The 59,195-nt window shown below is 33.0% G+C and overlaps 7 protein-coding genes across 10 annotated transcripts in view; 5 read left to right on the forward strand and 2 right to left on the reverse strand.

The window, feature by feature from the left end:
- The window catches only part of LOC122608057 (probable alpha-amylase 2), a 4,335-nt gene extending 2,249 nt beyond the window's left edge, over positions 1-2,086 (reverse strand). Inside the window, exons 1-7 of the mRNA XM_043781145.1 lie at positions 2,011-2,086; positions 1,511-1,576; positions 1,363-1,396; positions 1,240-1,271; positions 507-633; positions 197-423; positions 1-98 (exon numbers count right to left, since the gene is read on the reverse strand). The exon at positions 1-98 is cut by the window's left edge and continues 48 nt beyond it. Of these exons, the coding sequence (XP_043637080.1) occupies positions 1-98; positions 197-423; positions 507-633; positions 1,240-1,271; positions 1,363-1,396; positions 1,511-1,528 (536 nt within the window). The 5' untranslated portion in view covers positions 1,529-1,576; positions 2,011-2,086. The remainder of the gene's footprint in view (positions 99-196; positions 424-506; positions 634-1,239; positions 1,272-1,362; positions 1,397-1,510; positions 1,577-2,010) is intronic.
- Positions 2,087-3,406: 1,320 nt separating this feature from the next.
- Positions 3,407-6,484, reverse strand: LOC122585442 (triosephosphate isomerase, cytosolic-like). The gene is made up of 9 exons (XM_043757575.1): positions 6,407-6,484; positions 6,107-6,182; positions 5,843-5,966; positions 5,367-5,451; positions 4,844-4,976; positions 4,470-4,564; positions 4,260-4,338; positions 3,788-3,870; positions 3,407-3,707 (listed from the first exon to the last, which is right to left on the reverse strand). Exons 1-9 carry the CDS (start codon positions 6,443-6,445, stop codon positions 3,654-3,656), a joined length of 768 nt encoding a protein of 255 aa, XP_043613510.1. The 5' UTR covers positions 6,446-6,484; the 3' UTR covers positions 3,407-3,653.
- Positions 6,485-9,476: 2,992 nt separating this feature from the next.
- On the forward strand, positions 9,477-12,169 carry LOC122590991 (mechanosensitive ion channel protein 6-like). The gene is made up of 5 exons (XM_043763174.1): positions 9,477-10,855; positions 10,944-11,067; positions 11,177-11,470; positions 11,552-11,754; positions 11,878-12,169. The coding sequence occupies exons 1-5, from the start codon at positions 9,477-9,479 to the stop codon at positions 12,167-12,169; spliced, it is 2,292 nt and encodes a 763-aa protein (XP_043619109.1).
- A 9,556-nt stretch (positions 12,170-21,725) lies between these two features.
- On the forward strand, positions 21,726-25,287 carry LOC122579068 (mechanosensitive ion channel protein 6-like). The gene is made up of 5 exons (XM_043751160.1): positions 21,726-23,394; positions 23,483-23,606; positions 24,044-24,337; positions 24,427-24,629; positions 24,803-25,287. Exons 1-5 carry the CDS (start codon positions 21,848-21,850, stop codon positions 25,089-25,091), a joined length of 2,457 nt encoding a protein of 818 aa, XP_043607095.1. The 5' UTR covers positions 21,726-21,847; the 3' UTR covers positions 25,092-25,287.
- A 10,530-nt stretch (positions 25,288-35,817) lies between these two features.
- On the forward strand, positions 35,818-38,944 carry LOC122585486 (mechanosensitive ion channel protein 6-like). The gene is made up of 5 exons (XM_043757613.1): positions 35,818-37,278; positions 37,626-37,749; positions 37,921-38,214; positions 38,295-38,497; positions 38,588-38,944. Exons 1-5 carry the CDS (start codon positions 35,861-35,863, stop codon positions 38,874-38,876), a joined length of 2,328 nt encoding a protein of 775 aa, XP_043613548.1. The 5' UTR covers positions 35,818-35,860; the 3' UTR covers positions 38,877-38,944.
- A 1,101-nt stretch (positions 38,945-40,045) lies between these two features.
- LOC122591001 (auxin-responsive protein SAUR50-like) lies at positions 40,046-40,342 on the forward strand. Its single transcript, XM_043763183.1, has one exon. It carries the CDS (start codon positions 40,046-40,048, stop codon positions 40,340-40,342), a length of 297 nt encoding a protein of 98 aa, XP_043619118.1.
- A 627-nt stretch (positions 40,343-40,969) lies between these two features.
- Positions 40,970-44,798, forward strand: LOC122584946 (U11/U12 small nuclear ribonucleoprotein 25 kDa protein). 4 transcript variants are annotated; one of them, XM_043757037.1, is made up of 6 exons: positions 41,003-41,053; positions 41,141-41,265; positions 42,468-42,705; positions 42,786-42,891; positions 43,510-43,609; positions 43,771-44,077. In XM_043757037.1, the coding sequence occupies exons 3-6, from the start codon at positions 42,471-42,473 to the stop codon at positions 43,864-43,866; spliced, it is 537 nt and encodes a 178-aa protein (XP_043612972.1). In that variant the 5' UTR covers positions 41,003-41,053; positions 41,141-41,265; positions 42,468-42,470; the 3' UTR covers positions 43,867-44,077. The 4 variants fall into 4 exon arrangements, with proteins under 4 accessions (XP_043612973.1, XP_043612970.1, XP_043612972.1 ...); XM_043757036.1 differs by having other exon boundaries at positions 41,035-41,053; positions 41,138-41,265; XM_043757038.1 differs by lacking the exon at positions 43,771-44,077 and adding an exon at positions 44,633-44,798 and having other exon boundaries at positions 40,970-41,265.
- The last annotated feature ends 14,397 nt before the right edge of the window (positions 44,799-59,195 follow it).

The following is a 59,195-nucleotide window of genomic DNA, read 5'->3' on the forward strand; positions in this document are numbered from 1 at the left end:
AGCCATTTTAGCCAGCCAATAATATCTTTTCTAACAAAATCTTGCGTATGATCAATATTTGGAACACCATTAAAGTTGTCTCCTGTGCTACGGTTACCCTGCATAAATAGCCACCATATATAGACATAAGTATACGATAGTCAACTTAAAAATGTGCTTTCTGGTCACAAAATAACATTTTAGTTTTGGTGGTTACCCGTCCACCAGTACAAGATGTAACAGCACGTTCGTCCCATGATAATGGTATCCCATCATAGCGGTTATACCTTCCGCCATACCCTTGGGTGGTCCCAACACGATGATTGATGACTATGTCAGCCATTGGTCGAACGTTGTACTGCTTCATTTTACTTAATAGAGATCTAAGCAAAGCTTCAGAACCATATGCTGAGTTGAGGGAGTAGAGGTTCTGCGGAAGGTAGCCTGCGAAAAAGATGAAAAGGTTTGGTTAAAATCAGAAAGTTGCAGTATTTCCTTATAGTTTTGCAAAATTGCATTTTAAGAACCTTCAGGAGCGAAGGAATTAGTTGCGGGTGGCAACCAAGCTGATGTGATCCCAGATTTTGCCATATCGGGTACTTTTCTCTCCAAATTTCTCCACCAGTCATGTTTTCGTGACTCCCAGTTGAAAGCCTGAAATTTTACACATGTCATATCATTTACTTGTTTTAGTTAATAATCATCAGCAGAAACATGTTATGCAAACTTGAAACGGATAGAGGTGGCAAGATGAGCGACTGAAGGGGTCGAGTTGGGTAACTAGACTAAACAGGTTTTTAGCATGGTTCAAAGTACAGACCAAACCGGGTTGGGTTGGCCCGCACACATAGTTTTCTGTTTTAAAAAAAATCAAAATATGTAAAAAAAAAGGTAATTGGATGGAAACCCCCTGATCCCATGTACCATTTGGTACCCACTAATCTCAGTGTTAAATATGAATACAAATCCATTATCGTTAAAAAAAATCTTCTAAACCTTTGAGCAAAACTATTTAGGAAGTTGTAAGCATTAAAAGTAGACTTTGAAGTTTGAATAGTGTTCAACCCATTTTGACTCACTAGACCCATTGACATTTTCTCTTTTTAGCTGATTTATTTATTTAGCCCGTTTAAGATAAAACACAACCCAAATCAACTCATTGATAACAGATAACTTGTTTTAATTTACATCATATATTATTTACCTCAAATATGCTAACTATTGATACATGCAAAGATAAATTGTAGCATTATCGGTTACCTGAAGTAAGATTTCTCTTCCGTTGCGTAGCACTGTCAAATAAAAGTAACATTTAACTAGGGTGGCTATTAATAAAAATTGTAAAGATATTAACGGTAGATAAAGTTAAAAGAGGATGCATACCAACTTGTGATTGCTGAACACCAATGTCATCGTCCTATAATCGAAAATAATCAAAATTGACAGTCAGAAAATTAAGCTAGTATCTTAGTAAACATTAATTACTTGATAAATAACTAAACAAGAATCGAATGAGAAGAACTATGCTTACATTTTTAAGGACACCCATAACAAAAACTTGTAATAACCGTAACTATATGATCAAGGAAGAAATTCCCTGCATCCATTATGAAAACTTGTTATATATTAGTCATGGCACACATTGCAAGTGTAAATGCTGTTTGAAAGTTCATTAGTGTTTGACTTTGAAAATGTCAAAAGTGGTATTTTAGAAATAGAAGCTGCTACTGTTTCGTCCATATATGTATACATTCTAAAATTGAAAATTTCTTTGGAACAAATAACTGCCAAAAACTAATATTTGAAAAAACCATTGGTAATTTCAAATTATTTACACGGGTAAAAGTTTAAGCAGATAAGATTTTTTAATTCAAATCATTTAAAAGTATTATGACTAGCCCACCTTCAAGATTTTACTAAATTGGTTCGAACTTGAGATCTCTAGGCCAGTAGAGCCACCTTAGTGGTGGTTTACGGAGATAAAAAAATAGAAATTATAAAATTTACAAAGATTGAGAAACATATTATTACCCGAAGCTAATGGAGGTTATGTAAATATGTAATATGAATAACTAGTAAATTTATATAAAGTGAAAATAAATGTATGTAATTTGTGTTAAAAACATAAGTCCATGTTGATGGGGTATTTATAGTAAGTAAGATGATGAAAACAAACATGCTTAATAGATTCTTGATAAGTGGGATGGAAATTTTCCATCCACAAAAAAGTAAGATTCGCGTTAAGCTTCTATTCGAGTTATGGGTATTTATAGTGAAATTCATGAGGACGATTCGTTAAGTAGCTATTTGAGATTCGATTATTATGAGGTATAATTCGTACGTAGATCGAATGTATACGTAAAATGATGTTTGTCCAATATGAGCTGATCGTTTTATTCGTCCTTTTTATACACCCCGCACTACCACCGAATAAAGTTCATTTATTTATTTTTATAAATAAAATAAATTCCATGGTTTTGACCAATGTTTTTGTTTTCTTGCTCGTTTTTATTTATAATTAAAAGTTTTTTTTTTTTTTTTAATCCTTACATTTGATTCCTACAGCTTTTAGTAGGACGTTTAAAGTTTGTGTGTGTGCTTACATATGTATGATTATGACTATTCTTTATTTAATTGCCACAAAAATTACCTTTGTCTCAATTTTTTGAAATTAAATGTGTCAAAAACTCGACCCGAAATGAAACATGCTTAAACACATTTAATTCCAACGTTAATTGTATGATTTGCTTATCTAAATCAATCAAATGACGTGTGTCAAACGTGCCAACTAGGTTTGGGTTCTCAAATCTTTAAATAACTAACAAAACACTTTTGATTCTCATACCAAGTCGGATTGACCGGTCAACCTGTTTATTACCCATCCAACCCAAGACCATATAATAAACGGGCCAGGTCAATCAATCCATTTATACACCAAACCTTTCATTCTGAACCAAACCAACTTATTTCATGTACGTGTGGTTTTGTATCATGTTCGCAGGTTGCATCGAAAATAGCCACCACTACTGAAGGTATCAAAAAATAAGAAAAACCCGTTGAAAACCACAAAAGGAAGTACATTAAGAAACAACCACCACATTGGAATATAATTCAACTCTTTGAATCTTGGCATCCATAGATCTGAACAAACAAGGCCACAAGGGTATCCATCGATCCAAACCAATTCTGCCACCAATTACGGTCGAGGCATCTATGTTGAGACTCGTCTCTTTCACTTATTTACTTCCTCATCTTACTTATGTCATGACCTTTGTTTATTCCCTCATCAGATAGCCAAAATTCGCTACTGATACGCTTAAAAATAAAACTAAGACACATTCAAATTTCAAGGTGATTATAAGGATGTCGAAATTACATAAGCCACATGTCATTTAGTAGATTAGGCATTACAATCTACGCATCAATATCATAATCACATTTTCATTTCTTCCTTAATCAGTACCAACTCACAAGGTAACTAAAAGAATACTCACGACTACTCATTGCTGCAATATGATCCTATGCCCATCTGACAGGCTTATTTCATTTAACGAAATTACCTAAGAGATTGCTACATCTGTCAAAAATAATGATTCACTTCCCATAAATTATTTGGAAGATGATGAAATTATCCTCATAAACGCACCAAAATTTTACTTTATAAAGGGTAAAGCTCATCCACTGATTTTCTTCTCTTCAGCAGCCTTAATGATGTCGATGAATTCAGGCTACACAAGAAAGATAAAGAAATAGACTAAGAACAAGCCCACACATGAAGTGAGTAGAAAAGATAACAATGTAGCTTTACCTTTAGAGAAGCTCCACCTACTAAGAATCCATCAACATCTAGTTGACCTCCCAATTCTTTGCAATTGGAACCGTTTACAGATCCTGCAAATGAACGCCAAAAAGGTATGAAGGGGTGTTCGATCGGGTGTACATCTTCAAAGCGATTATGTGAAACTTATAAATAACCAGATCCAGACAGTCCCAGTTTGAAACAAAAGGAGTTCTATATGATAATCTTTGCATGTACTCGTGTTGTTTGAAGTTAATCAGGGCCTTACACAAATACAAGCATCCCTAAGACCGACTTATTCACAGGACCTCAAGGGGATTTGCTATTTATTTGAATTTGGACATTAATATATTCAACAGTAGAGAAAATTTAACAGTCAGAAGTTAACAGTAGTTTTATTCATGCTACAACAAAGTAGAAATTTACGCAAGGATTTATAGTTTTATGCTAATGTCAAGTCTAATCGCTAATGTATGCATACCTCCATAGATAATCCTGGTTTTTGCAGCAATATCAGCATTGACATTGGCTGCAAGCCATTTCCTTAATTCTGCATGTACCTGTTTTGCATTCGCAAGAAAAAAAAAAAGTTTCATACTTTTATAAGTAATTTTGTTTTCAATGTTGACCTTAAGAAAACAATTAACTTTTGAAATCATTATATATTTAATAAAACTAGTGGTTCACTTACTTCTTGAGCCTGAGCTGGAGTGGCAACCTTTCCTGTTCCAATAGCCCAAACTGGCTCATATGCCAAGACAACATTGTCCCAGCTTGCTATCTTGTCTGCAACAAAGTATTTGCAAGTTTACGTCACAAACAGACAATAAGGTCACCATTCCACAACAACGTATTACATATTGCCTGTTTTTCAATATACAAGTGAAAACATCCCTGAGATGAGTTGAATCTAGCAATAACTACTGTTAGCAGAAGTTGACAACAGGGAACAATATATTTTTAACTTTGAATTCAATGCATAAGTATAACATCAGCTGAAGTATATCAAATATGAAGCCATCTAATACACATTCTATTAAACAGGAATAGCTATAAAAGTTATACCTGCAATTGCTTCAGTTTGTGCAGCAACAACTTGCATAGTGGTCCCAGCTTCCCGCTCTTCAAGAGTCTCGCCCACACAAGCAATCACCTTCAAACCTTGACAAAGTGCATATGCAACCTTTTCTCCAATAAACTGAATAGAAAGATAACAAACTTCTGAACTAGTTTATTTACAAAAACACATAAGCCAATTATCATTCTTCACAAAAACACATAAGCCTATTGACACTTTTTGAGCTTAAAAAATTCACACGCATCACACATTGGACTTGAACCCACAACCTCTTAGTTAGTGGGCTTCCTTTACATCTCTACTTATGAATGAACATGAAAAAAATTACCTCATTGGATTCATTTAAGAGAGCTCTTCTTTACAAAAACACATAAGCCTATTGACACTTTTTGAGCTTAAACAATTCACACGCATCGCACATTGGACTTGAACCCACAACCTCTTAGTTAGTGGGCTTCCTTTACATCTCTACTTATGAATGAACATGAAAAAATTCATTAAACAAATTACCTCATTGGATTCATTTAAGAGAGCTCTTCTTTCAGAGTGACCGATGATGACCCATGGGATTCCTATGTTGACGAGCATCTCTGCACTGCACATACAATTAAAAATCTGAATGACACTAGGTATGAAGTATAGTTCATCAGTTAAGAGAATTTCAAAGTCTTTTTTTTTTTGTTACTTTGACCTTAAATACTTTTTATTGCATTACATAATACTTGATAAAAGTTATACCTAATGAAAAAAAATCTAAAACTCAATCAATTCATATGAATTTCATCAAGTATTTTACCATACAAACAAAAATATTTAAAGTCAAAGTTACAAAAGAAAGATTTTGATAATTCAAAACTGGACACTTTTAGTGGGACAAATGGAGTATCATTTCTCTTAAAACGGATGGCATCAAAACCGGTTTAAAAGAGAAAGATAAATGCATTTTTTTTTCCGAATGGATGGTGATTAAATGCACAATAACATACCTAATTTCACCTGTGAATGCACCTCCTTTTTTAACCCAGCAATTCTGGGCTGCAACTTGAAAATTGGGCTTTAGTTCACTTTTGACACAGGGGAGGAACACAAAGGGAGGGCTCACCACAACCTCTACAAAAGCAGGGAATTCTTGTGACTTCATGTATAAGCAATATTAAATATCGAAATATTCAAGTTACTGTAACCCTCTATAAAATAATAATCTGTTAAAGATGTAACAAACTATTCTGTAATAATACAAAGTATTCTACCTACAACATCTGCAGATGGCACTTGACCTTCATTAAGTGTTGACACAATCTTCTTAACCTCATCCTTAGTTCCATTCTGTAATAAATTTTGTCAGATAAACTAATCAACAAACACACATAACTCTTATGAGTAAAATTTATCTCTTTAGCTGCTATAAATAATAACCATACTGCGAAGAATTTGCAATTGCATATACTAACACTAATTCATATATTGATACATTACTGTTATAACGATCATTTGTTATACTATATATGAACGTTTCATAAATTCATCATCGTAACTAATTAACAACTTACGCATTTCCAGTTGCCTCCAACGAAGAACTTTCGTCCCATATCGGATCAAAAAGTGTGCAGCAAGAAAATGGTTTGTTCTTAATTAAATTAGGATGATATATAGTAAATGGCAAATTAAAGCAAAGAAACAGACCACACAGTATCAACACAAACACATACTCTTTAAGGTTACTGAATGGAAGTGGCTTTAATTTCTCCGAAAATTTGTATGGCAAGTAGTTTTTAACGGATCACAAAAGGACTTTATTTCCCGATTTCTATTACGTATTTATAGTTAAGATTTAATTAGATACATACATAGGTTCATAAACATAAACATAAACATAAACAATAGATAATATACGCATGATCTTTTCCATATTCAAAATGGTTTTACTAATAATGTGGATGAATTAAAGGGTTTTGCGATAAGGTGCATTAATTAGTTGTACAATTATTAAAAATTCAGGTGTGGGCTTTTAATATAGAAATGTACAATTTTTTTATATACATGAAACCCTAAAGGCTTTATTTAGTATTTTTCATAAATTAATTGTGATTTTACCATAAAATTTGAAGCTGAATTATTTTAGTAAATATTTTTAATTTTTAAAATAGGAAAATCCATTTTTGATATAATGAGTTTAAACTAAATATAATAAGTTCAAGAGATTTTTATATATGAAATTTACTTTTTAAGAATCTAACCTTGCGAATGACGAATTGAAAAATCAAAACCTCTAAATACTTGATTAAGTTTTATAATAACGAGCATAATACCAGCGCATTGTAGCGGAATTTTATTGCTACTTTTGTGGATGAATACATTGGTTACATAATATATCAAAAATATAGATTATAAGATTCTGTCGATTGTTTTAAAACATATAGAAATATCAATGTTAATTAAATTAAAATCAATTACAAATTTATAACAAAAATAGTGAACTAATATAATAAAAGTAAAAAACAAACCAATATAATATTTATACATACACTAAATAATGTTTTAGTGTGTGGAGGGATATTTTGGGAATCATAAATTTTGAGAACAAAAATTATGTTTAAAATCTTAATCTAATATTTTTTATAAGGGATTATTTATATTTATAAGGGATTAAAGATTATCTTTATTTCTTAATTTTGAATACATCTTTTGAGCCTTTAGGTGGTAAGTTGGTAACAAAACTATTTATGTTAATTGAGAGCCCATAACTAGTTATGGTGGTCCAGTAATATCGAGGCCCAATAACGATCATTTCATTTGTCTTTGTAAATAAACTTATTAAAGGCAATTCAACTTCAAAATTTTATTTTATCTTTTCTCGTTTCCTATAGCAAAACTAGATTTTTTCCCCCCACTTTTGGTCTAGGAATTGTTTTAGTCGATTTTTATTAGAAAAATTTGTATGGATGAGACTAATTTAGACCCAATTGGTAATTTGCAAATCTAGGAAGTCCGGTGTCTTAGACATCGGACTTTGCCACGTACACTGAAGTGCGGTATCTACAACTCCGTTTTTGCAGCTTTTCTGAAGTTCAATATAGTAGAAACTGGACTTGGTGTCCTTTTTGCAGAAATCCGGTATTAAAGAAACCGAACTTCCATTAATGCTTTGCTTTCTAGTGAGCTACATGTCACCTCCTTGTAAGCTGCAGTGTATTAATTAACCCCAACTTTCATGCAGGTATGTATTCTTTCTATAAACAATTAATAGAATGAGGACAAAGAAGTGTGGAGAATCTGAAAAATCAACAAAGTTCGGTGTTGTTGATAACGCACTAACATGGCAAAGTCCGGTGTCTAGTTTTGCAAATCTTTTGAGTAAAATTCCTAGCTACATCAATTGGGTCCAAATTAGTCTCATCCGGACAAATTTTTCTTTTTATTACTCCGTACTTGTTTATATTACTGGATATAAAAAAAACACACTACGTATTCTTTCAATATTAGTAGGCATAATGTTAATTTGATAAAGATGATACTATAATGAAATCAACATATGATTTATATATTCGAGGTTAATTAAAAGTAATTCAATCAAAAAGAAAATTACGTAGCATTTCAAGATTCTCAATAGTTGACTCATGACACCATATATATATAGTTGTAAGTACAAGGATCGTTCTTGTAATTCACCAATTCTTCACGTCTTACGTCACCAGCCTCTATCTGGCATCTAGTCAACTTCCCTTCAATAAAAATGTATCGTTGACCCAGATACAAGAAATCTAGATCACGATCGCATATTCAAATCAGGTAAACTTGAAGTCCTGAATGCAATGCAACCACTATCTTTCATTATCATGGACAACTCAACTCTTTACCTTTGTCCATTAAACTTTCTCTAACGAACCCATGAATCGTCTCATTATATGTTTAGTTTAAACAACCACCCCAATTACTTGGTTAAGTTGACTTACTGAAGGCAGAGGTTTTCCAAGAAGTATTTTATCAAACAGTTGGAGGGCATCATCATAATTTGAACTATATGGGATATTGGAAGTACTTTTCATTAATCAACTTTATTATGAGTATGATAGTAGTACACTAGTACATAGATCTTGGCCGGGCCTTGAACAGTTGAACCTGCTGACCTTATGAGTAAAACCTGGATGACTCATCACTCGATCATCTGTATTGGATGACTCACTACTCATACGTTTTTATTGGCTGTATAAGATCTTTCTAAACCATGCACAAACATGCAATTAATTATACCAAAGTTTTGACATCCCACAAGCTACCAAAGCTAAACTCATGAGAAATTCAACCTCATACCTATCAAACATATGAGTTGCTTTTTTGTACCAGACTTTGGACATCAGACAAGACATGCCTCAAATATTTTAGAAACAATTTGACAAAAACAAACACTATCAAAACGAAAGGAAAAAAAATGCCAGTAACATTAATTGAATCTTCAACCAAATAACGCATGCCGGATGAGCTTATACAGAAAAAGCTTATTAAGGTTGATAAGTCCAAATAAGCGTTTGGATGAAAACGAAACCTTAAGGCCTTACACGAACTCTATAAAGTACCTTCCAGTAAATTTCTTTACTCAACAATTAATCGCTGTTTAATCCAATGGAGGACCTTGAAAGATCATCCTCACAAGTTCAATTGGAAGAAGAGCAAGATATGTTTAGCTTTGATTCTGCCCGTTTTGGTATGTCATCTTCCATACCTGAAAGTCCAAACTACGATGACAGCCAGATGGAGGTAATGGTTTCATCAAATGAAGCCATGATCAGCGATCCCCAAATGGTTAGACAGCGATCAAATGCTAGTATTCATAGTGGTGTCATGGGTCATAGTGGAGAAAAAGTAGTTGTTTGTTCTTCAAATGCTTCATTTAAGCGAAAGTCCACTTTGATGAGGACAAAAACAAAATCTAGGTTAATGGATCAACCAGATATGGACCAGAGGTCTCACAAGACCCCGGGATTATCAGGAATTCACGGGAAACATGCTCGTGAGCTAGAAGAAGATGAATTCTCCATAGAAGATGATATGCCAGATGAGTACAAGACATGGAACTACAACAAGTGGACTTCACTTCAAATAATTAGTTTCATACTAATCATGGGTGCTTTAGCTTATACACTTTCAACCCCAAAATTGAGAAATGAAAACTGTTATGATCTCCAATTGTGGAGATGGGAAGTTATGATATTAGTTGTGATATCCGGGAGAGTCGTTTCTGGATGGGGGATTACTATTTTAGTGTTCTTCATGGAAAGAAGCTCCTTTCTACGAAAACGACTTCTATATTTTGTTTACGGCTTAAAAAAGCAAGTTCAAAATTGTATTTGGTTGACTCTGGGTTTGATCGCTTGGAAATGTACGTTCGATAAAAAGGTTGAAAGTTTGGCACATGCGAAGGTCTTAAGATATGTAAACAAGACATGCATTTGTCTTTTGGTGGGAAATATTTTTTGGTTAGTAAAAACTTTGCTGATTAGAGTTCTTGCTTCATCATTCCATGTTAACAAGTTTTTTGATCGGATTCAAGATTCTATATTTTATCAATACGTGATAGAAACACTTTCGGGCCCACCAGTTATAGAGATTCAGCTAAAACAAGAAGAAGGAGATCGGCTGATAGAGGAGGTCGAGAAGTTTCAGCGTGTGGGGATGAGTATACCAGCGCAACTTAAGGCCAATATTCTCAAGGGCTTCGAAGGTATTAGAACTCCAACATCAAATACTCCAGTGGATGGTAAAAAGGAAAATAGTAGTCAGAAGAATGATAACATGATATCCATTGACCATTTGCATAAGCTAAATCAAAAGAATATATCTGCTTGGAATATGTACAGGATGATGAATATTATTAACAAAAAAATGCTAGCTACTTCAGACAAACAATTACAAGATGAGACTTTTATTCAGATAACGAATGAAAAGGAGGCTAAGATTGCAGCCAAGAACATATTTAGTAATGTGGCAAAACCAGGTTCTGGGTATGCTTTTGTGTTACTTACTTTAATGCTATCATTTTCTGTTCTTGTATGATCCTACATGTGTAGTTCACTTTTTTTATGTTGGCAGACACATTTATCTTGAAGATTTGATGCGATTTTTGGCAGAAGATGAAGCTTTGAAGATAATTAGACTCCTTGATGATGCAAGTGAGACCAAAGGAATTAGCAAACGAGCTCTCAAAACTTGGATGGTATGCGTGTTCATCTAGCAACTTCCTGATTTTACGAAAGTAGAAGATTTATTTGGTTAAATTGCTAATTAATTTATGTTTGCACGCTGTCAAAACCATGCCCTCCCAGGTTAATGTGTTCAAAGAGCGAAGATCTCTTGCACTATCACTCTACGACACAAAAACAGCTGTGGACAACCTTCAACAGATATTAAATGTCGTTGTAGGGATCATACTAACCGTGATGTGGATTATTATTCTTAAATTTGCTACAACCCAATTCTTCATATTCTTAAGCTCACAGCTAGTATTGGTAGCCTTTGTGTTTGGAAACACATGTAAGACTTTGTTCGAAGCAATTGTTTTCGTGTTTGTAGTGCATCCATACGACGTTGGTGATCGTTGTGAGATAGATGGTGTTCAGGTAAGGTCTCAAATACCAAAACCTCATAGTCATTTTCTAATTTTGGGTTGTGGAATTATCTAATGGCGCTATTTAATGCAGATGATAGTTGAGGAGGTGAATATACTAACAACGATCTTCTTGAGGTATGATAATCAGAAAATAGCGTATCCCAACAGCGTGTTGTCTACTAAGCCCATCGCTAATTACCATCGTAGTCCTGACATGGGTGATGCCATTGATTTCTGCATCCATGTATCAACTCCCACAGAAAAGATTGCTAAGATGAAGGAAATGATCACAATGTAAGTTTTTGGTATGCATGTTAGATTTAAATTTTTTTAAAATCAATTATGAAACTTAATTAGGCCCCCTTGGAGATGGTTAATTATCAGTTTCCTAATGTCCTTAATTTGATCACGTTGCAGCTATGTTGAGGCAAAAAGCGAGCATTGGCAACCTGAGCCAATGATCGTGTTAAGGGATGTTGAGGACATGAATCGACTCAAAATATCAATATGGGTTTCACACCGAATGAATTTCCAGGACATGGGCGAAAGATGGATAAGAAGAGCTTCTTTAGTAGAGGAAATAATCAAGATTTTTAAAAATCTTGATATTGAGTACCGAATGCTCCCACTAGACATCAATGTTCGCAATATACCTGGATTAATGGCTTCTAATCGATTTCCCTCCAATTGGACGACTTGTGCAAACTAATAATTTGGCATGGAAGCGGACCTATGTACTTTATTATAACTATTATATAAAACGTCAAATAAAAGCGAGTTTCGAATTGAGAATCATACTGAATGTACACTAGCTAGATAGATGACACGACATTGATGCTACACTTATTTTCACATCGAGTATTTATTGTGCAATGTGCCAATGTGGTTATTTTACAGTGTAAATGTACGAAACACATTACACCCGTAATTACACCCATTATACCAGGGGGCGGAGCCCCATCTAGAGGGTAATGTTGATCATGACCCACCCTAAAAAATTTATGCGAAGTGTACTTTAACCTTATTTTCTTTTTATACAAGTAAATCTTGATTCACTTATTACTTGTTTGTGTTACATGCTTTGTTTGTGTTTGATAAGTTATTAGGTCAATCTTAAACCAAAATATTGACCTCCCCAGTCAATGGTGATACAATTTTCAGAAATGAAGATTCCCTCAAGTTATATCAACTTGATAGGTAATGTTAAAATGATCTTAACCATTGATTAAAAATCAAGGGTTAAGATAAAATCTTAAATCTTAACCCTTGATTTTTAATCAATGGTTGAGGTCATCTTAACTTTACCTATCAAGTTAAGGTAACAAGTAACTTGATAGGAGTCTTCATCCAATTTTTAGACCCACCACTCTCCTGTACTGTTGTAGTATCTACTTTTCATGAAAATTTTAAAGGAGAGTTATTCACAATGAAAGAGTTCATTAAACTCACACACAAATTTAAGAACTTAAAAAATGACATGAACTCTTAAAAACTTCTTAAAGCAATTTATACCATAAATTTTTATATAGTGATTATTTTTAAGTTATTTAAGTGAAATTTTGGATCCTACAATTGTGGAGACATGAATTCTATAATGATATGTGCATGAATATTGCTATGAACATATATATATTTAAGTCGATCATATGTATGCAAATATGTTGTAAATAAATATTTCATGATATAGTTAGGGATCCAATGTACATAAATAGTCATATAAACACGTGTAAGTAATTATATAGTCATATAAAGATGTGTAAGCAATCATATAGCGAATAGTTTTAATTTAACAAAAATTCTTAAAGATTATTGTATTTTTTAGAGTGCCTAATTAATATATTTATAACCTTTCCCATTTAATTTCGTTTAAACGACATATCAAGTTGTTTCTCAAAGCTTTTTCATAAATCTATTATATATTAGATGCCTTGAACTAGAAGTGCTGATGTTGTGTTTAATAGTAGTGGTAAGTGCATATTTGTGTTGCAAGGGAAAAAACCTGTGCTGAACTGGGCCTATCTTATCTATTAGCCCATACCATTATACGGTACCAATGTACCATATATAAACTTTCCTGCCGACTTACTTAGGGGAATTATCATACACATTGAAAAACAAACATCATTAACCCTACGTACCACACACACACACAGCCGCGATATATCGGCTATGGAAAACCTTCACTACAACAAAAATCATTTTTTGTAAGGACGGATGTCCTCACAACAAGTCCAAATATCCTCACAATAAGTAGTTAGTGAGGAAATGTCTTCACAATAAGGTTCGTCACTGAAGCCTCGTCACAATAGGTCAATGGTGAGAACATTTGTTGGTTATTGTGAGGACATTGACCAAGAAAAAGAAAAAAGAAAAAGAAATGGAAAATAATGTGTTGTGAGGACAGTCCTTGCAACGATAAAATAATTTTATTTTCAAAAAACTTATTTAAATACATAAAAATATATATTCTCTGTATTTTGAAAGTATAAATTAAATTATATATCGTATGTTGCTACCGTGAATACGAGGTTTGGTAAGAACTGTCCTCACGAAAAGTACTACATACTATGGCCTCACAATAAACTTTAGTGAGGTCTGTCCTCACAAATAATTTTAAAAAATTTTGGCAGAACCCTACTGCAAATGCAGCTTCCCGTCCAGAATTTTTCCGGGTCTATTAACCTGTTCCTTATCCAGATTTTCATCAAACATCAACAACAACAACAATGTCATCAAACTACCACAAATACCATTAACATAATCTACTTAACATATCCGAACAATAGTTAAACATAATGTTTGACAAATTCAACCTAAGACATATCCAAGTACAAAATACTTCCACCACAACTCAAAATATTTCAGCCACAAACCTAGTCGGAGTCCGAGTCGTCCTCTTCTTCTACCTCCACCTCTTCCCACACAATATCAAATCCTTTCTCTGCCATAGCATTTGCCATTATGTCCACTTTTTTAGTTAGAATCTGTGTGTCCCTCTTTGCTGCTTTGAAAGCTGCTTTCAACAATGCATCAACTTCGGCTTGAGTGTAAACACGTCCTGGTGAATGTACTAGCCCCGGAACTTGATGAAGAGGAGTATCCAGATACAATATGACCACGTCCTCGCTTGAAACCCCGCCTTGATCCCAAAACCTCATCGAGGATAGCTTCCTGAGTCATCGGGTTCTCCACACCCTCTTGGTCATTGAGCAACTTTTTCATCTCTTCCTGTTAAGTTAAGAAACCAAAAGGGTTGTTAGAGTTTATGTTTGACTTTTGAAGTCAAATGGCTAGTTATACTTTTTACACTTAAAATTGGTATTGGTTCTCAGTCGCATTTTTATGCACACAAATATAACACAACAGTTGTTAGACAGCCACCAACAGCAGTAAAGAACAGCAGCCTGAAACACTAAAAACAGCCTAAAACAACACTAAAAGCAGAAGTAAAAAACAGCACTAAAACGACACCAAACCATCACTAAAACAGCCAAAAACAACACCAAAAATAGCCTAAATAGTACTAAAACAACACTAAAAACAGCAGTAAAAAACAGCACTAAAATAACATCAAAACCAGCACTAAAACAGCCAAAAACAGCCTAAAACAATACTAAAACAGCACCAATAACTGCTTTAAAACTGCAGTAAAACACCACCAATATAGCCCTAAAACCGGCCAGCATACAAATAACACTAACTACAGCCAAAAGTGAGCATCCAAACAACACTAACATTGTATGCTCTTTTAAACCAACCCGACTTCATTAAGGCCCATCGCAACCACAACAGAGATGATCAAATTGTCTTGGTTTTCAACTATTCTTATACGAAAGATAAACCATTACTCACTGCATACCTCTTGAAATCACCCGACATCCAAGTCAATGATCTTATTACGTTACCTGTTAATTTCCCATCTCCAGGGTCACCTCATATATGTAGTACCTTTGTTATTGGTTCGGTTAATGGTCTAATATGTTTTTATACTAGTCCAGTAGATCATCATGATCATGGAGACGTCATTTATATTTGGAACCCTTCTTTATCGGCTATAGTACCTCTGCCGACATATGAGCCTACCTGTTATCCTGATGAACTTTGTCGGTTCGGATATGATCCCAAAACTGATGATTACAAAGTTTTCAAGCTGCTGTATAGGTCGAGGAAAGTTCAGGTGTACAGTATGAGAAAACACTCGTGGAAATCTCTCAATGAAAAGTTTCCAGTTAAAGTCGATTCTAGCTTCAGTCAGTTTAACGATGTGTGTATAGATGGTCTTGATGGTCGTGTTCATTGGCTCTGTCGTGATCGAAGAGATAAATTCTTGAAGATAATAGCATATGACTTGGGTGCGGAAACGTTCAGTGTGATATGTCTTCCAGATTCCATCAAAAAAATTGGCGTGAGTTGGAAGTATAGTTCTTATTTTCCCATACCTAATTTGACTTTGGGCTCTTGGGCTGGAAAGCTTTGTATAATGTCACACGAAGATGTTGAATTTGAGATGTGGGTAATGAATGAGTATGGAGCAGCTGAATCTTGGGTTCAGAATTATAATGTGTCTTCACAGTTTAGTGGTAATTTTAATCAGCCAATTGGATTTACATTGAATAATAAGCTCCTTTATGGAGATAAAAGAAGATGTTTTTGTAATCATACTTCTCGACAACCAAAAGATATATCTCATACTCCTATAGCCTTATATGATCCGGATACAACCAAGGTTGCACATTTTAGTAATTGTCTTCATCAATGTCAACGTACCAAAGTTGTTCACTATATCGACTCTCTTGTTTGGGTAGCCCCGCTAGAAACCTATGGTAGTACGTGTTGCAACAAGGGTGTTGTTGGGAAAAAATCCAAGAAAAGACAAATTTTAAGAACCCATAGGAAAGAAAAATCCGAAAGAGCAAAACTTAAAAATCAATAGGAAAAATTGAAGTCTGGATTGCAGCATCTATTGAGACGTTATTGACTTGGTTGATTGAATGGCGGAAATAATGCTACTAATAAGGGTGCAAAGAAGAGATAAGCCATACTTTATTATTTCTTTCGTTAAACAACTTTACATGATCCATACTATATATGTTTGTTACCACGGATTTATATATTATTATGCTGGAGTCAATTAATTGATTATAAAGTTTTAGTGCATTATGTTCATATTCTCTTTAACTAGTTTGCAATTAGTATGTTATAACTTGTTAGTACTTATATTAATTCTAATGCCACATCAACTTAAAAATGATATATTGAGAGTGGCCTTGGTTCAAATAAAATATTTTTTTAACTAAAAATCGTTGTAAATCATGTAAATTTTCGTGCATCGGCAGTTATGCCCTATGAATCTTCGTGTACCAATAGGATCAAAATATTATTCTACTCATTGTTTTAGAATTATCAGCCAAAGTTAGTTTCAATGCTCTAAATTGATAGATGTACTATAGTGGGGATTTCTACATGTATATACATATTCTGCAGTAGCAATATAGGCTGATCGAGACGACACCAAATTTTTGTAGAATCGAGCATCTAGAGAGGCCCCGCCCTTAAAGCGCAAGGGATGTGACAAAAAGCGTTCACATGGTATTTGTTTGCTCCCACAACTCACACTTGCAGATGTTGTCAACCTAACCATAGGGAATGTAATACTCTTTCCCTATTTAAAAGACTTAGCTTGGCCGGCTTTCTCAGTTTTGTTTTTTTTTATAATTTTGATCGCAAATATTTTTATTTATTATATTTTAAAATTTAATTCATTCATATATGGTTTCCTTACCTGTCATTTCTCTCTTAGCAATCGTTTTCATGGCCACTATAAGTTATATCACCTTCAAACTTTTATGATAATTCATTTACTCAATAATACTACTAATAATAATCAAATCATTGTTTCACCTATTGGCTCCATTCTTATTCCCTTTGTCTATGGAGAATACAAAAACACCATTCTCAGAATCATTATCACTTCATGCGTGTTCATGGTTCAATGGTTCAATTTCCATCGAACGCTACGGATTCCGGTGAGGGAGACAAAGGGAATAATAATGCTGAATACCAAACGTCATCCGATTTTGAAAACAACAATAATGACAAGATACAAAGGGATTCTAGCATCCAGTGCCTTTCAAACCCATTCTTCAATTACAGAGAGCCCGAGCTAGTTAAGGATGTCAGGGTTTTGTTTGTTGGAATTTACAGTACAATAACAATATGTAATTCCCTAAATATATATATATATATATATTACAAATTAAACAAGAACATAATGGAGGAACTAAATAAAAGAGGCAATTTGAAAGCTTCTTGCAAAACAAGAAAATGTAATAACAATAAAGAAGAACCGGGCTTGTGTTTGACACAATTTTCTTAAACAGATTCGCCGTCTGTTCTCAGGGTACACCGGTTAAAAGCAGCATACTGCCGGACGTTGAACACTTACCTGAAAGACGAATGGAGCACAGGGATGGTTGTTGTTTCGTGATCGAAATTGCAGAGAATGTGTGTGTGGTATGAACGAATTCTATGTGTTGTTATCGTGTATTTTCCAAGTCCCTGATAGGACCTTATATACACAAAATTGTAACTCCAAATAATTAACTAGCACTAATGGTGAGTTAATTATTTATCAGTTTCATGAGTTACAAAACTGATATTTATGACATCAGTTTCAGGAGTTTCAAAAGCTTATTCTAGATCATTCTTGAACGGGTCAAAAACCGGGTCGGGTTTATCTCAGGTCGCAGCATTCGGGTTCAGAGAATTTTGACCCAGAAACCCGTTTTCTGCACCCCTGCGCGCGGGTAGGAGCCAGAGCAAAACACAACACAAGATCTTGACATAGCTTAGACACCTCCACTTATAAACTAGTAACAGTTTATATCCCACACCAATGTGGGACAAAGCTTTTCCAACTCCAACTTATGCACCAAACACACAACTTTGAGATTCGATATCTCATTCACCTTTAACCCAATTTGGACGCATCTTAGTTTGTTACGTAGCCTTGGCCAGAGACTACAAAACCCACTAAACGGTTCGCGATATATGTCACACGACTATATATTTATTGATGTCCAAAGTGGTGGAAAAATGCACTTTTTCCCAACATTGTTTAACGTTGAAGTCATTATTGATCAGCAGATAGCCACAAAAAATTCGACGGAGATCCAATCTTAGTGGTCAGAGTGGTTATTTTATTACTTGTTCATCAAATGCAACATTTAAGAGAGGTTCGAGTTTATTGAGAATAAAAACCAAGTCAAGGCTAGCAGATCAACCCGGTGTTGACCCGCAGAGAACACCTGAAAGATCAGGGAATCAAAGGAAACTAGGGCGTGGTGAAGTTGAAGAAGACGACAAATTCTCGTTAGATGATGATTTGCCAAATGAGTACAAGAAGTTGAGGTATAATTGGTGGACGTTATTTCAGTTCGCCAGTTTAGTATTAATTATTGGTGCTTTAGTTTGCACACTTGCAATCCCAAATTTTAGAAAGAAAAACTTGTATTATACTAGTTGTGATATGTGCTGTAGTTTTGCATTTTTTTTTGTTTTGTTTTGACAGGTACATTTACCTTGAAGATTTATTTGATATTGATATCTTTCTCGTATTCACTTAGTCATATACTAGAGTTATCCTCGCATGATACGGAGGCAATGGAGGCGGTAAGACGTTGTTGTAGCGCGCGGTGGTAGCGGCGATGGTGGCGGTGGCGGTGATTGGTGGCGATATAACGGGCGGCGGTGGCGGCGATGGTGGCGGTGGCGACGATCGATTGGTGGTTGTAGCGGCGGTGATTAGTAATGTAGGTTATTGATGTAATGTGATTTTGATGAATTGTTGAATGTTAAAAGTTGAATGTTGAAAATTGAAAGTTAATTGAGATTTGCTTTATACTGTATAGAGCGGTACTCGCGTGATACGGCGGTGTAATAGCGGCAACACTGATGGCGGTGACGGATGGTGGCGGTGGTGGAGGTGGCGGCGTTGTAACGGGAGCAACAACAGTGGCAGTGGCGATGACGGGTGATGGTGATGTGCGGCAGTGACGGGGATTGATCGTAGATTATTTATTCAATGTGGTTTTAATGAAAGTTGAAACTTCAAATTTAATGTGGAAACTTAATGTTCCAAGAAAATATATGAAATTTGCTTTATAATTTAATATAATTATATAAGTGTTATATATTGAGTAGATAAATGATTAAATAGATCGCGTTTGTTGAATAACAAATTAGTGTAAAGATGTTTCCTTTCATTTCTTGTTTAATCGAATAGAAACATAGTTCATGACATGTTCGAGAGATAGATAGTTGGTAATGTTGTTTAGAGAATAAAACATAAAAGTAAAAATGAAAATAAAAAAAATTGCAAAAATGGTTCTGTTAGTAGATGTGAATTGACGGATCGATCTAAATTTGGATCATGGTTGCAATTTTTTTCTTTTGAAAAAAAAATTGCAACCTTTAACTTAAGTTAAAAACTTTCCTCCCATTTTTGGGAGGATTTGGATGGAAAACCTTTAACTTAAGTGTATAATTACCAATTTACTCTTATTACCTAAAGACAACCTTAAGGATGAAATGACATAATTGAAGTTATAAATTTTTTTCTCTTTCTTTTCTTTTCTTTCTAACTCAAGAATGCTATTAATTTTATAATTTCTTTTCTTTTCATTAGAAGTAACTCGAGAATGCCTTTTTTGATATATAATTTTTTTTTCTTTCTTTATCCAAACTTTCCTTTTTTTATCCTTTAAAAAAAAACTCGTGAATACAGTGTTATTGCTAGTGAACGTTAAAAAAGACTCAAGTTGCAATAATGAATAAACCGGGTACTTGTATATTGGCATTTCCGTCAGGATTCAAATCTTAAGAAAAAAAATGTATATTTGAGTATTTTTGTAAAGTTTTAAATTTCATCATATACATGCGAGCTAGTTTTGAATTAGGAGCAAGATACTTCTTAGTTAAAGAAAAATAATTATAAATGGATTGAAGATGTTCTTAAATCTTAATAACTTACCAGTTACCACTCGATGGAAATTGTCGACGATCATCGTTGTTGCCTTGTTGAACATCCCTGTCACTATTAAAAGGTTATCATAGTATTCCATTCGGTACACGTCACAATGATTAACATCTTCATATATTGATTACGACAAGGGATCAAAGTGCACATGGACATTTGTCTATGGCTTATACATGAAGGCAATTGTAAATTTGTATTTGTATACTCCTAATTAAGGAGTCTCCTGAGGTGTTTGGTATGATGGAATGAAAAGGGGAGAAAGGGAATGAGAAAGACTTCCCTTGTTTGTTTGCGACGAAGAAAGGAAATGAGAAAGGAGAAAGGGGAATCAATTTCATTCTCTCCATTCTCTACAAATTGTAGAGAATGAGTAAGAATGGAAAAGAAAAACAAAATTTTTTTTTAAGATGTTATATGTAATAAATGTATTATTATTTAAAATTTTATTTTTTATATATATTCATTCTCTGTGGGTACCAAACAACAGAATCCATTCTCTTTCCAAATACTCATTCTCTTTCTCACTATTTCCATTCTCTATGATTCTCTCCTACCAAACACCCCATTATAGTCGTTACAATATCTTATATTCATATTCATAATAATTACTACTATATATATTATACATAAACATTTGTTAAAATGATTTGCCATGTTGGAGAATTACTGTTATTTAACATTGTAGCTTGTTGATTAGTGATGACTTGATTTTGTTTTTATTTATAGTTTCATATTATTTAATTTATTTATAGTTAGATCTTAATTTTGAAAGTGAAATGTTAAGAGAAAAAAGAGAAAGGGATGGTAGTGTTGAGAAGGACATGAAATAAAAATGTGTGAAGGTGAACGGTTAAAGATGGTCTTACAACACTCAGAATGCTCCTCCCACGCTAATCAACCATCATTCCTTGTTAGCGTCACATCAGATAAACCTCACAACCATTAATCCCTTACAACAACCTGTGCTCACTCGCATTCAAAACCACGAATCCATCTACAAGTGGTGTGTACGTAACTCCTGGCGGTGGAGAGCACAAGTCCAACGTGCGAAGGCATTGTGATCCTTATCATGTAGCTATGTAAGTAATACGAGTAATAATTATTAAAGAGGGAAATAGTAGTTTAAATTCAAGTATAAATTAAGCTGGGGGCCGGGTTTCTTGTGTGGCATATATATGTCGTGGTTTCCTTACCTGTCATTCCTCCAGTTTTATCTTTTCAGTTCACACGCACACGACACAGCTCACTCAGCTCTCTGGGCCACTACAAGATATATCACCTTTAAACTTTGATAATTCATTTGCTCACCTGTCTAGCTCCATATTAATTTTGTCCCCTTTGAATTGATATATGGAGAATACTAAAACACCATTCCCTGAATCATTAGCACTACACATTCACGATACAACAACGGTCGAATTTCCAATGAACACTACGGGTTCTGGTGAGGGAGACAGAGGCCATGCTGAATACCAGACTTCATCTGATCATTTTGAAAACAATAATAATAATGACAAGATACAAAGGGATTCTAGCTATAACTTTGCACAGGATGTGTATAACTACGAATCCGGTGCCTTCCAGGCCCATTCTCCAATTACAGAGAGCCCGGGCCAGTTAAGCCCAAAGGACGTCAGGGTTTCGTTTAATGATGAAGTTATTAAGCCTCAAAAAGTTCGACGAAGATCCCATCTTAGTGGTCATAGTGGTGACTTTACCGGTCGTAGTGAAGAAGTGGTTACTTGTTCATCAAATGCTGCATTTAAGCGAGACTCGAGTTTGATGAGAATGAAAACAAAGTCAAGGCTAATGGATCAACCCGAGATTGACCCAAGGCCGCAGAGAACACCTAATAGGTCGGGGAACTTAGGAAAATTAGGCCGTGGTGAAGTTGAAGAAGATGACGAATTCTCGTTAGATGATGATTTGCCAGACGAGTACAATAAGTTAAGGTATAACAGGTGGACGTTATTTCAGTTAGCCAGTTTAATATTAATCATTGGTGCTTTAGTTTGTACACTTGCAATCCCAAATTTTAGAAAGAAAAACTTATATGATTTGAAATGGTGGAAATGGGAGGTTATGATATTAGTTGTTATATGTGGGAGATTAGTTTCTGGATGGGTGATTAGGATTTTAGTGTTCTTCATAGAGAGAAACTTTGTACTAAGAAAACGCGTTCTTTATTTTGTTTACGGGTTAAGAAAAGCAGTGCAGAATTGCATTTGGCTGACTCTGGTTTTGATCGCTTGGGAATGCATTCTTATTAAAAAGATTGAGAGGTTGACAATCGGGAAGACGGTTTTACCATATGTAACTAAGATTTGGATTTGTCTTTTGGTAGGAACCGTTTTTTGGTTATTGAAAACTGTGTTGATAAATGTTCTTGCTTTGTCTTTCCATGTAAGCAAGTTTTTTGATCGGATTCAAGATTCTTTATTTAATCAATACGTGATCGAAACACTCTCTGGGCCACCGGTGATTGAGATTAAGCAAAACCAACAAGAAGAAGATCAATTGATGGAAGAGGTTGAGAGGCTTCGAAGTGTGGGGGCAAATTTACCAACACAACACAAGGAAAATATCTTCCAAGGGTTTAGAGGTATAGGAACCCCGAGGTCAGGTACTCGTGTGGCTAGTAAGATAGAAAGTCTAAGGAATAATGAAAATGGAATAACGATTGATCACTTGCATAAGATGAACCAGAAAAATATATCTGCTTGGAATATGAACAGGATGATGAATATTATAAACACAAGTATGCTAACTACTTCACATGAACAACCGCAAGATCTAAATAGCGGTGATGATGATACTTCTATGCACATAACAAGTGTAAACCAGGCTAAACTTGCAGCCAAGAAGATATTTTGCAATGTGGCAGAGCCGGGCTTTAAGTAAGTACTTATAATCCATTTTAGATCAAGAAATTATATATTATATATGTGCTAGTAATTTTGCTTGTTTGTTTGTTTTGACATGCAGGAACATTTATCTTGAAGATTTGATGCGATTTTTGCGATATGATGAAGCTTTGAAAACAATTCACCTCTTTGATGAAGCAAGTGTGACCAAAGGAATTAGCAAACGAGCTCTGAAAAATTGGTTGGTGAGTGTGTTCTTCTTGCAGTTTCTTGAATTTGTTTGGCCATCTCCAATGACAATATGCCCATCAAAATGCCCATACATCATCCACTCACCTGTTAAGTGTTCGGTGTGCTCATCAAAATGCCACTCCAATTTGTGTGCGAGCACCTTGTGTGCATACTGAGACTGTGGGCCACTTTCTTTTTATGTGTGTATATATGTTAAATTGGACGATGATGTGGCATGGACAAATTGAGTCTCAGTGAGTTGGGTTGGAGGCAAAATGTGTTCAGTGTCTTGGTTCAGTATGCTAGAACAGTTTACTGACGTACTGCTGAGGTGGCCGGTGTGCTTGGGCATATTGATGTTGCCATTTGGAGATGACTTATAAAGAGCTTAAAAGCTGATTTTCCTATGCTAATTACCACAATTAAGCTTATACAAAACTTGCCTTTTCAGGTTTGCGTGTTCAGAGAGCGTAGAGCGCTTGCGTTATCACTCAGCGATACAAAAACAGCTGTGGAGAAGCTTCATCAGATGTTAAACGTCGTCGTGGGAATCATAATAGTTGTTATTTGGCTTCTTATACTTAAACTTGCGACAACACAGTTCTTTATATTCTTAAGCTCACAGCTAGTTTTGATAGCGTTTGTGTTTGGAAACACGTGCAAGACTTTGTTCGAGGCTGTAATATTCTTATTTATAATGCATCCATTTGATGTTGGTGATCGTTGCGAAATTGATGGTGTTCAGGTAAGATTTTAAGAGATTACCAGTACATGATAAATGGATACATATTCTATTTTTGGGTTGTAATCATCCATTAGGTTTTTTAAATGCAGATGGTAGTTGAAGAGATGAATATATTAACAACTGTCTTCTTGAGATATGATAATCAGAAAATAGCGTATCCAAACAGTGTCCTGTGTACTATGCCAATTGCTAATTTCCATCGTAGTCCTGACATGGGTGATGGTATTGATTTTTGCATCCATGTATCAACTCCTGCCGAAAAGGTTGCCAAAATGAAGGAACTGCTAAAAAAGTAAGCAATCTGGGCTTCCATATCTGTTTTCTATGTTCGGAAACTCTGTTTATGATCATTTTTCTTAAGAGTATTCAGAATAAACTTATATATTTTACCCAATCTATAAGATACCTAAGATTTATCAGTCTGTTTCTTGAACATCAAATGAGTTTGGACTGGTGTGATTGCAGCTATATAGAGAAGAAGTGTGAGCATTGGCAACCCGATCCAATGATTGTGACAAGGGATGTGGAGGACATGAACCGGATCAAAATGTCAATATGGCTTTCACACAGAATGAATTTTCAAGACATGGGTGAAAGATGGGTACGGCGTGCTCTTTTAGTCGAGGAGATGATCAAGATTTTCAAAGATCTTGACATTGAATACCGTATGCTCCCTCTGGATGTCAATGTTCGTAATTTACCTGGGTTGGCTTCAAATCGTCTTCCCTCAAATTGGACAGCTTGTGCAAATTGATCTGCCATTGAAGCAAAAATCATACTTCTCTAGACTTATATTTAAATGGCAATAAAGTAATAAGCAGGATGTATTGTTAGTAATATGCGTCTACAATGTGTATTTGACTTGAATTTTGAGTGATATTAAGGTTGTGATCAAGATTTGATATTTTTGTGCAAGTAAACGTTATATAAACCATATGACTTTAACCGTACAATTTTTTGGTGAACGTGTAACCGGTCAGTTCAATCCGATTTACATCGATTGTTTCTGATAGTAATCTAGTCCAAAGATGGAATTTTTACATTGTCCTCAATCTTAGCAGGAGTGGACTGCATATTTTTGAAACTAACCCGGTTCATATTGGACCACAGAATCAAAAATCTTGTTTGTTTGGCAACCACATAAGCAAAAAATTTCAGTTGAGCCATACAATTAAAATAACGTACTAATATAAGACAAGACAAGCTCACACTACACTTATTTGTATCGATTGTAAATGTTATTATTGTATTTGTGGTTTTGTTGGAAATAGAAGTTCATATAGTATAAAAAAAGGCAAAAGGTTTATTCCCGATAACCTTGACTGGTCCATACATAAGAAAGAAAAATCGAGCTGACTTGATGACAAAGTGAAAGAGTTATGTTGACCACAAGAATTGAATACTTGACCGGCTGACAAGGGCAAAAAATGTTCTATCTAGAAGCAGCAGCCCACTTGTCAAATACTAAGTTATATCCCGCACGATACAGTGATATAATGGCGGCAACGGTGGTGACGAGGACGGGCAGAGGTGGTGGCGGCGGCATCTTGTGTTGTTATTAATGTAAATGTAATTGATAGAGAAGGGGATAATGTAGTTATCTAATATTTAAGGATAGATATTATAAATTAAATTTACTAAGAATGTTTTAGGTATTTTAATTTTTAAGTAAATATTATAGGTCTTTCAAGTGGAGATCTCTAAAATAATGAATAAAAAGGTAGAAACGTTTTGAGTTATTGTCAACTTAGTTGAAAAAAAATGAAGGAACTAAATATTTTATAATGTAATATAGAAATATAAATATACGACGTATTATATAGATAATTTATGAAAGTGCCATATGCATTTGCATTTGTTCGTTATATCACGTCGACAACCACCATCCCAGGTGGACCGTACATATGTCCATCACCACCTAATTTATTTAATCTTATCGATGATTTTGGTTAACTCAAAATTATCAAAACTTAATCATTTAAGTTAATCAATAAGTTTGAAATTTTTGCTTATTGATCAATTACCCATCTTAATTTCTTCAAAACTGAATCATGGATTGGTGCTTTCACATTTATTTTTGTTGGTGTATGAAAAGTCAGGTGATAAGTTTTATATTCCATCAATCATGTGTTGTTGTCAATTTTTTGGGACCACATTCACTAATTAAAAACTCTTAAATCTTATCTTAATCCCAGTTTACAGAAAAGAAATCAATTTCTTCTTGTCTTCCTGCCTACTCACATATATACTAGCGCTCCAATTAATTAGATTTACAGTTAAAATGTAAAGTTTGATTTGTTTTCGACAAATGAAATTGTAAGAATTTATTTTAATTTATGTTAAATGCAGATGATCGCAAATTGTATTTGTACACCCCGAGACTATAAAGTATAAAGTATAAACGAACCCTTGATCAGAGATATAAAGGAAGACCTAGTAAGGATGCAACCAGTCCCATGACCCCATCATATAATGGGCATCTCAACTAATTTTGGGCTTAAAGTAGAATCTTAAAATGGGCCTTATTGCTTGTATTTTTTAATATACTACAAGTCTGCAAGTAATATTTTACGAGCACTTACTTAATAATAATTCCTTAATTATACACAGTATTTTCCTCCATATATCAATCATAGTCTTAAAACTAGATTTTAGGTGCGTGTCCACTGGACACGGGGTTTACGATATTATTAATATTAGATCTTTATATATTTAAGTCATAAAAACTTATAGTTTTAAAGGTATACGATTCTAAGTGTTATATTTTGCAAGTTGTAGTACAATAATCATAGGTTCGTCACTATCATTATTAGCCGAGACATATTGATGAAATTTTTTGTCGTAGTCATTCCACAAGGCACATGCTATAATAATTTTTCTTTTATAAATTACTTTAAAACCAGTTGTATTCATAATGTGATATTATTATTAGAAGAAAAATCCATAAAAAGGTAACATATTTACTCAAAATTCTTAATAAAAGGAACCTATTTTTGTTTCATCTATTAAAAGAATTTCATTTTTAAAAACTTCTCAATAAAGATAATATCGTTAGTTTTTAACGTAAAATTTTCGTTAAGTGTAAAAAAACAAAAATGACGTGGATACCTGAGTGTATAATACTTATAAATATTTTTATTTTGTTTTTCTAATAACACACAATGTATTGAAAAGGATACATACAAAAGTTAAATCTAAATCATGATTTCAAAAATAAGTCAGAATTTCAATAGCACACATAAAAAGGTAGAGCTAATATTGTAAACAAGCTCATAAAAATTCCACCTTGAAGAGCTCTGTCAAGAATTAAAATATATACTTGTGATCTTGTACTTGACATATGTATTTGATCATGATGCAGGCCCATAATATGCATAAGTTTTTTTTCCAACCACCTGTCCTATAAAAATTAGATAACAATTATGATTGTTTTTATATTCGTAAATAACAATTAAGACTTTTTATTTGAGTGACAACTGTAACTTTAAACATTAATACACAAAAAAAAATATAAAAAAAGAGATAATTATGTACCTTTTTTATTGAGAGATATAATAAATCTTGAATAGAATTCATATTGATTTGGGTTTAATATTCAAGTCACCATCTGTTGTAAATCGTGTTTTGTGATCGTCCCATGTTATATGATTCCTATTTTGTTTAGAATAATGATGTTGTATATTATCATTTGTTATTATGTTTGGGATATGTATTTAGAGTTTAAATTGTGTTTATACTAAATGTTAAACTAAATATTAATATTTATATTTTATAAAAATCTAATCTAATATTTGTTAATAAGTGATTAGTTTTGAAATAAAATTTTGAAGACAATATTTCATATGTTGAAAATTTTTTAATTAATTAAATGATTGTAAATTTTTAAAAATTCTCTCACGTTGATGGCTAAAATTAATATAAATTAAGTATTCATGGATAAAGTGTAAATTATTGATAAAAAAAACAAAAAAAATATAAATTAATGAAACTTTTTCTACAAATTAATATAAATACTAATATAATAATATATTTGGATAATGATTATTACGATTTTTATTTTGTAGTTAATCTAAATGATGACATAAGCAAGAATCAATTTGTCGAAATTCAGTGATTTGATTGGTTATAAGTTATTAGTTCAACTATATTATACTAATATATAAGATATATGTATAGAAAAATCTAAAAAGTTATTCATAACAGCTCACTATCTACGATACTTGGTATATGTATAAACATAAATAAATATAAGAATTTGTTATTCGTAAGGTAGTGATAAATCTACAACAATTATTAGCCATTTATAAACATATGTGCACAATTTACTGCACAGTTGTAGATGACAAATAATTGTTATTGATATATCATTCCCTGATTATTATACATAAGCTACACAACAGTATTACAATTAGTAAGTAACTTTTTTCCATGGATTATACTTTCGAATATAGTCTTTGACGGCATATGTTATATGGAGGCTATGTCAGACAGTTTTATACCAATCTACTTCGAGATTTTACTAAAGGTAAAAAAGATTTTTAACCCGTCAAACATGAAAATCGAACTTTTGGTCTTTGTTTATAGAGATAAGAGCTTCAACCATCTTACCCTAACCGATTGGTTAGTAAATACTAATTGAAAATTATATTTAAAGTGATTATTGTTATGTAGAACATGTTATACATTTAGTAAGTATAACACTCTTCCACGGGTTATACTTTCTAATACCATCTTTGATTGTATATGTTATATGGAGGTTGAGATATTTTAACTCAATCTACTTTGAGATTAGACTAAAGATAGAAAAGGATCTCAGATATGCCGGACATAAAGATCGAACTCTTAACTTTTGTTTACAGAGAGCAGGACTCCAATCACATGATTTAAACCGGTTGGTTAGTAAGTATTAATTGAAAATTATTTCTAAAGTGATTATTGTATGTAGATATGTTATCACTTCTTAATAATAGCTTTTAAATAAAGTTGTATTTAACAATGGGGGATTGCTGTATGCAACTTATAGACCGTAGATAAGAATTAATATCTCTTTTAAAATTATTCAATAATAATTCAAAGATTCCCCTAATTAATTGTTACCAAACTAAATTAATTTCATTCCTTATTTTGACACTAGTATGTTCTTAATATTCAAATCAACCCATTACAAGTTTTTTTTTATTTTTTTTTTCAATTTTGTGTATGACCTGTGATACGTACGTACAAGAGTTCTAATTGAACAATCAGAAAAGTTTTATAAGACAACCTGTAATATATGATTCGTAGTAAACATATACAGTATTACATAAAAAAAGCATAAACCAAAGTTTCAAGACATAACTAAAAACCAAAGTAACACCAACATTTACACGTAAGGACAAAGTATAAACCGTCATACAACGCATTATTAGAATGTTCGCAAATCAAAAAACGAAATACGGTAAAATGTGGTGACCTAAACACTGGATTTAGTCCAAGATCGCGTGACATTTCTTTGCTCCTCTTTGCTGGCTGATTTGAAGAGGCGTTTTCCCTATCAACAATATTTTCCTTGTTATGGCATGTGGTCGTCGTATGTCCAAGTTCTTTTCCATTAAGGACCACATGCCATAACAAGGAAAATATTATTGATGGGGAAAACGCCTCTTCAAATCAGCCAGCAAAAAGGAGCAAAGAAAAGCCACGCGATCTTGGACTAAATCCAGTGTTTATTTTGAAGTACTAGGCCACCACATTTTACTGTATTTTGTCTTTTGATTTGCGAACATTCTAGTAATGCATTGTATGACGGTTTATACTCTGTCGTTCTTACGTGTAAACATTGGTGTTACTTTGGTATTTAGTTATGTCTTGAAACTTTGGTTTATGCTTTTTTTATGTGATACTATACATGTTTACTACGAATCAAGAATCATATATTACATGTTGTCTTATAAAACTTTTTAATTGTTCAATTAGAACTCTTGTACGTATCACAGGTCATACACAAAAGTGGAAAGAAAAAAAAGAAAAAAAGAAAAAAAGAAAAACTTGTAATGGGTTGATTTGAATATTACGAAGATACTAGTGTCAAAATAAGGAATGAAACTAATTTAGTTTGGTAACAATTAATTAGGTGAATCTTTGAATTATTATTGATTAATTTTAAAAGAGATATTAATTCGGATGAAGATCCTCTAAAGTTACTCCTAACTTTATAGGTAAAGTTAGAAGCATCTTGACCCTTGAATTAAAATCAAGGGTTAAGATTCAAAGATGCTCTTTGAATATTGACCCTGGATTTTAAATCAAGGGTTAGGATTACTAACTTTACCAATAAAATTACTTGTAACTTTAGAGGATACGGCCTATAGTGCTGCATATAGCAATCCCCCAAAGGGATTAAGCATTTTGTAGTTTAAGCATATTGTAGTTTAAAGTTATTTGAGAAAAGTAAATACATTGCCTTTATTTCACAAACCGCCGAACATGGCTGTGAAAACTTTCGGCAACTTCACAAAAGAAGATATAACCAGCCAAAAGCCTCAATGATAAGGGTAAACTTCCGGTTTAAGCCCTTACAAAAATATTGTGGGGGGGAAACCCCAGCAAACTTAACCATGTATATATGAATGCCTAATATATTCACACACTTACATTTGCTTAGAAAATGCCATGTTATATTGGCCGCTTATAGGTACAGAGAAAAAAAAATGTCATAACATTGCTATTCATAAATTATTATGGTCTAACAAAAATTGAGATTAGATGATTAAATGAAAGTACATATTTGAACAAAAAGTATAGGGATAAAGGCATGAGAGTGTAACTGACTGTGACTAAAAGGCTATGTAATGTACCCATCTACTCGACTTGTATAGGGAGACCCGAAGCTAATAAAAATGGTTAAAAACAAGAGCAGAGAACCGTGATTTACTTAGTAACTAACTAAAACATAAAAAAGAACGAGAAAGATGATTAATCAAACCTCTATGGCATCAGATACTCCAGTAAGTGCTGATAAGTCTCCACCAATAACTTTTAGCGTGAAATCAAGTTGTTTCTATGCAACAAGAAAACATGTAAAACAAAGAAAATGTTAGGATTGTAGTTATATGATAACAATCAGTGTATATCCATTGAATGGTGAAGTATATTTTCTTTATAAATGGTCATTAAATCATAAGCAAGCACGATTATACTTGATAAATGCTCACAGATTTATAAGCGAACACGGAAATTAAAAGAAATAAAAATGGTGTTTTGTTCTAAGCCCTGACAACAGGATTGGTTAAAAGCAAGAAAATTGCTTCAGGTGGTAATTTTTTTAATAAAAATAAAACAAAAATTAAAGTGGTAACCTGTAACTTGATGACTAACAGGTTGCTTACATTGCATAACTTAAAAAACATAGTTGCTACACTAGATAGCAAGTCGAGTAGATTGGTACATTACATAGCCTTTTGGTGATAGTTGGTTACACTCCCATGCCTTTATCCCAAAAGTATAAGCTAAATTATTGTTTTTAAAATAGTGAGTTAATACTTAACGAGTAACCACAATAACATTCAATTAGCCAATATATTCAACGCTATCTACCACACAAAGTCGTCAGCTAACGAAGTTGAGTGCTGTTGTACCAACATCCAACTACCCTCCCTAGAGAATTTATGGTACGATTAACGTCGCATACCGGTGTGGACATGTTTCTAGTATGCTGTTAGCTGAGGCGCCTCTTTGAGAAACTGGCGGAGGATATATTGGTTTGGAGACTTGGGATCGAATCTTGATTCCCCATAGTTTTGGGCATTTACCTCTTAAGTGTGTGGACATACGTGTTATCACTCATGTTCTGCATGAGTGCGCAAATTTCAACTTCCATCATACTTCCCACCTTGGATGTTCTGCTAGAGTTTAAATCATTAACATCTAACACTCTCTGTTAAAAAATAAATATTAATAGAAATGAATAGCAAAATTTTATTAACGTTTTGACATTATAGTTTTTATTATAAATTTTGGACACAAAAGTTTTCATCTTATTTTGACATTAAAGTTTTTTTTCTTTAATTTGGTCACCAAACTAAACCCTTTAATTTATTTTCACACCAAACTTTTAATTTTTGTCTTTTATAAATTAAACTTTTAGATCTTCATATTTTCGCCCCGCTACTTTCACACACTTATATATTTTGAACCCATAACTATAGTTTCTAATTTATTTATTTTTTATTTTCACTTCTGAATTCTATATAGAGCTTTGATTATTTTTGCCGTTTTATTATATGTTATTTTTATCATTGTTGTTTTTACTTTCACGCAGACTAATGTTCTTTGGTTTTATTAAATTTGTGTTAATATAAATTAATTGTTGTATTAGCAGTCAACTATTTTTTTGTTTGAAAAAAGTTTTATATATTATATTTTTGCTTCTTATTCATATTGATGGTTATTTTAGATCCATTTTTATTTTTATTTTTGACAACCTTTATAGCAACATATCTAGAATGATATGGCTGTAATATTGTCTCTGCTTTTAAAAATATATATTGTCTTTCAAAAATAAATATTGTCTTTAAAAAAACAAATACACACGACAATGCGCGAAATGAAGTCACTTGGTTCATTAGAAACCTTTATCTCAAAAACAATATATTTAGAAGGAAAAGTTTACGAGCCTCTCAAAATTTTGTCCTCATAAATATCATTTTTTTTTCTTAGAATAAACAAAAAATCTTACTTTTAATTTTTCACTACATGAATAACGTAGTATGTTTAAATAATAGAATTACTACAATGACAAACTAATTACAAATAAATGTTTACAAATTAAGTTATCATGTGACATGAACCAATCTACAAATTTTTTATTTTTAATGTTTATCTCTCCCTTTTCTATATTTCTTAGGGTAAATTACAAAAATCATACCTGAGGTTTGTTCAAAACTACACTGGTCACACCTACAATTTAAAAATTACACGAGACATACCCATCGTTGTCAAAAACTTACACTGACCATACCTTTCGCTGACGGTCATCTATTTTGCCGTTAAGTGAAGTCACGTGCCATGCATGTGAGGTATGAAAACCGTAATTTCGTGCATACTTCAGGTATTATTTTTGTAATTCATCATAAAAATAATTATTAAGAACTTTAGAGTTTATTTATACTTCAATTATTAAGTTTGGTAAATATGAAATTTATTATGAAAAGAAAAATAGTTTTTTTAATGAAAAATATATCAAGAAAAATAGTTGATGGGAGAATGCATCTTTATCTATATTAAAAGACAACTGACCTAATAGCTTATTAACCAATCATATCTCTCGATTTTATCAAATTGGAAATTGATGATGTCACTATTAATCTAGTTATAAATTAAAAATCCTAATAATCATTATTCAAATATATTAAAATATTATATTTTACACTTCAATGTTTGTAGAAAAAATATCACTAATTTACATTTTTTGTTTTCAATAATTTGCACTTTTTACCCTCAGTAAATACTTAATTTATAATTATTTTAATCTACACTTTTTTGTTTTCAATCACAAGTTTATATGTTTTACCATTAAATCTAACATAATAGATAATGAATAATAACTGGTATAAGTTTTTTAAAACTAATTATAATATTCTCTAATCTTTATAACAATGTAAAGTCGTGTATTTGACACGTGTATAGTGAATATAACAAGGATGAGAATTATAAAAACCACTAAAATTTTTACTTTTATATTATTATATTTTACTTTTTATGATTTATTGTTTTTAATAGAACCCTATCGATACAAAACAAAAAAATATATATAAAAAAGCAATATAATTTTCTCGTATGGTTTGATGACATCCATCTCATATTAGATGGCTAAATCAAAGTCGAAGACTCGTCACCGTTTTAGAATATATCTCAAATTAGCAATCCTGTAGCATTTTGGGTTTGAGTTTCAGGGTTAGCTGTTAGTCTAACCTTAAAATTTCTAAGTCTAAATCTATATCGTTTGAAGACATTTTTTTATAAATTTTTTATTTTGAAATAGGTTTTTTAATATATATGTGCGTGTGTGTGTGTGTGTGAATTTAATATACAATATCTACCCACTTTAATAAATGAAATATAAATATAAATATCTTAATAATTTTTTATTAGGGTAATTTACACAGATGATACCTGAAGTATACACAAAATTATGATTTTGATATCTCACTTGCACGACACATGACTTGACTTAACGGTCAAATAGACGACCGTTAGTGATAGGTATGGTCAGTGTAAGTTTTTGGCAACGATGGGTATGTCTCGCGTAATTTTTAAATTGTAGGTGTGATCAGTGTAGGTTTGAATAAACCTCAGGTATGATTTTTGTAATTTACCCTATTTCTTATTAAAAAAAATAGACCACCAGTTGAAAGTTACATGAAAAAATGTCAGAAATACCCTTCATTAAAACAATACACCCTATAGTAGAATCTCTATAATTTAATACTTGATAAATTAATAACTTCGATAAAATTAATAATTTGTCCGGTCCTAACTTGGGACCAGTACAAAATTGGACTCCAATAATAAAATAATATGATAATAACTTTTTTGAAACCCCAATGTAAATATAGTAGTCCCAATAAAACTATTAATTAATAATTTCTTAAATATTTCAAATTCTAACATTGTCTGGTACACAATGAATTTATAGTCACTTGTTTTATTTGGAACTTGGAATCTATATTGAATTCATCTTTAAATTTTCTCATCGCATTTTAAGAATTAAGGCATTGTCTTCTCGTACATTGAACTAGCTTTAATTCAAAACAATGCATTTGACAAGTTTATTAATTTAATATGTGAAGATAAATTGAAAATGGAAATTAAAAAGGGAAATTTTGAAGCTCATATATGAATATCTTTAAATTAATAATTTATTAATTTATTGATATAATAATATCTCGATAAATTTATAAAAAAACCCTGGTCCCGACATTATTAAGTTATAGAGATTTTACTGTAAATACAATACACCATCACCCTAAATGAAATAAATACATTATCAGTCTCTCAACTTTTAAAATAATCATACTAACCATTATAATAATTAAATTTACATCAATAGCTTACACTACTCGTCGTCACCATAATCAATCGCCGCCGCCATCCGTTACCACCGCATTGTTGTCTCTGTCGCTGCATTGCACGGATATCATGCTAGTTTATAGTAACACATAAGTTTATAACATTTGTTTGTAATTGATTTTTCTTTATAGCATATATTTTTAAAAAAATCCCTAATAAGTAGTAATAATCACGTGAGATTCAAACCCAGAATACCCAAGGTGTTTGACCTACCTTGAAGTCAATTGGTGTTTTCTTTAGTTTACCCGCCATTTCTCTCTGTTTTTTCTCCCTTTCCTTTATGTCCACATATAAATACACATATACAAACACTATAAAATGCCTTCAATGTTCAAGCTATGAGAACGCATCCCCATCTTCAAAATCCTAATTACAATCATTATTTAATCCTTTGAGATTTGAGCCCACTTTTCAATGGAAAATATGGCAGGTTCCAACAATGCTACTAAAAAAGCCGAGCTTGATGAATACAATATGTTATGGAAGGATTCTAGCCATGATTTTACTCACACTGGTTATAATAAGTTAGCAAGTCCAAATAACAACAACAATGGCCAGTTCACCCCGAAAGAAGTAAGGGTTTCGTTTAACGACATGGAGCCACAAGCCATGAGGTGGCGGTCCAATGCTAGCAGTCGTAGTGGAGGCATTGGTCGTAGTGGAGAGGTGGTGCTTTGTTCTTCAAATGGTGCATTTAAACGAAACTCGACCTTGATGAGGATGAAAACAAAATCAAGGTTAATGGATCAGCCAGAGATTGATCAGAGGTCGTCAACCCAAAAAACACCGAAGTCAGGAAATCATGGGAAAGGTCACGGTGAATTTGAAGAAGACGAATTCTCTATAAATGATGATATGCCAGATGAGTACAACAAGTTGAGGTATAGTAAATGGACTTTACTTCAGTTGATCAGTTTGATAATTATAATTACTGCTTTGATTTGCACACTCACAATTCCTAAATTTGAGTATAAAAAGTTGTATGATCTCCATTTATGGAAATGGGAGGTTATGATATTAATTGTGATTTCTGGGAGATTAGTTTCTGGATGGGGGATTACTATCTTAGTGTTCTTCATAGAACGAAGCTTTTTACTACGGAAAAGGGTTTTGTACTTTGTTTACGGGTTAAAAAAAGCAGTTCAAAATTGCATTTGGTTGACACTGGTTTTGATAGCATGGGAATGTATATTTGATATAAAAGTTAAAAGGATGGCATTTGGAAATAAGGTTTTGCCTTATGTGACCAAAGTTTGGATTTGCCTTTTGGTGGGAACTATTGTTTGGTTATTCAAAACTTTAGTTATCAAAGTTCTTGCTTCTAATTTCCACGTAAGCAAGTTTTTTGATCGGATTCAAGATTCTTTGTTTAATCAATATGTGATTGAGACACTCTCTGGCCCACCCACGATTGAGATACAACAAGAACAAGAAGAGGAAGATCAGATGATGGAAGAAGTGGAGAAGTTTCAGAATGCAGGTGCGACCATACCATTGCAACTCAAGGCAAGTATGTTTACGGGTATGAAAAATATTGGAACCCCGAGATCTAGTAATGCAATGGTGGGTAAAAATGGGCCCAATAGTCCTAAAAAGCGTGATGAGGGGATCACGATTGATCACTTGCATAGGTTAACGCAGAAGAACATATCGGCTTGGAATATGAACAGGATGATGTATGCTATAAACACAACCATGTTAACTACTTTAGATGAGCAATTGGAAGATGTAATGAGTGATGAAGATAATACTTCTATGCAAATAACTAGTGAGAACCAGGCTAAGGTTGCAGCCAAGAAAATCTTTTTCAACGTGGCAAGGCCGGCCTCTAAGTAAGTATTCCCTTTCCAATTTATTTATCTTTTTCATCATTATCAAAAGGTGGCAAGACAAACATTCGTTTTAGAACTAGCCTGATACTCGAGACCATTCTTCTTATTCTGGTCAATTCCCTTTCAAAAGCAATATAATTGCAAAATTAATAGTTTGATTGTTATAGAAAATGATTTAGAAAGTTATATACGTCATTTAGAGATTCTGCCAACTTTCAACCCGTTTGAGCAATTTGACCCGTCTTCCTTTAAGTTGACTCCTCTAAGAATATCCCAAAATTGACACATCATAAGTTAATGGGAGAACCCTTGTGTTTGTACATCTGTACTTTGTTTTATTTTGACAGACACATTTACCTTGAGGATTTGAGACGGTTTTTGCAAGATGATGAAGCTTTAAAGACAATTCGACTCTTTGATGAAGCAAGTGAGACTAAAGGAATCAGCAAAAGTGCACTTAAAAATTGGGTGGTATGTATGACCTTCTTCTGACTCCTATCTAGATCTTTTTCTATATTGACTTTGATTTTGAAAATGTTTTCTAGAATCAAAATCTACTGAAATTATGTTTATTTCCACCTGCTCTAACATAGAAGATTTAGTAATCGCGCTATAAGTTGACACCAAAACTCTGCTTTCCAGGTTAATGTATTCCGAGAGCGCAGAGCTCTTTCACTGTCACTTAACGACACAAAAACAGCCGTGCACAAGCTACATCAAATGTTGAATGTCGTGGTGGGAATCATAATAATCATAATCTGGCTTATCATTCTGAAAGTTGCAACGACGCATTTCTTTGTATTCCTAAGCTCACAGCTAGTTTTGGTGGCTTTTGTGTTTGGAAACACCTGCAAGACAACATTTGAGGCCATTATTTTTTTGTTTATAGTGCACCCATTTGATGTTGGAGACCGATGCGAGATCAATGGTATACAGGTCAGATATCAAATGATTACCACGAAGCACCTTTTCTTTTTTCGGCTTGTAATTTAATTTATATGGTTTTAAAAATGCAGATGATAGTTGAGGAGATGAATATACTAACAACAATCTTCTTAAGATACGACAATCAGAAAATAACATATCCAAACAGTGTATTGTGTACTATGCCCATTGCTAACTACCATCGTAGTCCTGATATGGGTGATGCCATAGATTTCTGCATCCATGTATCAACACCCACCGAAAAGATTGCTAAAATGAAGGAAATGATAACAAGGTAATCAACTACGTTTGTATGAGATGGTTTACGTTTTACACTTGCTTATTGCTTGATTATTCTTGGGTCTAATATTTGCGGTGGTTGCAGTTATGTTGACAGCAAGAGCGACCATTGGTACCCAGGGGCAATGATTGTCGTGAGGGATGTTGAGGACTTGAATCGGCTCAATATATCAGTATGGCCTCGACAGCGAATCAACTTCCAGGACATGGGAGAAAGATGGAAAAGAAGAGCTCTTTTGGTCGAAGAGATGATCAGGATTTTTAAAGATCTCAACATTGAGTATCGCATGCTCCCAATGGATATCAATGTCAGCAACTTACCTGCCTTGACCTCTAATCGTCTTCCCTCAAATTGGATAACATGTGCAAACTGATCTAACTGACTACTTGTTGAAAGTAAAGGCGAGCTATGAACCAAGAATCTTACTTATATATACACACACTTATGTTGCACTACATTAAATAAAAATGGATTGCTTAATTTTTATGATCGTATTATGTATAACCTATATGAACTTATAGTTTGCTTAATGCCTAAATTAAAGGCATTAATCATTTGTGCTGCTGAAGAGAATTCCCCATCAATAGCAATAAAATGTGGATTATATCGATCTATACATGTTATGAAGCTAGAGTCATGCTCCACTATTTTCCAGTATTACCTGTTTAAGGCATTCTTGGAAACATCATATGCTAGCCGAGTAGTTATATGTTATGCATTACCATTACCATTATTTGTGCAAAATATTGCGTTCACTAGCTACCACCCCAAATACAGGCGATTTGTTCAAAGAAGTTGATGAACAAATCTTTGTAAAGACCGTCATCTAGTTCATTTGCGTTGGTAAACAACTATGTTTGCTCAATCGCTCCATGACTTTTTCTTTGAAAATTGACAATCAGGCTCAATCTGTTTTGTTCGCTCAGTTAACTATGTTTACAGTAGACTAGATTATCACAATCTAGAGTGACATGTTTCAAATTTGTGACACCCAAATCTTTGAGCAGTCTATCGACATCTTTACACTATCTTCGATCAAATTTTTGGACCATGAATTTTAGAGATCATAAACTCTGGAATCCGTACAATTTGTTTGTAGTTGATCATATAGACGAATAGTATAGGATTTTTTACAATAGGAACAATAAACACAACATATTCCACAAACAATTGATATTCATTGAATGCTATATGTTTAAAGCCAAACAATATTCGTACTAAAAATCATGAATTGAATCTGTACAAGTTAGCTAGTTCTAAGCTCTCAACATGTCACATTCCTCCTCACAAATAAGTGGTACGAATATATTATCTCCTTTAACGATTAATAAGCCAGCAAAATGAAACCTACCTTAACCAAGAACACACCATGTGTACAAACAAAGACACAAAACACATGTTTACGTGCACAGATGCACACCGTATTTACCTGTCCCTCCAGAAAGTATAAATAAGTTCACTCTTAACCACTGAACATTAATATCTAAAGAGGGTCATATAGACGTGCGACACAATATGTTGAAAAAGAATGGGATTGTTTCGATGGTAGAGAAGATGCAAAGGAAACTTTGTGCAAGAAATAGGGATGGTGTACCAGACGACGTGAAAGAAGGTCACTTTGCGGTTATAGCATTGGATAAATATGAAGAAAGAAGGTTTGTTGTGCCGGTGCCGTATCTTAGGCATGCCTCGTTTGTTAGACTATTGGAAAGATCAGCCGAAGAATATGAATTTGACTACAGCGGTGCAGTAGTCATACCATGCAAGCCCAGTAGGCTTGAAAGAGTATTGACTGAGCTAGATGCAAAACAGAGACGATCATTATCAATATTTATTTAAAACATTACAGTATTTCCCTCGCTATGTATTAATTATGGTATAATAAGAATAATTAATGTTGTTTCACGGCTGGCTAATTTATCTGTATGATTATGGCTAATTACCTAAACAAGGAAAGTAACCCATACCTTCTGAAGTTTACTTCAAATTAAACTTAGTGAACTTCAATAGATAAATTGTAGAAACAACGAACGAAAATGAATGGAATGTAGTAAATTTGTTCCATTAACTGTAGAAAGTGAAAGAACAAATAACCAAATTTGAAACTATAAAAAAAGAAAAAATAAATTGATTAAATGATCAAGTAAAAAAGAAACAAGACTTTAGTATGTTATCAATAAACTTAAAATTAACTAAAAGAGAAAATTATGTATTTATGATTTACATTAAGTTCATAACTATTGCATATATTTTTAGATTAAATTAATGATTTAAAAAAAAAAAAAAAACTTTGAGTTTATTGAACTGATGCCTTTGGGATTTTCCATAATGTTGTTTCATTTTTGGAGTCAGGTTCGAATCTTATCATATGCAAATGTGATGATGGAGCAAACCTTTTAGGCATTGCCATAAATCAAATCGACGTAGCCGTATTTGCTAGAGGTATTAACCATTTATTCATTGGTGCCTACAAATTAGGAGCGCAAAACCAAAAAATAACTTTTGTGCAAATTAATATACGGCTTATCAACAAAAGCGATTCATAGAGAGGTAAAAGTAATTTTTCAATAAATAAAAAAAATCTGAAGTACAGAATTTACTGATGATCCCATTAATATAACCCAAAATCCATAGCAGGAAAGAAAAGAAAAAAAGAGAACATTTCACTTTTCAACACTGTGATTATATGAAGGAAACTGGGAATGCTTGAAAGTTTAAAACTGGCAAGAAAGACGTTTCGCAAATCCCCGTTTGATCTCCTCGTAAGTGCATATATCCTTATGATTTTCATATATCTGTTTATTTTCAGTATTTATTAATCAATTGTTATATGTTGTTTTAAATTAAAATAGGGAATTTATGTTGTGAAGTTTCATGTACATAAGGTGTTTGATGTATTGCTCCAATGACTTTCTTAGCTTTATGAAATACATTGACCTAAAAACCAAGCACAAAAATTTCCGCAATTTCAGGAGATAGCCAGAGCCATCTTCCATCCAACAAACCATCTCATCCACTTACCAAACAACAAGTGTATATATAGTAAACTGAACATGAACTTACTAATTGACTTGCATTACTGACCTATTCCCTATATTACTTACATAAGGGGGTTGGCGGGCTCGTTTTATGGGTTGTTTGGTAGTAGCCATGTCCTTACCTTGTTCGTATATCTATAGTATACTTATCATCCTAATTGACTTACATTGCTCATCAATCCCTATATCACTTACACACATAAAAGGATATATAACTTTTTTTTTTATGGATTTATTTTAATTTCGACAACTAATGGAGCCAAGACTTACGTCAGTAAACGCAACAATCATATGAGTTTATCATGTTGCCTTACTTAGTGAATCAAGGAGTATGTTTGGAGGACCCAACCTCACCGACACGGCGACATTCAAAAAGTTTGTTGAATTCAACTAGTAATTTCTCAACTTTGGGCTGCTGGGATTTACGTTGTGCTGGTAAGTGGCGGTTCATAGAAAGTTTTGAAAGCAGCTCCTTGAGCCACCAAGAAAGCTACAAGATAAAAACTCACACAGTCACACAATAGTTGGTAAATGGTAATCATATTAGATGGTGTTGCTCGTGCAATTCTCAGGTTTGACTCCATTTTGTATGATGAGATAATAAACAAATTGAAAGAAAAAAATAGCTAAACGCGCATGAAGATATATATTTACATGTGTAAAAGAGGACAGATTGGAGCAGGAGTATAGATAGAGGTATTTTTATGAAAATGTGATCATGAAGTAGGCCGATGCTTTTTAGTCGGGAATTTTAGTTTTCAAGAAACCGTGGAATTATGCAGGTATTCATTCCAGTTTATTTATAGGTGGATACATTGTAAAATTTGTATTCTCTTTATTTAAAGTAAATGAGGGAACTACATGGGTACCATTCCAGTTTTTTTATAAGTGGATACGTGTAACATTTGTATCCTCTTTGTTTGCAGTAAATGAGCGAACCAACATTGAGCGGTGTCAAAGAGGATGACAATTTGGCCCTGGAGTACAACACTAATAATGTCAAAAAGGCAAAGCTAAATTCTACACTATCTGCACTCCTTGATGATCCGGTACTTGCTGATGTACCCAAAAAGCCTACTTTATCAGACGTTGACACCCTAATCAGCCTGGAACTTGGCAGTGCTATGCGTGTTTCTGTAATCAAGTTGGACGGCACATCTTTTGGTATATATACTTTCTCAGCTTCCTATTTTCCTTTATTCATCATATTATTAATGGTGATTAGTTTTTTGTATTTGACACAGATGTTGCAGTGATGAATTCTGCAACAGTCAAGGATTTAAAAATAGCTGTCAAGAAAAAAGTCAATGAAATGGAGCAGTCAAAGATGGGTCATCGCCAAATTTCTTGGTATTTCCGTAACTTTATATTACATCCTTTTTATTGCTTGGTATTTTCGTAGCTTTTCTTAAGAGTTGGCAAGACCAGTGGTTCAGACAGGTTCAGTACCGGGTCAAACCAGGCCTAGTCATAGCAGGTAACACCTTGTTATGTGGATCAAAACTTGTTTGGCTGGGCTGACCCATGAACTTGTTTCGTTCCATTTTGTTTAGATTTCTGTATTTAGTTAATGTATTAAAATTTACAATTGGTTACCACACGATATATCCCTGTAGAAACTTTTTTCCGTTTGACCTGTTTTATTATTGTAAAGTTTTCTATGTTTAACTTGCCGATCTGTTATCAGTTAAAATGAAACCTTAATGGAAATTGCCGCCTCTATATATACTCTTCTTTTTAACAGCAACACACTCCCACCTCTATATATACTGGTTATGTTTTTTTCATGTTTGCTGATAATACTTCGGTCTAGCAGGCATGCTCATTTGACTCTTCAATTATCTCTGTTTCGCTTCACTACACTATCTGTAAAAGATATATTTGTGTTATTTGATGTTTATCAAAAAGTTTTATAAGTTAATTTGCCTTTGTTGAGCTACCATTGGTTGCTTGTGTCTGTGTTTTCAGGAAACATGTATGGCGGAATTTCTGCCTCTCACACCAAAACGAAAAGCTTCTTAATGATGATGCAATTCTTCTAGATCTTGGGGTACGTAATCACTCTCAGGTATGCGTACCAACTTTTTTAGACGCTATTCTGTTTCCTTATATAAGATTTATATTTTGTTGCATACTTGAGGCTCCGAATCATTCTATGTGACACCAATGGAACAAATTTAGGTTATTATTCGGGTGTGTGTTTGATGAATTAGGATTCTTGTTCTATAGGTGCATTTTATTCCATATGTCATATCAAGGGCTTCAAAGCGGCACTCACGAAGAAAAAAACATAGATTTTTTCATGGTCTTAACAGAAGGGAATGAATTGTTGATCCTTAATTATGTTTCTGTGTATTAGATGTGAATGGGATCATAAATAGAGCACTGGATGTTTCGTCAATTATAGAATTTGTTCTCTCACCCAAGTTCTTCAAGTATTTTAGTAAACGCATTTGACTGAAGTTGTAGCATAAACACCCTTGTATAATATTTAAATTTATAATTTTTAGGTTACCAGGTAGTGTTTTTCTGGAAATTTTGTTTGTGTTTTCTTCAACTAAAACCTTGTTTAAGTTAAACTCTACTTGTACACATTTCGGGTAGAACTTTTCTATGAACAGTTCGCTAAAAATCTTCCAGGACAAAGCCCATGTTCCATCGCCTTGACCCTGTCACAAGTCTTGACAAAATCTACTGGTGTAGTTACTAGTGCCATCCCCTCACCTCCAACATGCTGGATGTGAATTTCACTTTCTCATTTGGGTCACATCAACTGGTCCGAAAAATGGTGAGCATTTCTTTAATCGTGTTCATAACGATCATAGGATTGTGTTGCCTTCAACATCTGGTAGGTCAAGTGTTCATATCTTATCTATGGTTTGCTTGTACTTGTTTTAGAAAGGAAAATAATAATACACACTACATACTAATTCACACAATTGTTCTTTGTAAGACTTGAACCCACAACACTGTAGCTTGAAGTCCAACACACATACCGCTAGCTAGGTTATAGCTCTTTGTTATTTTCAATATGTATACGAATGTATCTCTTGTACCAATCTTAAGTCAGTCATCTTCTTTTCTAGAGTAGCCTCTCCAACTCCAATACTCCAGCTGCAGATGTGCCGGTTCGTAGCCTGTTTCTGAGCCAACATGTGATTGAGTAGATTGGCCCTTCACATTAGTCATTTTATTTTGTTTGTATACTACTAAGACATTACTCATTTAAACAATAACTAAACTCCAGCTTACCTCTTTGTTATATTTTTGGTGACATTCCTTAACCAACTCTTCCATTTTATTTTTATTTTAGAGTGGTAATACAGCTACACATATTTACAAATTGCTCATAACTTGTAACATAGTTTAATAAAGGAAGTTGCATAAGGCTTCTACCTCTAAATGATGTTAACAATGTAGACTTATTGCTCTTCGCTAGATGATTTTGTCGATATTTGTGTTTAGCCACTAATGTTCCCTGAAACCAAGGCCAGAACACTTGTATAATTTAATTAGAACCATGTATGTATGAGGTGCTGCAGTTCGAATTACTCATTCGAAACAAACTAAATACAACCTTTTAATTTTGATCAGCTATCATAATGCAATCGCCTATCATGGACACTTAATTCACTTTGATTTTGTAACCGTCCAATTACCGCTTTCATCATAAAACAGTCTCCTAATCAAACTATATACCCATTAAATTGAGAAAAACATAATACTTGTAATTGTTTAAAAGCCAATAGTCACTCGTTTAAGGTGACAGTAACAATAGATTAGTAAACTTCAAACTGGATTTTGACTCGTGTCATATATAGAAGAACTTTACAACATTGACATGATAGCATGAACTATTAAATATATGTAACAAAACAAAATTATAAACTTAATTAAAGAAATCAAAGTTAAAAAGAGTTATAATTCTGAAACATTAAAAATATATATATATTTTTTTAACTGTCTGTTTATAAACCATATTTGTTGTAGTATTTTTTTTTATTAATTGTTTTTGTTGCAAATATCTAAAATCTTTTACTTTATTATTCTAAAGTAAAGTTACTATAATAACTTATCGACCAATTATAACTCTCGATTTTATAAAGTTGACTTTTGTTTTCAATTTTGACTTATATTCACACTTTTTTGTTTTCCATCAAATTTATATTTTTTAACCATAACTATAAGACATTATAAATATTAGATGTTAATTTATTATATGGTTTAAAATTTAGTTTTTACTATTTTTAGTAATAAAATATTAATCTACATATTATATTGAATTTTAGTTATTTTTAATTAAATAATCTTGTATTTATATGATAAAACGTACTATTGAGATATATATTAGCTATTTTTTGTTAGATATATACTATCTATTATCTTATTGAATATATATTAGATACTTTTTTTATTTATTATATTGAAGTTATTAGTTAAAGAATATAAATTTGTGATAATAAAAACAAAAAGGTGTAAGTTAAAGTCAAAGTTAAAAACAAAAATGAACTTGAAAAAATCAAGAGCAACGATTGATCGATAAATATTAGAGCGACTGTATTTTAGTATATTAAAAGATAGGCTATTGGATAAAATTGGTTGCAATTCACAAGCTAATTAAAAAAAAATTTACAAACTTACGTGTCACCAATAAAATATGAAGAGACAAACATTATAGAGAAAAAAAATATCAATCTAATTGGTGCATTAAAAGAAAGTTTTTAAATATTTAACAAGTAAGTTTATAAACATTTGTTTATAATTCATTTGTTATTCTAACATTTCTTATTTCTTATTGTTCTAATGTTGTTCAGTTTACAAAAATCAACATCAACTTTGAAAACTATATAATAGAAAAAAATAAACAACTAAAGTAAATACATACACAATGTCACAATGATGTGTTTATGTAACACCCTACTAGTGGCGAAAACGTGAGATACAACGGAAACAAGCTTGCAAATGGATATTACTCAAATAAACTATATGATGTTCATTTAACACAACAAATTGTCATACACGAGTCAAAATACAACATGCAAATCCCATGAAAAGGGAAAGCAAACCTAGGCATCGTGTCCGAGTTCAAAGATCTAGAATGCAACCAAACAATCCTTAGGTCTATCTATAGACATCAACTCCTAGCTTGCAAGCGATTTCTTTTATATCTGAAAAGATACTCAAAAACATCAACACTAGGTTGTTGAGTTCGTGGGATCACATAACATGTTCATACGATCAACGATTTACAACAACGATTCATACAATATACCTACATATGGGGATATGTCGATAACAACGTTCATATTTTGTTCATATTATGATCATAAATCCATAATCTGAACATAACACGGTCACATAACCTTGATTCAATTATAACACAATTATATAACCTTGATTCCTCGATTTGATCATAAAATAATCATATAACCTTGATTCCTTGATTTGATCATAAAATGATCATATAACCTTGATTCAAACATAACATAATAATATAACCTTAATTTGATCATAAAATGATCTGTTAGGTCCAGATTTACTGGACTCGCTCCAGACGAGACTACTGGAGCCCTCTGAAGATTTTTCCAGAAATTATGAGAAGACCAGTGAACCATTTACTTGTACAGGAATCTGGATTCCACCAGATTGGGTCACTGGACTTCACTCCAATCAAGATCATTCCACTGAATAACATTCTCACTGAAGTCGAAGACTGAAGTCTGAAAAAATAAGTCTAACAAATAGCGGAGCTCACTGGCAGACTTACCAGATCTCCTGACTGGAGTCCTTAACAGTGTTCTAGACCTTACAAGTCTGAACACCGATTACGAGGAATTGACTTTATGCCTTTACACGCTTTTACCCGGACAACCCATTTGTCCTTTGTTAAAAGCCTTACACGCGTGTAAAGGTGGTTGGTTAATTAGAAGACAAGTCACTATCAAGTGACTTTATTCTTGTACTTTAACCAATGTATTTAAGGAATTAAATTAGTTTCTTTAAATGCATGCAACCATATTTGTACAGCAAAAAGAATATTATATTTATTCTTTTTGCCTATAAATACCAAGTCATTTCCCTCATCCAAATTACAATTTTGCAATTTGGTGCCTTTGCTTAAATACTCTCGATCTAAATAGTTATACTTCACAACTTTGAGTATTTCGATCAAAAGAGTTTATTTAGCAAACATTATATCACTTGTAATTCATAAGGTTGTTTAGATACTTACTTTGTAATATCTTAGTTCCGCAACAACCTTGTATTTTTTTAACATCAATAAATAAAATACACTTGAAAAATTACATTGTGTCTCACCGTTTACTTTACTTGTTTATCTATTTATATTGCTTAAGTTACATATTACTTTATTTATATTCTTGCATTTATACTTATTGTAATACTAGTCCAATCTAGTGCTTACTTGTCTTGTTGAATTCTACACTTATGGGTTAAACCATCAAGTGAGGGACTTCACATGATCATATAACCTTGGTTCCTTGATTTAATCATAACACATTCATAATACACATTCATAGTACATATAAACAATGTATCATGTTATCCATTTCATTTCTAAATCACTAATCGGCCCTAGGTTTTGATATGCCCTCAAAGTATTGGCAAAGTATGTATACAGGTGATACCAGCGACTTTCCCTCCACCCGACCAACACCCATTAAACATATCAAAACCTACAAAATCTATAGTGAAGTAAAAACATTGATATCATATACCACATCAAGAGATCTAACTAGTATAAGTTGCAATAATCTTATACGTGCACCTACATCCATAAAGTTACCAAACACGATACATATGTACCTATAACATACACTAGCACAAAAACATATGCACGTAAGATTAACATAAGCTTAATCTATGGCATAACACATAACACATAGCGAGTATCTTTCCACACCCAAAGCATACAACATATAGTAGGGGCTACGAAACTCACCTGACGTGCGCAATACAATCCCAATATGAAATGAAGTAGTGTTGATGTCCACGAGAGCCAAAACCTATCATACACGTATTACATTAATCTTAAAGCCTCTCAAAGTAAAGGTCTCTTAACTATTGACCTAATATTACTATAAATGTTTTATTATGTCCATTTTATAAAGTTTTTATCCAACCAAGGTGGAATCATTACGTTTTGTTTCACAATGACTCATAGAGACTTTACCACTGTTCCTTCATCCAAAATTTTTGTTTGTTCAAACTTTTCGACTCAGTGGCCTATACCATTGGAAATTAGACTCATTTACGATTATGTGGCCGTTTGAATCGTTAAAAATGGACTTACGGTTTAAAAGTTACGATCCTTTCAAAAATTAGTAGGTTCTGCCCTTCGGTTGCGACATGACCATCTATGGTCACGACATGAAAAATTTGGCTCTGACCTATGGATACGATGTGACCATCTATGGTCACGACATGACCATCACCATATCAGCTCAAAGACGAATTTTTACCTCAAAATCGACCAACCTAAGCTCAAAATCAAAGCTTCACACTTTAACACAACCAAATACAAGTATAAACAAGTCATAAAATCATATTTTTACGCAAACCCATTTCAAATTTCTCAAGATCCAATTCAAAACACATTTTGAGTTAAAACACACAGTTTACGCCCAAAATCAACCACTAAATGTTTAAATCTATGACGGGGAAGTATTCTACAACATACAAGAAACATTTCAAGCCATAAAACACTTACCAATTCGACCTGAAACTCCAAATCCGGTTTTTGAAGCTATAAAGTGGATGAACACTTGATTAAACCCAAGAATCTTGACCTTTTAGAGATGATTATTATTATGGAATGATTTATTAACAATTATAATTACTACACAAGCCTCAAAATCCGAAAATTTGCAAGAAAATGATAAGAGGATGAATTGGATTCTTAGACTCTAGAGAGAAGGAGGAGAAAAGAGAGTGATAGAGTGTGAAATAAGAGAGGAAGAAAGAGAGGTGGGAGGGGTTTTGTTCCCCTCTTAGACTCTCGCGACTCCATCCGGTTTCCCCCGAGAAATGATTCGTTTAGTTAAGACTTATAGCTCGGGGCTCGTTCAATTATTTCATTGACATATTATTACCTATTTCGAAATTACATTTCTAACGACTATTCGTATGTCCACATTTTCATTACAAAAGTTTATCTTATCTCATTTGACTCCTTTCAAATATACTAGTCTCGTTACGTTGACCGGTCAAAACGACGGATGTTACAGTTTATATTGTAACATGTCAATTCATATATCTTGTAACTAGGGATGAGCCAAAAATCCCAAGGTCCCGAGTGCCGTCCCGATTCTGATACTGGGAAGTGGTGTCGAGCCCCAAGTGGGATCGAGATCTGTATTGGTTATTGATAGTTTTCGGGATTGGGACCAGGAACTACGGGGTTTTCCGATCCCGCCTTATCTGAAACCGGAACCGCTACCACATTTTTAGAATTTTCGGGGCCGCTCTTATGCCCATCCTTACTTATAACATAACATCTATGTTATCACGATTATCATGTTGTACTATAACATTATTATTCTCATTAAAAAGGAATAGTAGAAAAAATTCAATAATTTAAGTCCAAAACTTTTCTTACCAATTTGACTTAACAAAGATTGAAAATATAATATATATATATATATATATATATATATATATATATATATATATATATATAAATTAACGCTCTACCTTCCAATCTATATTTGAGAATATATATAACAATGATAATTTTATAAAATTATGTTTTTTCCCACTTTTTTTTTTGAATTAAAAATTTAACTAAGTAATTACTTTATATTTTTTTTATAATTTTCTCTCAACTCAAAAATACATAAAATAATATAACTTAAGAAAAATATAATTATTTCCTTACAGCCTTCGAGGAAGTCATGATGATTAAATGGTGGTGAATATGTGTATAAGACTAAGAGGAGTGGGAAGAAAGGGAGGAGGAGGCGACTTGTGCCATGTGGCATGAGGGGTAAAAATAGTTGCCCCTCAAAAAAGGTGGAAATGGGTGGGTTTTTAAGTAGGGGGCGACTTGCGCCATGTGGCACTTGCAATGATTAATTATTTTTATTTTTTTATTCCTCTTAAATATAAATAATGATAATTATAACAAATAATAATAATAACTACTAATATCTGCCGAATAAATAAAGAGAGAAGCGAAAAAAGCAACATGTGGTTGCGAGAGTGAGTAAAGAGATAAGCCAAGAAAATAACATGTGGCTGTAAGAGTATGAGTAATAAGATAAACAATTCTTTTCGTTTTCTTTTTCTTATTTTACAACAACAACAAAACGAGCTTTCACCCACCTCCATTTCAAAGTCATACTTCCGGCCAGATTCCATAAATTCCGATGGTAAGCTTTTTTCTTTTCACACTTTCCATATATATATAATAGCCGGTACCCTCTTTTTCTTCCCCCAATGTTCACTTTTGCCTTGGTCCTCGCGTAGGTCAAAGCCCCTTTGGGCGAGCTGTGATGGTCGGGCAACACAAAAGTCGGCCAAGGGGGTGGTGTGGGGGCGACTTTGGGTGACAAGGGGCGAGAGTCGGAGGAAGTCGGAGCCACTCCGCTCAGTCTAAGGGTTTTTGGTTTGAGATTTCTATGATTTAAGATTTTTTGTGTTTTTATTTTTGGTTGGTGGGGCTTTGGTAGTTTGGTATGGACTTTTTGTTTTGTAAACCTCATTAATGAATACTAATGATAATAAAATAAAAAAAAAATAGTAAATGTAGTCCTTAAGGTTGCATTAAATGTGCATAAAAAGTTGTACATTTTCATATCAAAAGTATACACCCTGAATTTTATGATAAGTTGTAACATTCGTGAATTTTGACCTATTTGACTATGTTTGACTTTCGTTGACTATGTGGTTAATTGTAACGCTCGTGGTGTTGGACCCATTGACTTTCGTTAATTATGTATATAACATCTGCCTTTTCCTTTTTGGATTCTTCATTCATGTGTATAACTTGTGTTTGTGATTCTTGGGGTAATAGTCTAATAGACAGAATGAGACTAATTCGTAGAGTATTAGTCTAAATAGACAGAATGAGACTAATTCGTAGAGTATTAGTCTAAATAGACAGAGTGAGACTAATTCATAGAGTATTAGTCTAAGTGCTGGAATCTAAACTTTGCCTCCCACACCCCCTTTATCTCAGATTTTATTTTCTCCCACCCTCCATTTCTTATCTACCTTTCTTTCTCTAATTCTCTTCCATGAACACACACACAAACATGCCTCTTTCTCTCTCTAGATTTCTATCATATTTATGGAAATTTAAGCAAGATTAAAATTAGAATAATAATCAACATGATCTTCTAAACAACATATCAAAGATTTGAAGGTCAAAGTCCAAGAAATTCTTCTATCTAGCTCAAATTCGGGTTTGACTCTTTGAAGGTAATTTTGGTAAGTAAAACTCATCTCAAATCCACCATTTTATGTTTATAATCATGTTTCAAGTCTAACCTAAACAACCCTTAATCAATTTTTGGTTTGAAAGCTTAATGGGTCAATTTTAGGGTTTACAACTTGGATAATTTAGGTCAAAATCAGAATTGAGTTTTAATTGAGGTTATGGAATGATTTTAAAGTATGGGTTAGTTTCATACACATTACTTATGCCAAGTTATGCTCAAAACATGTCTTAACACTCTTCAAATCGAGGTCTAGGTCGAATTAGGGTTCTTGCAAAAGTCAAAGTGGGTCAAAAATGGGTTTTGATGCTTTTGTGAGTCATGGGTTAAATTCTTGAAGTGGGTTATGTTCATTGATGTTATTTCATGTCTAATAAAGCATAAAATTCAGTTTTGAAGCATTACAAACCGGTTTTAAGTGTCAAATTAGGGTTTGGATGTTCTTGGTTAATTTTGACTTTTTAGTCAAACCATTCTTACCCTTGTTGTTGCCCACTTTCTTCCTCTATGTCTTTAACTCGTTAAATCCATGTTGAAGTCAATTCTTAACGTACCCCTAATCTCATATCCATCCAACAAACATCATTTTGATTCTCACGATCGAACGAGTCCCGAATAATGAAATTATGAACGTGTATTGATATGCATATATGTATAACTATAGGTTATGATCGTGTGATGGATATTGTACGCTTGTGACCATTCTTAACTTGCATTTGTCGCTCAAGGTGAGTTTCGTAAACCCTCCCTACTCAATTGAGATTCGGGCTGAAAAGTGTACGTGTTTGTTATTGTTGTTTAATCGATTGATTGATTGTTTGATTAACGTATTGACTTGTTTCTTGATTAATTATGCTTCTATTTATGAATACTTGTTGTGGTTTGGGTAGTTGTTCATACATGGAAGACGGTTATACTTTCAATGAATAGGAGATGTGGTGGGAAGGCTGCGGGTGACCCTATATATAAGCATCAATGATTCCTTGAAATTAGAATCGTAAGAAGTGTATGTGCATTGTGTTGTTGATTGATAGAAAACCATTTGATAAGGATCGGGACATAGGATCTCGCATGATAACATTTTCCCCCTTAACGTATTATAGATTTGTGATTGTGATAACGATTAAGTCCATGTTGATGGCATATCGATAAGCCCACGATTTGTTGCATAACTTTGTTGTTAACGATATTGTTTAACATGTATATTGAATATAAATGCTTAGTTGTAACGTAACGTTGATATTACGCATTTGAAATATATGTAAGTCGTGCCGTGATATTATGCATTTGAAATATATGTAAGTCGTGCCTGGAAAGTATTTTACGCATTTGAAATGTATGTAAGTCGTGCTTGGAACGTAGTTTACGCATTTGAAATATATGTAAGTCGTGCCTGAAACGTATTATACGCATTGTTTATCATGTAAGTCGTGCCGGTTTATCGCGCATTATTTATTATGTAAGTCGTGTCATTATAACTATATTTGAACGTAAACGTTGACTTGTATTGATTTGTGATAACGTGAAACCTTTTAGGGTTTCCTTGGAACGTGATTAAATACTCTAATCCTCGTATATCGTTAACGGTTGTTATCCCGACACACTTGTTTCCTGTTACTTGTCCCTACGAACTCACCAACTTTATGTTGACGCGTGTTAGTACACTTTTCAGGTGACAGGTTAGCTCAAAAATGTATTGGATGATTGATTGCCTGATTTTGCTAGAATTGGATTTGGACTTGGACTTCTTGGATCCGTGATTCATTATTCCCGATTAGGGTTTATGCTTAGATGTGATCCGGTTGCTTGTACTACTAAATGGTTCGTATTGATTTACTTGATCCTTTTATGCATTTAGTTTACTCTACATAACTTCCATGTCGTGTTGTGCTTTTCTTGTGATACCCCATGATTCCGCCTTATTGAGGTGTTACATAAGTGTACAATTATTTAAAGCATCTTAATGAAAGTCTTGCTTCATTTAGCAAAACTTTTTGAAAATAAACTTGTAACTTTTAAATTTTAATTAATACATGGAACAAAGAGCGATTGTAGCTGACTTGCCGGCAATTGGCATTGATTTGTAACATAATGTTATAAAAAAACCTGTGTTAAATATTTAGGTTGAATAAATATAGATTTGTTAAAGATGATCGGGTAATAATTCATAAAGTACTCCATTTATCCTAAAATTATCTCCATCTTTTCAATTCAAATACATACTACATTATAAATTAATTGTGGGGTGTTTTAAAATTTAAACTTTTATGTACATGTATTTAATATTCAAAAATGCAATGCAAATATTATTAAAGTATTAAATAAATGTATTTAAATTTTAATACACATCACAATTACTTTATATGTAAAATGTAAATTAACAATATGAATTACTCGTATAATTTTAGGAAGAAACTGAGTACTTTATTAACCTTTTCAGCTTTACCATTATGTTTGGACAAATCCAACTAGATGGTCAGCGAAGCCAACTACCATTACTCATGGTTGCATGTATGTATCAATTAAAAGTTATAACTTTATTCTTGAAAACAATGTACAATAAAGTATAAATTTACAAGGTTAGTATTAAATAACTAGAAAAATATTTAAAACATCTTTTTCTTCGATTATTCGGCTTTATAACCGACCAAAAAGTCCATAACCAAAACCTACTAACTCAAAATACAAATACACAATACCCAGGTTCACATAAATCTCAAACCATATTTCTTTGTTACATAGATAAAAATAATACATTCTTTGAGTTGAGAAAAAAAAAACATATATAGTTCTATTAATGTATCATTAATATATAGATTATTAAATGATAATTGAAAGGTAGGATGATGATTTTACATATCTATCATTTTCTTTTCTATCCAAATCATGTCAAATTGGTATAATAAGTAAAATATCCTATCATTTTAATTCTTTTCTTTTATAAAGAAAATCCAAAAATGAAAATTTAAGATAATTTCTAGTCTTTTCCTTTCTTATCGCAACTTAAAAAGATAATTGATTATATCTGAAAATATCGTTGAAAAGTCAACGAGCCAAGGTCAATAAAGGGTAAATAAAGTGCAATGAGATGAATGAAAAGTCAAGACTTAACCAAATATAAAAGTATATATCAAGTATGATTTATATAATTTTTGAAAGTGAATATTGTTAGTTAAAACAAAGTTGTTTTTTTTAGAGAAACTAATTAAAAATGAAAAGTAAATAAACTAACTAAACAATTAAAGCAAATAAATGATCAAATATCTAAGAATATGTTTACTTAAATATGTTTACCCATTTTTATAATTGTTATGATTGATTTAACTAAACGATGCAAACCGGGTTAACAAACACTTATTTATGTTTATGAGATTTAACGTTTGCTTGAGTAACAATGTGACAAAAACATTTAATATAATTTCCTCAAGCCGTTCAATTTATACACACATAGACAAACAAGGTCATATACGGCAAAAAACTTAAATGTTGAAATCAATGTAAACTGTGAAAATAAGTACTAGGATCACAAGCATTTATTATTTCTATTGTATAGTATGAAAACCGACTCATGATTATAAGATTGGATTACAAGTTAGTACCCCCTTATACAACCAATCCGATGCCAACCAGTTATAAAATATTGAGACGGTCATCTTTTAATTTAATTATAACTTATTTATTAATAAATCGTAAAAATAAAATAAAATAAATAACATATGAAATTGCATTCACAATCTCCAATCTCTATGGTGTTAAAGACTAATAACCCAATAAATAGTCTCATCCAATCGTTCAATTGCAAAAACACTACATTCATCATGTTATCCTAATTCCTTAAATAGTCAAGATTTAATTTGAAATGTTAAAACCATTCACAAAAACGGAAAAACATTATTGACTAAGCAAACATACTAATGAACTATTCAAATTCATACCATAAACACAAATCATCATGTATAGACATATGATTAGGAGAAAATAATGAACGAGTTTTTGATTTAAGGGGTGAATAATGGTGGACTATCGTTGTTTTATAGTGGATAAAAAGAGTTTTCAATTTTGGTTGTTTAGATTCTTCATCTTTAACATTAAGGATCTTATTGAATTTCATGAGATCCCGGGAAAGAGCAAATCGGAGAAGACGGTGATTAAAGGCATTATTATGATTGCTTGTTGGTGCATTTGGAAGCCAAGAAATGAGATTATCTTTAATGGTTCTAGTGTTAGTGCCACGGAAATTATACAAAGTATTAAATCTTTAGGTTTTTTATGGTATACGAGTAGAGGTAAACATCATAGTATGTATTGGAAAGATTGGTGTAAATTTAAGGTGTGTTGTAATCTCTGTATAGTTGACCGCCGACGATTTGTCGGGGTAGATATGAATATAATGGTTACTTTTTAAAAAATAAAAATAAAAATAAATGATGGACGTCATGATAATGTGGGGGTTTGGGGGATTATATAGAAGTTGGATATGGCTGGAGTTAGGTATGGTGTGTGAGTGAAGCCAGGCAAACAAAATGCGTGACCATATAGTGTTAACCCTAGGCTCCACCCTTTAACAACCAATTACGAATGCTCGGTCAAAGCAAAGTCAACCAACAGCTTATTAATTCCAGATGGTCGCATGCCATTGGTTGGTCAACATGTACCCCAAAATGAGAAATAGGAATGGAATGTGTGGTGGGCCGGTCGACCAGGAAGAAAATATGAAACCCGAAAAATTTGGATTTTTAAGTCTTAGGCCCATACAAAATTAAAACATGAAATAGGTTTTGTTTTTTTTATACTAATCGCCATTCGCCAACAAACTAAGACCCACAAAACCCTAAATCAGAAAAAGATTCCAAATCAAAAACCTTGAAAACAAATAATTCACCATCAAAATGGCTTCGAAGTCAGTAAGAAAAATAATTCACCACCACAACCTTTTAACCCACATCAAAAAAAACAACCAAGTCCTCATAATTACAGCAGACAATCTCCAAGCAAATAGTGTTAAGGCCATAAGGCAAGGACTAAATGGGCTTTCATCATCAACTATGGTAATGGGTAAAAACACAATGCTGAAACGTGCGATTGCCGCACACGCGCCGGAGACTCAGAAAAATGCATTTCTTGGACTGATTCCTCATATGAAAGGAAAAGTTGGGTTGGTTTTTACTGATGGTGATCCTGATTTTGTGAGTGAGAATATTACGAGTGAGTATAAATTGCAGCCGTTGCTTTGTTCGTCTATGGATATCGGGCTTTGTTCGTATTGGCAGTGGGTTTTGCTTACCCATTTTGATTTGGTTAATAAGTGATTTGAATAATGTTTGTTAGTTTGGTATTGGAAATGGGTTTGAATTAAATAAGTTTGATTGATATAAGGCTAAGAATTTATGTGTTTTTTCTTGTGAGGTTTGTTGTATATGAAATGTGATCGTTATGAAATAATCTATACTATTTTGGGATTAGTTTCTTGGAATGTAGTTATCTTTGACCGACCAAATGTCTATAGTAGGAAAAAAAGTAAAGTTATGTGTATTGTATGTAAGCAACTTGAAAAAATGTTTATTGTATGTAAGAAAACATACGTGGCAACCATATACGGGTGCCACTTGTCAGATTGTAATTGGTTGAAACGAAATTCTTACATACAATAAACATTATTTCAAAGTTGTTTACATACAATACACACAGCTTTAGGGACATTCGTTTAAAGTTTATCCCTGCTATTTTATAAAGTATTTATTGAGAAATGCATACCTTTGGATCTAAACACTCTCTTAAGCTTTTACATCGTATTTTAACCAACTCAACTTATAAGTAGAATGGTGTGACTCATCCCAGGCTCAGCAACTTCCTTGATTCTGTAGCTTTGTGACCATCAAATTGCCGCTTGCGGCTTGATCTGGCACATGAAATGAATGTGCAACGTGGTCGCGCACTTTAAGGAAATTCACATATAGAGATGCTAAATTTTAGCTGCTCATAAATTTATACGCCTACCCATAGGCTACAGAGTGTGTTTTGTCAAGTGTAATATTATATGTAATTTGTGGAACTAGAACGGGCAGTGGGCAATCACAACCTATTGTTGGAAAATTGGGTCTTGGCTAAAATTTAGTTTCTATGGGTTGATTTGGGCAATGGACAAGTAAGATAACAGGTCTAGCATGTCACGGCAAAAGTTTATGTTAAATTGGGAACTGGTCGATGAACATGTTGTGAGGTGTTTATCCCAATATGTGCATATTCACTGCCATGACTGTTCACCACTGACTCGCTTTCACAGCTCACAACATATATGATTGTGTATCATAATCACGAAAGATCAGAATTACAGTTTCGATAGAAAGAAAGGAGACGGATGATACTAAAGTTTCAGCATTTAGGAACAGACCATACAGTTTTGCAGACTTGCAGGATGATGAAATTGTTTCACTACAAACATTTTAACTCTTTAAGTTTTATCTGATATATTAATACATTAAACTAATTTTGTAGATAATATTTCTGCTTCCAATCTATAATTATTGAGACAATCAGACAATAATATAGTAATTAGTAAGTTTATAAAATGCCACTACTTGATGGTCGAGAGAACCAACCGAAGGGTCACAATCCTTATGGAATCAAGTCTCTCTTGGGACAATTGTAAGGTCTTATCGTGGGAATATTTGTCATTTTTTAAACACACAAAAAGTGTTAAAAAGTAGTAGGTCGACCCATCCCGAGCTGGCATCTACCAACTCGTTCAACTGCTATAAACATGACCCAAATTTGTTACTATAACCTTTTATCCAACCCACCCGATTTGACACCACTGGATATAAAAAACCATTAGTGAAGTAGGGGACCTGACCTCTATAGATGTGGCGTTTGTAAGATAAAATTTTGTGCAAGTTATAAAAAACTTACTTTAAGTAAACATACAAAGACCATCCCTTGAAAATGCATCAGGTGCAATTTAAACTTGTGATACATATTTGCAGCTTAAGATCGAGTTTGAAATCATGTATGTCAGCTACAATGTTTCATTCCTTTGACCGTGTTTTTAGAGCTTAAACAGCCAAAAAAATTACTGAATCTTGAAGTGTTCAGCTTTCAGCATCCATGATAGAAACATTGTCGATACTATTAAGGGTTGCAGGCGTATATATCAAAGGACTTGGGCAGCATAGGTGCCCATACAAAACCAGTTCTAGT

The sequence above is a fragment of the Erigeron canadensis genome, chromosome 1 (assembly GCF_010389155.1).
Source record: "Erigeron canadensis isolate Cc75 chromosome 1, C_canadensis_v1, whole genome shotgun sequence".
Lineage (NCBI taxonomy): Eukaryota > Viridiplantae > Streptophyta > Magnoliopsida > Asterales > Asteraceae > Erigeron > Erigeron canadensis.

Excerpts from the sequence above, each read along its gene's own strand:
- LOC122590991 (XM_043763174.1), top strand. The coding sequence starts at position 9,477 with ATGGAGGACCTTGAAAGATCATCCTCACAAGTTCAATTGGAAGAAGAG. Across the intron at positions 10,856-10,943 it reads GTGGCAAAACCAGGTTCTGG|ACACATTTATCTTGAAGATT; the intron begins GTATGCTTTTGT and ends TTATGTTGGCAG. Across the intron at positions 11,471-11,551 it reads GTGAGATAGATGGTGTTCAG|ATGATAGTTGAGGAGGTGAA; the intron begins GTAAGGTCTCAA and ends TATTTAATGCAG.
- LOC122584946 (XM_043757035.1), top strand. The coding sequence starts at position 42,471 with ATGAGCGAACCAACATTGAGCGGTGTCAAAGAGGATGACAATTTGGCC. Across the intron at positions 42,706-42,785 it reads GTTGGACGGCACATCTTTTG|ATGTTGCAGTGATGAATTCT; the intron begins GTATATATACTT and ends TATTTGACACAG. Across the intron at positions 43,610-43,770 it reads GGGTACGTAATCACTCTCAG|GTGCATTTTATTCCATATGT; the intron begins GTATGCGTACCA and ends CTTGTTCTATAG.
- LOC122579068 (XM_043751160.1), top strand. The coding sequence starts at position 21,848 with ATGGAGAATACTAAAACACCATTCCCTGAATCATTAGCACTACACATT. Across the intron at positions 24,338-24,426 it reads GCGAAATTGATGGTGTTCAG|ATGGTAGTTGAAGAGATGAA; the intron begins GTAAGATTTTAA and ends TTTTAAATGCAG. Across the intron at positions 24,630-24,802 it reads ATGAAGGAACTGCTAAAAAA|CTATATAGAGAAGAAGTGTG; the intron begins GTAAGCAATCTG and ends GTGTGATTGCAG.
- LOC122585486 (XM_043757613.1), top strand. The coding sequence starts at position 35,861 with ATGGAAAATATGGCAGGTTCCAACAATGCTACTAAAAAAGCCGAGCTT. Across the intron at positions 38,215-38,294 it reads GCGAGATCAATGGTATACAG|ATGATAGTTGAGGAGATGAA; the intron begins GTCAGATATCAA and ends TTAAAAATGCAG. Across the intron at positions 38,498-38,587 it reads ATGAAGGAAATGATAACAAG|TTATGTTGACAGCAAGAGCG; the intron begins GTAATCAACTAC and ends CGGTGGTTGCAG.
- LOC122591001 (XM_043763183.1), top strand. The coding sequence starts at position 40,046 with ATGGTAGAGAAGATGCAAAGGAAACTTTGTGCAAGAAATAGGGATGGT.
- LOC122585442 (XM_043757575.1), bottom strand. The coding sequence starts at position 6,445 with ATGGGACGAAAGTTCTTCGTTGGAGGCAACTGGAAATGC. Across the intron at positions 5,967-6,106 it reads GCCATCTGCAGATGTTGTAG|AGGTTGTGGTGAGCCCTCCC; the intron begins GTAGAATACTTT and ends CTGCTTTTGTAG. Across the intron at positions 3,871-4,259 it reads AACCAGGATTATCTATGGAG|GATCTGTAAACGGTTCCAAT; the intron begins GTATGCATACAT and ends GTTCATTTGCAG.